General features: G+C 48.9%; 2 protein-coding genes across 3 annotated transcripts; both read left to right on the top strand.

Annotated features, from left to right (window-relative positions):
* The first annotated feature begins 26,860 nt into the window (after positions 1-26,860).
* Positions 26,861-28,226, top strand: LOC117000322 (spidroin-2-like). Its single transcript, XM_033067873.1, has 2 exons — positions 26,861-27,900; positions 27,997-28,226. The coding sequence occupies exons 1-2, from the start codon at positions 26,889-26,891 to the stop codon at positions 28,023-28,025; spliced, it is 1,041 nt and encodes a 346-aa protein (XP_032923764.1). The 5' UTR covers positions 26,861-26,888; the 3' UTR covers positions 28,026-28,226.
* An 801-nt stretch (positions 28,227-29,027) lies between these two features.
* On the top strand, positions 29,028-46,573 carry CFB (complement factor B). Of its 2 annotated transcripts, none has more exons than XM_033068123.1 (18): positions 29,028-29,111; positions 29,257-29,475; positions 30,287-30,472; positions 30,910-31,089; positions 31,689-31,784; positions 32,172-32,308; positions 33,626-33,764; positions 35,092-35,244; positions 36,454-36,555; positions 38,375-38,512; positions 39,213-39,310; positions 40,480-40,597; positions 41,443-41,593; positions 42,360-42,436; positions 42,861-42,964; positions 43,612-43,744; positions 44,534-44,583; positions 45,326-46,573. In XM_033068123.1, exons 1-18 carry the CDS (start codon positions 29,060-29,062, stop codon positions 45,470-45,472), a joined length of 2,280 nt encoding a protein of 759 aa, XP_032924014.1. In that variant the 5' UTR covers positions 29,028-29,059; the 3' UTR covers positions 45,473-46,573. The 2 variants fall into 2 exon arrangements, with proteins under 2 accessions (XP_032924014.1, XP_032924015.1); XM_033068124.1 differs by lacking the exon at positions 45,326-46,573 and adding an exon at positions 45,209-45,307.
* Positions 46,574-70,728: the final 24,155 nt, after the last annotated feature.

Below are 70,728 nucleotides of genomic sequence, written 5' to 3'. Positions count from 1 at the left end.
TTTGTCCAGTTCACCCCCAGAATTGCTAGCAGATCCCCCCAACAGAACAAACCCTTTCTGTGGCCACTACACCCTTCTAGTGCTTGCAAGCAAAACTGCACAGGCTTGCACTGAGCACAGAACGTCTTCTGCGTGTTGTCAGCTTCCTTTTTGCCACGCATACTCCTTACAGGCATACACATATTTTAAACATACCGTTTTGTCTGCAGTCCAGCAACAGCTCTTGTCTGTCCCTGCAATGAGCAGCCAGGGAGCAGAGGTCTCTCCAGGAAGGTCCCAGAGACATCCAGAGCCTGGGCTGCTCTTGCAGCCAAGCAGAGGTTTTCATGGCTGACTCGCCAAGACTCTCCAACTAGTTGAAGTTAGAAAGTGGTATATTTATTACAACACTGGGCATACCCAGGAGAAATCTCCCACAGGGATGTGCAGAATACACAGGGCTCTTGCTTTTTTATCCACAGAAGTCTTACATATTTAATACACTTATATATATGCATTACCTAACCCTGCCTAGCCTCGCTTTCTATTAAAATTAACTCAAAATCCTTTTACACTTGAGCAGTTACTTCCTTCAAATGTGTCGGTGGGTGTTTGAAATGGGTCAGTGGTCTCCTAATCATAAAGTCAGGGAGTCTTCCTCACCTTCAACTTTTCAACTTTGTACTGTTGCTAGGTTCCTGGGCCCCTTAGTCATAGTTCAAGTTCCCCAGCCTGGTTCTGGCTGGTTTCGGGGCCCAGGTGCAGTTACAGTTCCTTCACTCTGACAATATTGCAACCGCCCATCTTGACACAGCAAAGCCAAGTAATGGATTTATTGTCTAAGCTCTACAGGCTCAGACATTTTCTATATTGCTTCTACTATAATCATTATAGGTGTAGCTTCTATCCCTCAGCTACGCTCTTAACCCTTTAATTTTTCCTTCACAGCCTGGAGTAGAGGAACCTCAGATTTGCACAAGGTTGCTCTGAGTGCCAGGGATTGGATGAAGGAATTGGTGGGGTGGGGGTAGGGACAGAGTGTGATTGATTATCAGCCATAAAGGGTCTTGATTTTCATATTTGTTCAGACTGCATTAGCAAGTGTTTGGGATCAATATTGACTGGAGTTTGCTGATATGAATCTATAAACAGGAAAAGAATAAATGGGAAAAAATACCTTCTCATTCATTGTTTTTAAATGAAATATATTACAAATAGAGTGAAAGCTTAGACAAGTCCTGCCTTATGCTCAGATTTCTGGCAGTAGCTCTGTTTCAGGCAACTTGAACCCCAAATTTCTCTTGCTCACAAGTTCCTTGGAATGGCTGATTAGGTCTATTATAAACTGAATTATTTACTGAATGGACTCAAGATTAATAGACAAGAGACTTTAAATGGACTACTTACTGCACAGGATAAACAAAAGCAGTACAGGTAGATACAAACACAGTGCACAATAAAGCTACCTATATTACAGCTAGGGAAGAAGTAGCAGAGATCAGGAGTCAATGGAACTTACCACCAAATTGATGAGGGAGTACACATGGAGACCTTTCACTCAGCTTCCAGAAAAAGAACCACCGAGATGCATCCAGACCTGGGAGAGAAGCCCTATCCATTTGCAGGGACTATGCAGAAGACTTCTGCTTGGTGAAAGTTTTGTGTAGCGTTTATAGTTTGTAAAGTGAAGTGTGCGTCACTCAGAAATTCAAGGCTTATCTCCGTTCAGTCTGCTCTCAAGGCAAGATGGTCATGGTCAGCTGGGAATTTCACCTGCCTGGCACCAGAGAGATTTCAGGACAGGATAGATGTCCGTCCTGGGTTATCTCAGCCATTCCTGAGAGGGGGAAGATGCCCTGAGTGATGGCCCCAGCTGATGGACAGAACAGATGAGCTCTGCTGTGCCATAGGGGAAGTCCTGCTGCAGGAACCTCATGGAACCAAGGGTCTGTTGTGACACTTTGGAAATCCAGATAGCATTGTTGAGTATAGACCCTCATGAAACCAAAAGTCCATTTTGACAAATCAAAGCCTCCTGGAACCAAAATGAGCATTGTGGTACAGGGAGTCTCCATGGTCTCAAATCTCCATTGTGACAGTACAGAACCTCATGGAACCAAGGGGCCTTTGTGACACTGCAAGGCCTCAGGGAACCAAGGAGTACAAAGGTCTCAAACATTGCCTTGCAGGGTTCTGCCTTGAGGATGAGGAACCTCCTTGGTGGCACCTTGGGCTTGGCACACACCTGAGGAGTGTGTCTGTTTTCAGTGGGGAAACTCAGGAGTTTTAGATTGCTTAAAAAAACCCAGGAGAACCCCTGTTTGTCTGAGTGCAGCCAGTTCTCCAAGCAAAGCAGGTCCCAGGTGAGTGAGGACAGACAGGATGGGGTTGGGGGATGTGGAGCAAGGTTGTCCACACTGGGTCAGACCTCAAGGCACAGCTTCTCTGAGCAGGTCAGACCTGCTGAGGAGAGACCCTGGATCAATATCAATCACTGAATGCTGCAAACACCTCTGCTCTAAATAGAACAGTTATAAAATGCACCCTTTAAAGTAGGAATGGATATTTCCTAAGAAGCTCTGTAAATTATTTCTCCATAACTGTAGTAGGAAAGCCATCGTAATGAACTGCACTGGACCAGAGGGAAATCAAGGCAGAGCCATGGTTTGTCAGGACTTGCTTGATCCCAATGAGCCCTCAGTGTGCATTTGGTGCTGCCAAGGAGCTCCAAATAATATTTTGGAAATATTGACTCTCTCTCTGCAGTGCTGCCTTTGACAGGAGCCTGGCCCAGCTCAGCAGCACAGACACAGCACAAGGACTTTAATGACCCTCTCAGGGTTTTGGCTGAGTCCCTGAACATCAGTCCCTGAGATGAAGAAACCTCTCAAGAATTCAAAGTCAGACTTCAAACTCCAAAATTTCTCCTACTTTTAGTGAGTCCACTGATAAACATGAAGGGGAAGGTTTCCCAAGGGTTGAATTAGAACAGAAAATTGATGACAATGATGTCAGGTTGGAAAAAATAGGGTAAAAGAGGAAAAGACAGCTCTCTAGAATTCAAATACAGATTCAAAGCCCAAAGTTTCATGAAGTTCTAATGGGTCCCACTGAGGGACATGAGGGGGAAGTGTCACCAGGTGTGGATCTATTGTTTTTCTGCTATATTCTAATAGTGTGGGTTTAATGTTTTTATACTACACTTTTTGGTGGGAATTTTTTCTTTTTCCAAATGAAGCAGTGGGACTTCTGAGTTGCTTTAAAAAGTGTGGTTTTTTTAAAATTTTCTATCCAGGCAGAAAGGGTAAGTTTGTCCAACAAATGGTCACAGCATGGCTTAGAAGTCTCAAGACTTATGCTTAAAAGGTCTTTTAAGGATTTATTAACCAATAAACACTGTCATCAGATATATTTATTTTTCTAATTCAATACTAAGATATTTTGTCTTATTGAGTACTACTAGAGTATGAATTTCTTAGCCAATTATATGACGAACGCATAACTTACATTGCTGCATTCTAAAACTTCTTGTTACTTTTGTAACTACCTTTATTTTTTCTGTATCTTAAATTCTAAAGCTAAACCTATCTCTACTTAACTCTGTTTAATTCTAAGCATTGGCTTACAGACCCAATGTTCTGAGAATTCCTTGCATTTTGAATTCCAACACCAGGTTCCAGTTAGAGCAGAACACTGGAGGCAGTGATGACAGGTGGGGACAAACAAGGGAAAGGTGTCTCTGATGCTGAGCAAACCTGGATGTGTTTCAGCAATGCAAAGGGCCAAGGCCTGAGCCCCAGCCCCTGGCAAGGCACATCCTGTCCCTCCCTCATTGCTCAGGGCTCTTCCCAGGGCCACTGGGCTCTGGGGATGTGCAATGCCAAGGGCAGCACCATGGGGCGGCCCCTGCCAGGCTGCTGAGCAGGGACAAGGAGGCAATGAGGCCCCAGCACAGCAAGGCTCACTTGTCCTTTCCTGCTGGCCTCAGGCCCAGGGCCAGCAGCCATGGCCAAAGTGCTGCAGGAGTTGGCTCTGGCAGGGCCTTTCAGCTGCTGCCCATCCCTGTGCCCTGTGCAGCCCAGGCTGTCCTACGGTGTCCCTGCCCTGCGCCTCTGTCCCTGCAGGCTGTCGTCATCCCCTAGCTGCCCCACCTGGCTGGCCCCTTCCTTTGCTGACAGCTCTGTGTCCTGCCTGCCTCTGCCTGGCCACACAAAGCCTTGGCCTTGATGCTAAAACAGTTCATTCATATTTTATTCTGCCTGTAAGCTTTTAGAAGGGGAACAATGGTTTGAAAGACTTCTTTCCCTTCAGGGGTCATTTGTAGACCAGAAGACCTCTGACTCAAGGGTGCAGTGATAGAAAAAGAGATGATAGAAACTGGGAACTTGCAGTGGGTTTTATGGAAATGGATAAGTTGTAATTCACTGGTAGCAGCTGCATATGGGAAACACCTTTTAGAATGACATGTCCATGTTAGATTAGGTGTTATTCCCTGTTGGATCTCAGGCCTGAATAAATTATGCCCTCTTTAACACCAAATTAATGTTAAGGGGTCTTTTTCTGATATTTTGGTGCTTTGGTAACCTTATGGCCTCATGGACCCAGGGAGTCAACAGTGACACTGGTACCTCAGAGAACAAAGGGTCCATTGTGAGACAGCTGAGCTGCTGTCCAGCCACTCTGTCCCATCTCTCTAGTGCTGCAGGGGTTGTTTTGGCCAAAGTGCAGGACCTGGCACATGGACTTCTTAAACGTCACAGTGATAGCCTTAGTCCCTGGATCTAGCAGAGGTCTCCTACTGTACAGCGGATCAACACGCCTAGCCCACGCCCAGTCACAACGGTTCCATGAGGCCCTAGCATGTCACAATGGTCTCCATGATTGCCTAAGTCCCCCCAGTGTCACAAAGTGCCTTGTATTCCATGGGACTCCTTGGTGTCACAAAGTCCCTTGGATCCTTGGGCTTTGCAGTTAAACAATATACCATTGGGTCCATGAGGTCTCGCAGTGCAGCAATGCTGTCCTTGGTTCCACAGTGTCACAGTGGCATCTGGGTCCCAAGGGGTTCCACTGTGTCAAACATGTGTCCTTCATTCCATGAGTCACTGAGCAGTAACACTGGTCCCTTGGTTCCATGGGGCCCTGCAGTGTCACAATGGCCCCATCATTACACAAGGTCCTGCTCTGTCACAATGCTCTGCATGGTCCCACAAGGCCCTGCAGTGTGACAGTGGCCTCTTGGTTCCACGAGGCCTCTGAGTGTCGCTATGAATTCCTTGGTGCTGCAATGTCACAATGGAGCCCTGGTTACACAAGATCCTGCAGTGTCACCAGGGGCCCTTGGTTCCATGGGGCACCACAGTGTCACAATTGTTCCCTTAATTCCAAGAGTCCTTGCAATGGAACAATGGTCCATTGATTCCATTTAGCCTCAGGCTCTCACAAGGCTCTCCTTGGTCCCGCAGTGTCACAATGGCCCCTTGCTTCCCCAGGGCCCTGCAGTGTCACAATCATCACAGAATCACCCAAGATGGAAAAGATGTTTGAGAGCATCAAGTCCAACTGTGACCCAACACCACCGTTGTCACCCAGACCCATGGCACTCAGTGCCATATCCAGTCTTTCCTGAAACACTTTTCCATGGACAGTCGACTCAGCTCACATCCCTGGGCAGCCTATTCCCAGGCTCCAATCACCTCTGTTTTGGGAAGATTATTTCGCCTAATGTGCCACCTAACAGCTCCCATGGTGCAGCTTAAGAACTGCTCCTCTTGTCCTTCAATGTTGGCTGGGAAAAGAGCTTGCCCCTGACCCTGGTTTTTCCTCCTGTCAGGGAGTTGTAGATAGCTCTACCCTGAGCCTGCTCTTCTCCAGTATAACATCCCCAACTCCCTACTGGCAGTCCTCACTGGACTTGTGTTCCAGACTGTTCACCACTTTTTTGCCCCTTCTCTGGCATGCTCCAGCCTCTCCATGTTCCTTCCTATATTTTGGGGCCCACAAATGGACACAGCACTCAAGGTGCTGCCCAACCAATGCCACGTAGATGGGAAGAATCACTGCCCTGGTCCTGCTGGCCCCACCATTCCTGATCCACAGGAGTCCCAGGGGTTGGATGAGGGAAATGGTGGGGAGGGGGTGGGGACAAAGTGTTACTGATTGTGAGCCATGAAGGATCTTGATTTTCATAGTTTATTCAGACTTAGAAGTCATTAGAAGGTGCTGGGGGCCAATTGCAATTAGACATTGCTGATATCTATCTAGAAAAAAGCAAAGAAAGAGGACAAAACTATTTCTCAGTATTGTTTCCAATACAAGAACATTTCTTTAATACACCTCTGAAATTTGTCTAATTAACCACAGAAGAACGGCAAGTTTAAATTATTCCCAGGGGCTTTTTCTGTTTGGGTGTTTTGACAAAATATTTATGAGCCTTTGTCTCTAAATTCATGAACTGAAGAGCTCAAGAAAGAAGAGGCCTCTGGAGTAGTAAAATTCATCAGCAACCTCCAAGTGGCTGAGGATCCATCCTCATCAGAGCAGGAATGAACAGAAATGGGCACAGCTTTGCAGGCTGCCCCAGCTCTGGGATGGGCCCTGGGCCTGGAGCAGGAGCAGCTCTGGAGGGCCCCAAGGCCGGGGCTGTTGTGCTGGCCTGGGCAGATGGGATGGCAGCAGGGGCTGCAGAGCTCTCAGGAGCTCAGGGACAGGGCAGCAGGGCACCCAGGGAGCCTCCTTTTGCCTTGGCCAAGCACCTTGCCCATGGCTGGGGCTGAGTCCTCTCTGAGCTGCAGCTGCTGCTGTGCCCTTGCCAGGGGCTGAGGCCGTGGGGCCACTGCCCAGAGCCCCCTGGGCTGAGCAGAGCTGTGGGGCCAGAGCCGGCTGGGCTGTGCTGGGGAGAGGCCCTTGGTGCTGCACAGAGCTCAGGGCAGCTGGCAGAGCTTGCAGGGAGCTGGGCTGGCCTGAGAGAGCCTGCCAGAGAAAGCAGCAGTGTCCATCTCAGCCTGGCTGAGCGTGCAGGGGCAGGACTCAGCCCAGGCCTTGTGGGGCAGGGCCAGCGCCTGTGGAAGGCATTGGAAACAGGCAAGTGTCAAAGAGAGAGGAGGCTGCTCTGTGCCCTTGGTGGCATGCACAGAGCAGGGAGGGGGCCCAGGACATTTGTCACCTCCAGCCTCTGTCCCCAGCCCTTGCCAGCCCTGGCTGCTCAGCCCAGGTTTGCCCTGGGCTGAGTTTGGCTGTGGCCCAGCTCCATCCTCCTGTGGGGCTCAGGGCCTGTTCCCGGCCATGGCCAGCCCTGCCCGGCCTCTCTGCTGGCCCAGAGCCCGGCAGAGCCCAGGGCAGGGCTGTCAGTGCAGGCCCACAGGTGCCAGGGGCTGTGCAGGAGCTGTCAGAGGCTGCCCAGCAGGGAGGCCATGGGGCACAGAGCCCCAGGGCTGCTGTGGGCACCACGGCTGCACCTCCAGCTCCAGAGGAGATATGACAAGTGGGAGCAGAGACAAATAATTCCTACTGGATTCTGTAGCATGTTTGTTCATAGATGTGGCTTGCATCCACAGATGGAGGAGGTGTTTTGTGTCAGATAACACATCTACAATGATGGGAGCAGTATTATTTATTTGAAATTAATATTTCATGCATAATACACCATGAGAAGAAAAAAGACACATATGATTGGAAGAGCATCTGAGTTTTTTAGAGGAGGAGAGACTCAATGATATTCCAGTAGTCAAATCAATTCAAATACTTTCCTCAAGGCTCCCTTGAGATGAGAGGTGGCCACCAGAGGACAAGGCCAACCAGAGTTGCAGTGTCACACTGGCCTCTTGTTTCCATGGGGCTCCACAGTTGCACAATGGTCTGTTTGCATTCCTGAAACACATCCAGCATCAGACATACCTTTCCCTTGTTTACCCCCTCCTGTCATTGGTGCCTCCAGTGTTCTGCTCTAACTGGAAGCTGGATGTTGGAATCAAAAATGCAAGGAATTCTTAGAACATTGGGCCTGCAAGCCAAAGCTTAGAATTAAACACAGTTTAGTAGTAATAGGTTTAGCTTTAGAATTTAGGATCGAGATAAAAATAAAGTAGAGAGAAAGGTAACATGGTGTTTTAGAGTGCAACACTGTCAGTTTGTGCGTTGTCATATAATTGTCTAAGAAAGTTCACCCTCTAGTATGAGTCAATAAGACAAAATATCTTAGTATTGAATTAGAAACATAAATATCTCTGTTGACACTGTTTTATTAGTTAATAAATCCTTAGAAGACCTTGTAAGCATAAGTCTTATGACTTTGAAGACATCTGTGAGACAAACTTACATTTTCTGCCTGGATAGAAAATAAATTTAAAAAAAACCCCCACACTTTCTAAAGCTACTCAAAAGTCTTTTCTCTCTCCTTGATTCAGAAAAAGAAAAAATCTCTCCCCAAAAATGTAGCATGAAAACAATAAGCCAATGGTTTAAAAATGTATCATAAATACAAAAAAACCAAGACTTTAAAAATATAATGTAAAAAGAATAAACCAGCACTTGGGGACAATTTCTCAGTCATGTCCCTCAGTGGGACCCATTAGAACTTCAGGAAACTTTGGGCTTTGATTCTGACTATGAGTTTTTGAGAGGTTTATTTTCCTCCTTTACCCTATTATTTTCTAGCTGACATCATTGACATCAATTTTCTGCTCTAATTCAAACCTTGGGAAACCTTCTCCTTCATGTTTATCAGTGGGAGTCACTAAAAGTAGGAGAAACTTTGGAGTTTTGAATCTGACTTAAAATTCTTGAGAAGTTTCTTCAGCTCCATCTCAGGGACTGATGTTCAGGAACTCAGCCCCAACCCCTGAGGGGGTCATTAACATCCTCGTGCTCTGTCTGTGCTGTGCTGCTGAGCTGGATCAGGCTCCTGGCAAGGGCAGCACTGCAGAGAGACAGCTAATATTTCCAAAATATTATTGGAGCACCTTGGCAGCACGAAATGCACCACAGGACTCATTGGGATCAAGCAAGTCCTGACAAACCACGGCTCTGCTTTGATTTCCATCTGTTCCGGTGCAGTTCATTATGACTGGAGTTTTCAACTCCAGTTATGGAGAAACAATACGAAGAGTTTCTTAGAAATGTCCATTCATGTTTTAAAGGGTTCATTTTATTACTATTCTCTTTAGAGCAGAGGTGATTGCAGCATTCTGTGATTGATGTTGGTCCAGGGTCTCTCCTCAGGAGATCTGGCCTACTCAGAGAAACCTTGTGGTCTGACCCAGTGTGTACAACCTTGCTCCACAATCCCCAACTCCATCCTCTCTGTCCTCACGCACGTGAGACCTGCTTTGCTTGGAGAACTGGCTACGCTCTGGCAAACACTCTGGCTTTTTTGGAAGCAATCTAAAACTCCTAACTTTCTCCAAACAGACGCTGTTTCTGAAAACAGACACTTCTCAGTTGAATGCCAGCGACTAGAGCCACCATGGAGGCTTCTCATCCCCAAGGCTGAACCCTGCAGGGAATGTTTGAGAACTTTGGACTCCTTGGTTCCCTGATGCCTTGTAGTGTCACAAAGGCCCCTTGGTTCCATGAGGTTCTGTGCTGTTACAATGGAGATTTGGATCCATAGAGCCCCACAGTGTCACAATGCTCTTTTTCGTTCCATGAGGCCTTGATCTGTCACAATGGACTTTTGGTTTCATGAGGGTCTATATTCAACAATGCTATCTGGAGTTCCAAAGTGTCACAACAGACCCTTGGTTCCATGAGGTTCCTGCAGCAGGACTTCCCCTATGGCACAGCAGAGCTCATCTGTTCTGTCCATCAGCTGGGGCCATCACTCAGGGCATCTTCCCCCTCTCAGGAATGGCTGAGATAACCCAGGACGGACATCTATCCTGTCCTGAAATCTCTCTGGTGCCAGGCAGGTGAAATTCCCAGCTGACCATGACCATCTTGCCTTGAGAGCAGACTGAACAGAGATAAGCCTTGAATTTCTGAGTGACGCACACTTCACTTTACAAACTATAAACGCTACACAAAACTTTCACCAAGCAGAAGTCTTCTGCATAGTCCCTGCAAATGGGTAGGGCTTCTCTCCCAGGTCTGGATGCATCTCGGTGGTTCTTTTTCTGGAAGCTGAGTGAAAGGTCTCCATGTGTACTCCCTCATCAATTTCGTGGTAAGTTATATTGACTCCTGATCTCTGCTATTTCTTCCCTAACTGATACATAGATAACTATATTGTGCACTATTGTAGGATCATATTTACACAAAAATGGTCCTGTACTAAATGAACCAGCCGAATCTTCTGAATGAGTTCATCTCTGTGGATAAAAAAGCTGATGTTGCAAGAAGAAAGAAGAAGCAGAAATTTGCTCATAAAGGGGTGTCAACCTGAGTAAAATTGTGCTTATGCTATCAACCAATTAGATGAATAAAAAAGGTGTCTTGGACAATACAGAGCTACTAATTAAGAGATGCATGGACAAAGTGGAACTGCCAATAAAATAATGCTTGGCTGTGTAACCAAAGGTAAGAAGTAAATATAAACAATTTCTAGAGACACAATAAAACGCTTTTGTTTGATTCACATTGAATTGTGCACAGTCCTTGTTGGCTTAGAAGTCACAAGACTTATGGTTGCAAGGTCTTTTAAGGGTTTATTAACAAAAAAACTCTATCAGAGATATTTATGTTTCTAATTCAAAACTAAGATATTTCATCTTACTGACTCATAACACAGAACTTTCTTAACCAATTGTATCCCAATAAACAAAACTGACATTGCTGCACTCTAAAACTTCCTGTTTCCTTTGTAACTACCATCATTTTTTCATTCATCTTAAATTCTAAAGCTGAACTTAACTCTTCTTAACTCTGTTTAAATCTAATCTTTTGCTTACAGACTCAAGATTATGAGAATTCCTTGCATTTTTTTATTCCAACACCCAGGTTCCAGTTAGAGCAGAACACTGGAGGCACTGATGACAGGTGGGGACAAACAAAGGAAAGGTCTCTGATGCTCAGCAAACCTGCATGTGTTTCAGGAATGCAAAGGGCCAAGGCCTGAGCCCCAGCCCCTGTGCACCGGTTTAAAGGGACAGTATTACCAGGAAAAGGGAATTCAGGAACTCGCAGGCACAAAAAAGGTATAGGTTGGGAATAACAGTTCTTTACTGAAATATTTATAAGACAAACAAAAACAGCATCAGCTATACGAAAGAAAAAAAACAGTGACAGAACAGAACGGAATTCAGTCCCAGTCCCTTTTTCAGTCACCGATGGCTCTCCGATGGACCAGGGCGGGCGGCTTCTCAGTCGCGGCTGCTGCAGGGGCAGGGGAGGGGGCCAGGTGGCCTCACCGCCCCAGGTGGAAGAAAAGGGTGAGGAAGGAAACTCTGCTCACCGTGGGCGTCCCAGTTCCCAGTTGTTCAGAGGAAGCAGGAAGCTTTAGCAGTCCAAATCCAAGAAGCCTGATCCCAACAGGAGAAAAAGAACCTCTCTCCTCGAGTTCGGCCGGCGAGCTGTAGAGTTCTCCTACCCCCAGTGTCCTCTTACTTGCCGAAAACAAAAGCAGGACTCCACCTTTCCCTAATGGGCCATCAGCTTGCTTCAGCTAGTCCTTTGTCTCCAGCTCTTAACGGCTAATAGGAGAGCCATCCCGGCTAGCTTAACATAATAATGGGAAAAATTTCTAAACCTCGCCAACCCACAACATTATCCACCCCAAATTTTTTCCATGCTAACATACTACATTAAATTAGAACCTTTAAATTACATACATACATGCAGTTACAGACACAGTATCATAGGTAGTTCACCCCAGAACAAGGTCTCCTTGGGGTATGCATCGGGTTTCTCCATCCTTTTGCATCACCCACCAGGTACAACCTGGTCCTTGAGCAAAAACCACCCCACGGACAGGATTGTCTTTGCTGGAGGCAGAGTTCACCCAAACAGTTTTCCCTAGCATACCTCTCATGTGTACCACTGGAACCTTATCCCCATCTGGTGTTCCCAAGAGCTCAGATTGGGCAGGGCCTGCTCGGTTAGTGGAACCTCGGGTATTCACTAACCATGTGGCCTTTGGTAGATTACTTTCCCAGTTCTTGAAAGTCCCCCCACCAAGTGCCTTCAAGGTGGTTTTAAGCAGGCCATTGCACCGTTCGACCTTCCCAGCTGCTGGTGCATGGTAGGGGATGTGGTACACCCACTCAATGCCGTGTTCCCTAGCCCAGCTGTTTATGAGGCTGTTCTTGAAATGAGTCCCGTTGTCTGACTCAATTCTCTCAGGGGTGCCATGCCTCCAAAGGACCTGTTTCTCAAGGCCCAGGATGGTGTTCCGAGCAGTGGCATGAGGCACAGGGTAGGTCTCCAACCATCCGGTGGTGGCTTCCACCATGGTCAGCACGTAGCGCTTGCCTTGGCGGGTCTGAGGCAGTGTGATGTAGTCAATCTGCCAGGCCTCCCCGTACTTATATTTGGACCAACGCCCACCATACCAGAGGGGCTTCACTCGCTTGGCCTGTTTGATGGCAGCGCACGTATCACAGTCATGGATGACTTGAGAGATACTGTCCATGGTTAGATCCACCCCTCGGTCTCGTGCCCACTTATACGTGGCATCTCTGCCCTGATGACCTGAGGCGTCATGGGCCCATCGAGCCAGGAACAATTCTCCCTTGTGTTGCCAATCCAGGTCTATTTGTGACACCTCTATCTTTGAGGCCTGATCAACCTGCTCGTTGTGTTGGTGTTCCTCATTAGCCCGACTCTTGGGGACATGGGCATCCACATGACGAACTTTCACAGGTAGCTTCTCTACCCGGGTGGCAATGTCTTTCCACTCGTCGGCAGCCCAGATTGGTTTTCCCCTACGTTGCCAGTTTGCCTTTTTCCACCTTTCCAGCCAACCCCACAGAGCATTGGCTACCATCCACGAGTCAGTATAAAGGTAGAGCTTTGGCCACTTCTCTCTTTCAGCAATGTCCAGGGCCAGCTGAACAGCTTTGAGTTCAGCAAATTGACTTGATCCACCTTCTCCTTCAGTAGCTTGTGCAACCTGTCGTGTGGGGCTCCATACGGCTGCTTTCCACTTCCGGTTCATCCCCACGACGCGGCAGGAGCCGTCGGTGAAAAGAGCGTAGCATGTTTCATCTGCTGGCAGTTGGTTATACGGTGGGGCTTCCTCAGCGCGGCTCACTTGTTCTTGCTCCTCATCATCGGCGAGACCAAAATTTTCACCTTCTGGCCAGTTCGTAATTATCTCCAAAATCCCAGGGCGATTTGGGTTTCCGATGCGGGCGCGTTGCGTGATGAGGGCAATCCACTTGCTCCATGTGGCGTCGGTGGCGTGGTGGGTAGAGGGAACCTTTCCTTTGAACATCCACCCCAGCACTGGTAGTCGGGGTGCCAGGAGGAGTTGTGCTTCCGTCCCAATCACCTCTGAGGCAGCTTGGACTCCTTCATAGGCAGCCAAGATCTCCTTCTCTGTAGGAGTGTAGTTGGCTTCAGACCCTCTGTAGCTCCGGCTCCAGAATCCCAGAGGTCGGCCTCGAGTCTCCCCAGGCACCTTCTGCCAAAGGCTCCAGGACAAGCCATGGTTCCCGGCTGCAGAATAAAGCACATTCTTTACCTCTGGTCCCATCCTGACTGGGCCAAGGGCCACTGCATGAGCGATCTCCTGCTTGATCTGGGCAAAGGCTTGCTGCTGCTCAGCACCCCAGTGGAAATCGTTCTTCTTACGGGTGACCAGGTAGAGAGGGCTCACAATCTGGCTGTACTCAGGAATGTGCATTCTCCAAAAGCCTATGGCACCTAGGAAAGCTTGTGTTTCCTTCTTGCTGGTTGGTGGAGACATTGCGGTGATCTTATTGATGACCTCAGTGGGGATCTGGCGCCGTCCATCTTGCCACTTTACTCCCAGGAACTGGATCTCTCGGGCAGGTCCTTTGACTTTGCTCTTTTTAATGGCAAAGCCGGCTCTCAGCAGAATCTGTATGATCTTTTCTCCTTTCTCAAATACCTCCACTGCCGTGTTCCCCCACACAATGATGTCATCTATGTATTGCAGGTGTTCTGGAGCCTCACCCTTTTCCAGTGCAGCCTGGATCAGTCCATGACAGATGGTGGGGCTGTGTTTCCACCCCTGGGGCAGACGATTCCAGGTGTACTGCACGCCCCTCCATGTAAAGGCAAACTGAGGCCTGCACTCTGCTGCCAGGGGAATGGAGAAAAATGCGTTGGCAATGTCAATGGTGGCATACCACCTTGCTGCCTTGGACTCCAGCTCGTACTGGAGTTCCAGCATGTCCGGCACAGCAGCGCTCAGTGGTGGAGTCACTTCGTTCAACGCACGATAGTCCACAGTCAATCTCCATTCTCCATCAGACTTGCGCACGGGCCAGATGGGGCTGTTGAAGGGTGAGTGGGTTTTGCTGACCACCCCTTGGCTCTCCAGCTCACGGATCATCTTGTGGATGGGGATCACAGCATCTCGATTCGTCCGGTACTGCCGGCGGTGCACTGTTGAGGTGGCAATTGGCACTCGTTGCTCTTCCACCTTCAGGAGTCCCACTGCAGATGGGTTTTCTGACAGTCCAGGCAAGGTGTTCAACTGCTTAATGCCCTCTGCCACTACAGCAGCTATTCCAAAAGCCCATCTGTATCCCTTTGGGTCTTTGTAGTAGCCACTCCTGAGAAAATCTATGCCTAGAATGGGCGGTGCCTCTGGGCCAGTTACAATCGGATGTTTCTGCCACCCCTCTCCTGTCAGGCTCACCTCAGCTTCCAGCAAAGACAATTCCTGTGATCCCCCCGTCACCCCAACAATGGAAACACGCTCTTCCCCCACATGTTCTGATGGTATTAGAGTGCATTGTGAACCAGTATCAACTAATACCCTGTATTCTTGTGGTTCTGATGTGCCAGGCCATCGGACCCACACCATCCAATAGACTCTGTTATCCCGTGCCTCTCCCTGGCTAGAGGCAGGGCCCCTCTAGCCCTGGCTATTATTCCTTTCCTGAACATACATAGTGGAGGTTCCTTCAAGTGGGTCTGACAGATCATCCTCCCTTCTGTAATGCCCAGCACCTTGGTCATGGGAGGTTGAGGCTACCTTCACTTTAGTGTAGCTCCCTCGGTTAGCATTTCCCTCCCTGAGTTGACGCACCCGTGCTGCCAAGACAGAAGTGGGTTTCCCATCCCATTTTCCCATGTCTTCCCCATGGTCACGCAGGAAAAACCATAGGTCAGCTCGTGGGGTGTACCCTCTTCCACTAGCTGAGGGGCGTTGGGCTGTAACCTTGGGGTATGAGGCTCGCACTGGTGCTGCCTTGATCTTCCTGATCTCCTCCCTCATCTCACTTATGTCACCTCTCATCCCCCTCACCTCCCTGATCTCCTCCCTCATCCCCCTCATCTCTTGGACCACGGAAGAAACCTGGGCCTGCACTACGCCATTCATCATACTGTGAAAATCCCTAAGCTTGTTAGCAACAGAGCTCACTGTTTCTCGGTGCTCATCAGCATTAATCATTGCAATGAAGGTGGTGTATTGAGATGGCCCTCGGTTTGCCAGGTTCCACAGCATGTGACCTGTGCACCTGACCTTGTCAGGGTCATTGTCATGCTGTCCATCCCTCCCAAAGAGTACCTCCAGTACCGCCACCTCTCTCAGCTGTTGAATCCCTTCCTCAACGGTTTTCCAATGCATTCTATTATGGTACTCCTGCATTCTTTCTTTGTTGACAAACCTCTCTCTTACACTCATTAAAAGCCGCTCCCAGAGGGGAAGTGGGCCTGGCTCCCTTACGAATATTTGGTCCACACCTGAGTCCTGGGACAAGGATCCCAAATTCCTTGCCTCTGTACCATCCAAGTGCACACCTGTACCCATAAGGTCCCAGACCCGAAGTAACCAAGTTGTCAAAGCCTCCCGGCCCCGTCGTGCAATATCTTTCCGCAGATTGCGGAGATTTTCATAAGACAGGGACTCAGTGATGATTTCAACCTCTGGCTCCCCTGCTGGTTGTGAGGGCCCTCCTCTCTGGTCCTCTTTGTCTAGGTGCCTTGCTTTCATTTTAGACTTCCTAGTTTCTACAGGGGCGACTGCTGCTGGCTGTGAGTGCCCTTGCAATTCAGCTGGACCCTGGGCAGATGTAACACCTATGGGTTCCACTACAGCATCACTGGATTCTCCCCCTTTATGGCAGGGCTTGTCACCAGCTGGGGAGAGGTACTCCTTCATCATCTGGCCCATCTCACTCATCTGCTTCACTAGAAGCCCCACCCACTCCGGGTGGTTTCTTTCTGAGATGGGCTGTGGGGCAGGGTCAGGCTCTGGGGCAGCATCCCTAGTCTCTGGGGCAGGGTCAGTCTCTGTGGCAGCATCCCTAGTCTCTGGGGCAGGGTCAGGCTCTGTGGCAGCATCCCTAGTCTCTGGGGTAGGGTCAGACTCTGTGGCAGCACCCCTATTTCCTGGAGTAGGTATCAGAGTTGTTATCCAGCTCAATCCCCCGTTATCTCTTAATGTTAAATAGGACAAGCCTATCAGTAACACCAGCCACTGTACGATATCATTAGCATTCAGAGGAAATCTGAACCCTTCAAAAACTGGTGGGGTAGACCCAAAAATTTGGGTGAGGGGTTGGGAGAAAATTTCCCCTGGTGTTATTCCCTCACAGTAGGTGCCATTATTAAAGTAATCCCAAAAACATGCATTTAGTGTGTGGTATCCCTGAATCCATGTACCCGCCGTCCAAAGGAAGTTAAAAATCCATGAATTCCTCACCTTATCAACCCATAAAGCAAGTTCGATAACAGTCACAGTAGCCTTAGTTACAGGGCCCATGCTTATGTAAGGGTTTGCAAATGGGAGATATACATGTATGAACACGTGCAGCCCAAACCAGATTAAACTGGACCACATGTTGCTAGCACACACAAAAAAAAAACAGTCTCAGGCAACCGAAGAACTGTTATTCCTTAACCTCGTGCCCCACGTTCGGGCGCCAAGATCTGTCCCGGTTTAAAGGGACAGTATTACCAGGAAAAGGGAATTCAGGAACTCGCAGGCACAAAAAAGGTATAGGTTGGGAATAACAGTTCTTTACTGAAACATTTATAAGACAAACAAAAACAGCATCAGCTATACGAAAGAAAAAAAAACAGTGACAGAACAGAATGGAATTCAGTCCCAGTCCCTTTTTCAGTCACCGATGGCTCTCCGATGGACCAGGGCGGGCGGCTTCTCAGTCGCGGCTGCTGCAGGGGCAGGGGAGGGGGCCAGGTGGCCTCACCACCCCAGGTGGAAGAAAAGGGTGAGGAAGGAAACTCTGCTCACCGTGGGCGTCCCAGTTCCCAGTTGTTCAGAGGAAGCAGGAAGCTTTAGCAGTCCAAATCCAAGAAGCCTGATCCCAACAGGAGAAAAAGAACCTCTCTCCTCGAGTTCGGCCGGCGAGCTGTAGAGTTCTCCTACCCCCAGTGTCCTCTTACTTGCCGAAAACAAAAGCAGGACTCCACCTTTCCCTAATGGGCCATCAGCTTGCTTCAGCTAGTCCTTTGTCTCCAGCTCTTAACGGCTAATAGGAGAGCCATCCCGGCTAGCTTAACATAATAATGGGAAAAATTTCTAAACCTCGCCAACCCACAACACCCTGGCAAGGCACATCCTGTCCCTCCCTCATTGCTCAGGGCTCTTCCCAGGGCACTGGGCTCTGGGGATGTGCAATGCCAAGGGCAGCACCATGGGGCGGCCCCTGCCAGGCTGCTGAGCAGGGACAAGGAGGCAATGAGGCCCCAGCACAGCAAGGCTCACTTGTCCTTTCCTGCTGGCCTCAGGCCCAGGGCCAGCAGCCATGGCCAAAGTGCTGCAGGAGTTGGCTCTGGCAGGGCCTTTCAGCTGCTGCCCATCCCTGTGCCCTGTGCAGCCCAGGCTGTCCTACGGTGTCCATGCCCTGCGCCTCTGTCCCTGCAGGCTGTCGTTATCCCCGAGTTGCCCCACCTGGCTGGCCCCTTCCTTTGCTGACAGCTCTGTGTCCTGCCTGCCTCTGCCTGGGCACACAAAGCCTTGGGCTGCTCCAGATTCCGTCTGGGGGATGTGTTGCACATCAGATCTGCTCTGGAAGGGAAATTCCTTCCTTCTTGTTTCCAATCTGGACCTCCCAATCTGCACTTGGCATTAATTCTTTCTTTCTCTAGCTGTTTTCTTCTAAGTCAAAGGGATCTACCATCTCTGAAACAAGCCTTCAATCCCTCACAGGGCTCTCCTCTGCTGTCCTCAGTCTCTGTGGACCCTCCTCTGAGCACAGAACTCCTTTGTCCTTCTATAGAGGTCACCTTCTTGTAGCCCCCAAACCCCATCTGGGAGACCTCTGGGCCCTCTCCAAGGTGTTTGGAATTGAAAACCTTCTGCTCATAGTTTAAGAAAATCACCTGAAGAACAAGACCAGCCAGACCCCTCTGTTCTGACTACTTTTGTCTGGAAGAAATTAATGCATATATGGAATTTTGAAAGCAAATTCCTAATTTTGGCAATGACCCCTGGATGAGAATGGCAGTTTTTTTCCATTGGAAGGAATCATCAGAGCACCAGTGTTTCAGAGGCGGATGAGAGGTGACTACTAGAGGCCAAGGCCAGCCAGACCTGTCTGTCCTTTTAGCTTTAGTCTTGGAGAATCCCTTGTATATACACAATTTTTGGGACAGCCATGGGCTCCAGGAAAGACAGATGGTTCTTTTCCATAGGAAGGAGAGCAGAGAGTCCCAGTGCTCCAGGGATAGGGGAGAGGCAGCCCTAGACATACCAAGGACAGCTGGACATGTGAAGTGATCCACAGGTAGCCAAGCCAGCCAGATTGGTTCCATGTGCCCTTCATTCCATGAGACCCCTCAGTGTCACAATGTTCTCCTTGCTTCTGCAGTTTCTCAATGGCCCCTTGCTTCTATTAGTCCCTGCAGGGTCACAATGGCCCTTTGGTTCCATGGGCCCCACAGTGTCACAATGGTCTCCATGATTCCATGGGGCCTTGCAATGCCACAATGGTCTCCATGGATCCACGGTGCCCTGCAGGATCACCACGGCCCTTTGGCTGCATGAGGCACTGTAATGCAGCAATGGCCTCTTGGTTCCACCAATCCCTGCTGCTTCTCACTGGGCCCTTGGGACCATGGGGCCCAGCAGTGCCACAATGATGTCCTTGGTGCCACAGGGTCCCCACAGTGTCACCATGGTCTCCACAGGAAGGAAACCACAGAGCCCCAGTGTGTCAGGGGCAGTGAGTGGCAGCCACCAGAGGCCAAGGCCGGACAGAACTGCTTGTCCTGGCAGGTTTGTCTAATGGGGGATATGGCGGGGGCTTTGGTAAATTCTATGAAGGGACAGGCCACAAAATACTATACCGGACCTGGCTGCCTAATGTTGTTGTGGGAACAGACTATGAAGACATGGACATGGGATACGAAGACATGGACTTAGGCTACGTGACCAGAGACACAGTCACTGACGAATGTAGCTGTAATTGTAGCTGTGATTAAGGAAACCAGCTGGGTGGTAGTGTCCTTGGACCATTGATCAGAAGACAGATCAAAAGAAGGGAGTATAGGCAGCTTGGACACCAGCGTCTGGGGGTCCAGGGAGTGGCTTTGACTATAGGCCAGGGTCCCACACCAGCTTGCCAAGCTTATGCTATCATGTATTCGGGTGATCAGTATACACAAAACAATTGCTGCTAGCATATAGACACATGGACAATAGCCACAAGCCAGTCATATGTAAGCACAAAGCGCGTGAACCCTTGCTTTGCACTGTAAGTGTAACCCTCAGATGCCCAATAAACTGAGCATTGACTATACCTCCAAGAGACTTCGTCTTTGACTCCGAAACGCCCTCTTGCTACAATTTGATGAAATTTTTGTGGGAATTCCGAGTAGATTCTGAGGGGATTTTGTGGGAATTTTTGTGGGAACTGTAGGGGATTTTGGGGCAGTTCTGTGGGTAATTTTGTGGAGATTTTGTGGAAATTCTGAGGAGAATCTGGGGAAATTTTGTGGGAATTTTTTGGGGTGATTTTGGGGGAAGTTTTGTGGGAATTATTTGCTTCATTTCTGTGGAAAGTCTGAAGGGATTTTGGGGCCATTTTGTAGGAAATTTTGGGTGATATTTTTGCAAATTTTTTTAAGAATTTTTGTGTATTTCATCGGGAATTTGTTGGGAATTTGTGGAGGGTTTTATGGAAATTTTGTGAAAATTCGGAGGGGATTTAGTGGGAATTTTGAGGGAATATTTTGGGGCGATGTGTGGAATTTTTTTCGGAATTTTGGGGTGATTTTGTGGAAGTTCTGAGGGGATTTTGTGGAGATTTTGTGGAAATTGTGAGAGAATTTTTGGGTCATTTTGTGGGAATTTTCAGGAGATTTTTGGGGAAATTTTGTGGGAAATTTTGAGGGAATATTTTGGGGTGATGTACGGGAAGTTTTTGGGGAATTTTCGGGTGATTTTGTGGGAATTTCTGTGGGAATATTTTGGGGTGATTTTGGGGGAAGTTTTGTGGGAATTATTTGCTTCATTTTTGTAGAAAGTCTGAAGGGATTTTGGGGCCATTTAGCGGGAATTTTTGGGTGATTTTTTTGTAAAATTTTAAGAATTTTTGGGTATTTCATCAGGAATTTGTGTGGAATTTGTGGAGTTTTTTTGGTGATTTTGTGAAAATTCGGAGGGGATTTTGTGGGAATTTTGAGGGAAAATTTTGGGGTGATGTATGGGAAGTTTTTGGGCAATTTTCGGGTGATTTTGTGAGAATTTCTGTGGGAATATTTTGGGGTGATTGTGTGGAAATTGTGAGAGAATTTTGGGGTGATATTGGAGGAATTGTTTCGGGGAATTTCAGGGTGATTTTGTGGGAATTTTAGGGGAAAGGTGAAGATTTTCGGGCAGTTCTTGGGGAATTTTGCAGGGATTTTGTGTAAATTCTTAGGGAAGTTTGGGCTGATCTTGTGGGAAATTTTGTGGGAATTTTTGTGAATTTTGTGGGGAATTTGATGGAATTTTTGTGGGAATTGTGAGTAGATTCTGAGGGGATTTTGTGGGAATTTTTGTGGGAACTGTAGGGGATTTTGGGGCAGTTCTGTGGGTAATTTTGTGGAGATTTGTGGAAATTCTGAGGGGAATCTGGGGGAAATTTGTGGGAATTTTGAGGTGATTTTTGGGGAAATTTTGTGGGAATTATTTGGCCGATTTTATAGAAAGTCTGAGGGGACTTTGGGGCCATTTTGTGGGAATTTTTGGGTGAATTTTTTGAGATTTTTTTTACAAATATTTGTGGGTTTTGTGGTGAATTTTGTGAGATTTTTGTGGAGATTTTGTGAAAATTCAGAGGGGATTTTATGGGAATTTTGAGGGAATATTTTGGGGTGATGTATGGGAATTTTTTGGGGATTTTTCAGGTGATTTTGTGGGAATTTTGAGGGAATATTTTGGGGTGATTTTGTGGAAATTGTGAGAGAATTTTGGGGTGATTTTGTGGGAATTTTCAGGAAATTTTGGTGTGATTTTGGGGAATTTTATGGGAATTTTGGGGCGATATTGTGGGCATTTCTGTGGGAAATTTTTGAAATTTGTGGAAATTCTGAGAGGATTTTGGGGCCATTTTGTGGGAATTTTGAGTGAATTTTGGGGTGATTTACTGGGAATTTTTGTGTGAATTTTGGGGTGATATTGGCAGAATTTTTTGGGGCATTTCAGGGTGATTTTGTGGGAATTTCTGTGGGAATATTTTGGGGTGGTTGTGTGGAAATTTTTATAGAATTTTGGGTCCATTTTGTTGGAATTTGAAGTGAATTTTTGGCTGATTTTGTGGATATTCTGGGGGATGTTGGAGCCATGTTGTGTGAATTTGGAGAAAATTTTTGTGTAACTTTGTGGGAATTTTGGGGAGATTTCTGGAGAATTTGTTGGGATTTCTTTGCAGTTCTGCAGGGAATTTTGCAGGGATTTTGTGGTGATTTTGTGGTAATTGTGAGAGAATTTTAGGGTGATTTTGGGGAAATTTTCAGGAAATTTTGGTGTGATTTTGGGGAAAATTTTGTGGGCATTTTAAGCAAATGTTGTTGTGATTTTTGGGGAATTTTGTGGGAATTTTGGAGCGATTTGGTGGGAATTTCTGTGGAAATTTTTTTAGAATTTTTGGAAATTCTGAGGGGATATTGTGGCCATTTTGTGGGACCTTTGAGGGAATTTTAGGGTGGTTTAGTGGAATTTTTGTGTGAATTTTGGAGTGATATTGGTGGAATTTTTTGTGGGAATTTCAGGGTGATTTTGTAGGAATTTTAGGGGAATGGTGGGGATTTTGCTGCAGTTCTGGGGGAATTTTGCAGGGATTTTGTGTAAATTCTTAGGGAAGTTTGGGCTGATGTGGGAAATTTTTGGTGGATTTTGTGGGGAATTTGATGGAATTTTTTGTGGGAATTGTGAGTAGATTCTGGGGGAATTTTGAGGGAAATTTTTGGGGTGATTTTGTGGGGAACTTTTGTGGGAATTATTTGGTCGATTTTGTGGAAAGTCTGAGGGGATTTTGAGACCATTTTGTGGGAATTTTGGGGTGATTTTTTTGCAAATTTTTTAAAGAATTTTTGGGGATTTTGTGAGGAATATGTGGAGATTTTTGTGGAGATTTTGTGAAAATACAGAGGGGAATTTGTGGGAATTTTGAGGGAATTTTGGGTCAATGTGTGGAATTTTTGGGGGAATTTTGGTGTGATTTTGTGGAAATTCTGAGGGGATTTTGTGGAGATTTTGTGGAAATTGTGAGAGAATTTTGGGATGATTTTGTGGAAATTTTGAGGAAATTTTGTGGTGATTTTAGGGGAAATTTTAAGCTAATATTGTTGTGATTTTGGGGAATTTAGTGGGAATTTTGGGACCATATTTTGGGCAATTCTGTCTGAATTTTTTTGGAATTTGTGGAAATGCTGAGGGGATTTTGGGGTCATTTTTTGGGAATTTTGAGGGAATTTTGGGGGGATTTAGTGGGAATTTGGGGGTGATATTTGAGGAATTTTTTGGGGAATTTTGGGGTGACTTTGTGAGAATTTTAAGGGAATGGGGAAGATTTCTTTGTAGTTCTTGTGAAATGTTGCAGGGATTTTGTGTAAATTCTTAGGGAAGTTTGGGCTGATCATGTGGGAAATTTTGTGGGAATTTTTGGTGGATTTTGTGGGGAATTTGATGGAATTTTTGTGGGAATTGTGAGTAGATTCTGAGGGGATTTTGTGGGAAATTTGTGCGGAAAATGTAGGGGATTTTGGGGCAGTTCTGTGGGTAATTTTGTGGAGATTTTGTGGAAATTCTGAGGGGAATCTGAGGAAAATTTGTGGGAATTTTATGTGACTATTGTTATGATTTTGGGGAATTTTGTGGGAATTTTGTGGCGATTTTGTGGGCATTTCTGAGAGAATTTTTGTGGGAATTTTCCGTCGATTTTGGGGCCATTTTGTGGGTAATTTGTGGGAATTTTGGAGTGATGTTGAGCGAAGTTTTGAATTTTTGGGAATTTTGTGGTAACTTGTGGCAAATTTGTAAAGATTTTTGTGAAGTTTTTGTGGAAATTCTGTTGGGATTTTGGGGCGATTCTTGTGGGAATTTTGGAGAATTTGGGGCACTTCATAGGATAATTTGGAAAAGTATTGAATGGATTATGGGGCAGTTCTGAGGAGATATTTGGGTGATTCTGTGGGAATTTTGAGAGAATTTTTGGGTAATTTTGTGGGAATTTTGAGGAAAATTTGACATGATTTTGTGGTCATTTTTATGAGAATATTTGGGGATTTTGAGGGGAATTTGATGGGGTTTTTGTGGAAATTCTTAGGAAAGTTGAAGCTGATTTTGTGGGAATTTTTGTGGGAATTTTAGGTGAATTTTGTGGGAATTTTTTGGGTTATTTTGGGGGAATTTTTGCGGAAATTTTCAGTCAATTTTGTGGAAAGTCTGAGGGGATTTTGGGACCATTTTGTGGGAATTTTTGGGTGATTTTTTGGTGACTTTTTTTAAGAATTTTTTGGGATTTTGTGGGGAATTTGTGGAGATTTTTGTGGAGATTTTGTGACAATTCGGTGGTGATTTTGAGGGAATTTTGGGGTGATTTTGTGGGAATTTTTGCGGGAATTTTGGGGTGATATTGGAGGATTTTTTTGGAGCATTTCAGGGTGATTTTATGGGAATTTCTGTGAGAATATTTCGGGGATGTTGTGGAAATTTTTGGAGAATTTTGGGTCCATTTTGTGGAAATTTCGAGAGAATTTTGGGTTGGTTTTGTGACAATTCTGGGGGGATGTTGGAGTGATTTTGTGTGAATTTGAAGAACATTTTTGGGTAACTTTGTGGGAATTTTTGGAAAATTTCTGGAGAATTTGTTGGGATTTCTTTGCATTTCTGCGAGGAATTTTGAGGGGATTTTGTGGAGATTTTGTGGAAATTGTGAGAGAATTTAGGGGTGATTTTGTGGGAATTTTCAGGAAATTTTGGTGTGATTTTGGGGGAAATTTTGTGGGAATTTTAAGCAGATATTGTTGTGGTTTTGGGGAATTTTGTGGGGATTTTGGTGCGATTTTCTTGGGGGGAACTGGGGGAGTCTTGAGTTACTTCAGAGTCTCCCCCTTCCAGGGCCTCTGAGGGTTAAAAAATTTCCAAAAAATTAAAAAAAAAAAATCCCAAAAAATAAAAAAAACTTCCCAAAAATTCCCAAAAAAATTCCCCAAAAATTTCCCCAAAATTCCAAAAAAATTCCCAAAAAATTCTCAAAAATTTAATAAAGATAATGGGAAAATTCAAATGTGTTCTGTGAGATTCTGGGAGATCCCAAAACCCCCAAAATCCCCCCCAAAAATCAAAAAAAATCCAAAATTTAATAAAGATAATGGGAAAATTCAAATGTGTCCTGTGAGTGTCTGAGGGACACCAAAATCCCCAAAATTCCCTAAAATTCCCCCAAATTCCCCCAAAATTGCTGGAAATTCCCCAGAATGTACAGAATTCTCCCAAAATGCCCCCAAATCCCCCAAAAATCAATGAAAATTTCCCCAAATTCCCCCAAAATCGCCAAAAATTCCCCAAATTTTCCCCAAATTAAAAAAATCCCTTAAAATTTTCCAGACTCGCCAAAAATTCTCCCAAAATTACTCCAAATTCCCCCAAATTCTCCTAAAATTCCCCCAAAATTGCTGAAAATTCCCCCAAATTTTCCCCAAATTAAAAAAAAAAATTCCCCAAAATTTCCCCCAAATTAAAAAAAAATCCTTGAAAATTTCCCAGAGTCACCTAAAATGCTCCCAAAATTACCCCAAATTCTGCAAAATTCTCCTAAAAGTCCCCCTAATTTCCCCAAAATCTCTTAAAATTACCCCAATTTTTCCCCAAAATCCACAAAAATTCCCCAAAATCGCAGAAAATTCTCCCAAAATCCCCCAAATTCCCCCCAAAAAATCCCCCAAATCCCCAAAATCATCCAAAATTCCCCCAAATTGTCCCAAAATCCAAAAACAAATCCCCCAAAAATCCCCCAAAAATTGAGGGCACTAGGGACATTTGGGGACATTGGGGACATTGGGGACATTTGGGGACATTGAGGGGACATTTGGTGACATTTGAGGATATTTGGGGACATTGAGGACATTGGGGACATTTGGGGACATTTGGGGAGGTTGGTGACTCTGCCCAGAGTTGTCCCCGCTCGGGGCTGGTGGCTCCGGACAATGGAGCCGTTGTCACCAAGGTGTCCCCAAGGTGCCACCACAGACGGGGGTGGGGACACCTGAGGGGGGTGGGGGACACCTGAGGGGGATTGGGGACATTGGGGGGATTTGGGGACATTGGGGGACATTGAGGGGACATTGGGGACATTGAGGGGATTTGGGGACATTTGGGGATTTGGGGACGTTGAGGGGACATTGGGGGAATTTGAGGACGTTGGTGATCCTCCTGTCCCTTTGTCACCCCCTCTCCCCCAGGTGACAGCGCTGTCCCCACCACCTGTCCCCACCCAGGGGACGTCCCTGTCCCCGAGTCCTTAAATTGGGGACATTGGCAGGGGGGGTGGTGGTAGTGCCATGGAGGTGACACCGGGGACATTTATGGTGGCACTGGGGACACTGCTGCTGCTGGGGGGTGAGGGGACAGTAGGGACATTTGGGGACACTGGGGACATTGGGGACATTTGGGGACAGTAGGGGGATTGGGGACATTGGGGACATTTGGGGACATTAGTGACTCTGCCCAGACTTGTCCCCGCTTGGGGCTCGGGGCCAGTGGCTCCGGACAATGGAGTCGTTGTCACCAAGGTGTCCCCAAGGTGCCACCACAGACGGGGGTGGGGACACCTGAGGGGGGTTGGGGACACCTGAGGGGGATTGGGGACATCAGGAGGGGATTTGGGGACATTGAGGACATTGGGGACATTGGGGACATTGGGGGCATTTGGGGACATTGAGAACATTGGGGACATTGGGGGGATTGGGGATTTGGGGACATTGGTGACCTTCCTGTCCCGTTGTCACTCCCTCTCCCCCCTAGGTGACAGCGCTGTCCCCACCCCCTGTCCCCACCCAGGGGACGTCCCTGTCCCCGAGTCCTTAAATTGGGGACATTGGCGGGGGGGTGGTGGCAGCGCCATGGAGGTGACACCAGGGACGTTGATGGTGGCACTGGGGACGCTGCTGCTGCTGGGGGGTGAGGGGACAGTGGGGACAGTGGGGACATTTGGGGACAGTGGGGGGATTGGGGACATTGGGGACAGTGGGGGGATTTGGGGACATTGGGGACAGTGGGGGGATTTGGGGACATTGGGGACATTGGGGACGTTGGGGACATTTGGGGACATTTGGGAGGGACACGGGAGGAGCCACCGGGGCTATCCCTGTCCCTGTCCCCATCTATGTCCCCTCCCCCAGGTCCCACCACCTCCCTCCCTGTCCCCGAGCCTTGGGGACAGGCGGTGACGTCACTGCTGCAGTCGCTGCTACCCGCGGGGACAGCGAGGGGACACCAGGGGACAGCCAGGCCACCCCCGGGTCCCCTCGGGTGGCTCCGGGCTTTGGGGACGTGGCTGCAGGGACCGAGGGGACCTTGGGGACACCGGGGAACCCCGGAGGGACCCTGGGGACGTCCCCAAGGAGCCGCGGGGTGGCAGCGAGGGGAGGGGACAGAGGGAACAGGTCCCCAAAGGGAGGGGACAATGGGGACAGGTCCCCAAAGGGAGAGGACAGTGGGGACAGGTCCCGAAATGCCACTCCCGCCTGTCCCGGGACAGGCGACGCGTCCCCAAAATGAGGGGACAGTGGTGACAGGTCCCCAAATGCCACTTCCACCTGTCCCAGCACAGGGGACACGTCCCCAAGGACAAGGGATGTGTCCCCAAGGGCCACTCCAGCCTGTCCCGGGACAGGGGGCAGCGGGGACAGGTCCCCAAGGACACGGGACAGGTCCCCAAATGCCACTCCAGCATCTCTTGGGACAGGGGACAATGGGGACGGGTCCCAAAGGACATGGGACACGTCCCCAAGGGCCACTCCAGCCTGTCCCGGGACAGGGGACAGGGAGGACAGGTCCCTGGGGACAGGGGACATGTCCCCAAGGAACGGGGACAGCGGGGACAGGTCCCCAAGATGAGGGGACAGGTCCCCAAATGCCACTCCCACCTGTCCCAGGACAGGGGACAGGTCCCCAAGGAACGGGGAGAGTGGGGACAGGTCCCCGAGGGGAGGTGACAGAAGGGACGCGTCCCCGGTGGCTGCTGCCACCACCCCCGGCACAGGGGACAGGTGGCCAGGAGCAGGTGACAAGTGGTCAGCAGCAGGGGACACCTCGCCAGGGCCACCTCCCGCCCCCGCTCGGGGACACCGCCAGTCACGACACGTCCGGCGACAGCGACCACAGCGCCAGCCGCGGTGAGGGGACAGCGGCGACAGCGCGGGGGGCGGTTCTGGGGACAGCGCGGGGACCTCGCGGCCACCGCTGTCCCCTCCCCTCTGTCCCCCCCGCAGGTTTGGGACACTCGGAGGAGCCGCTCTAGCGCCGGGCATGTCGCCGTGTCGCTGTCGCGATATCATTGTCGTCGTGTCGCTGTCGCCGGGGATGTGGTCGTGTCGCTGTCGCCGTGCCGCTGTCGCGAAATCGTTGTCGCGGCGCCGCTGTCGCGGTGTCGCTGCGTCCCCCTGTCCCCATGGCGATGTCCCTTCCCTGTCCCCGTGTCCCCAATAAAGGTGAAACAGCAGCGCGTGGGGACAGTGAAGTGACCCGGGGGGACATCGAGGACATTTGGGGACATTTTGGGACATTTTTGGCACATTTGGGGACATTTCGGGCATTTTTTTGGGATCTATTTTGGGTTTTTTTTGTCATTTCGGGCATTTTCAGGTCCCCCGGGTGCATTTTTGGGACATTTCGGGCTTTTGGGGGGACATTTAACACATTTTTGGCTCACTCCGGGCATTTTTTGGGTTCATTTCGGGCATTTTTGGAACATTTTTGGGCTCGTTTAATTAATTTTTGGGACATTTCAGGCATTTTTGGGTCAATTGAACTCAATTTTGGGGTCATTTCGGGCATTTTCGGGACCCCGGGTGCAGTTTTGGGGACATTTCGGGCATTTTTGGGTCATTTTGGGTCATTTTTTGGTAATTTCTGGTCATTTTTGGGGTATTTTTGGTCATTTGGGGTCATTTCGGGCATTTTTTTGTAATTTCGGGCATTTGGGGGGCATTTATGGGTGATTTTTGGGTTCATTTAATTCATTTTTGGGACATTTCAGGCATTTTTTTTCATTTTTGGGTCATTTTTGGTCATTTTCGGGATTTTTTTGGGTCATTTTGGGGTCATTTTGGGTAATTTTCGGGAATTTTGGCCCCTCCCCCTCGGTCCTTGACCCCCTCTCCTCCCCATCCCCCCCCCCGTCACTTCCCGGACACCGCGGGGGGGGAGGGGCGGGTTGGTGACCCCCCCTCTCCGGACATTCGGACACTCGGACACTCGGACATTCGGACATTCGGACACTCGGACACTCGGACATTCGGACATTCGGACACTCGGACATTCGGACATTCGGAAATGGCCGGAGCTGTCCTGGGGCTGCTGCTGCTGCTGCTGACCCCGGCCCTGGGTCAGTGAGTGACCCCCGGGACCCCCCAAAATCCACCCAAACTCCCCCCAAACACCCCCAAATTCCCTCAGGACCCCCCCCCAACCCCCCCAAATCCCCCCACCCAAACCCCTCCCCCCCACTAACTCTCCTCTCCCCCCTCCAGGTGTCCCCACCACCCCTCCCCCCACGCCCCCCCCGGGCTGTGACCCCGCCCTGGCCCCGATTTCGGGGGGCTGGGGGGAGCTGGTGGGGGGAGGGGCTGTGCTGCTCTACCGCTGCCCCCCCGGCAGCGCCCCCTCCCCCACCTCGGTCCGGCGCTGCGGCCCGGACGGGACCTGGGATCCCCTGCCCGGGGGGGGGCAGGAACCCCCCAAGTGCCAAGGTGGGGGCTGGGGAGGGGTTCCTGAAAAATTTGGGGAGGGATTTGGGGGGGTCCTGAGAAATTTGGAAGGGATTTGGGGGAGTCCTGGGAGGGTTTGGGGGATTTTAGGGGGGATTTTGGGGGATCTGGGGGGGGGTCCTGGGGATATTTTGGGGGATTTTGGGAAGTCCTAAGGAATTTGGGGTGGATTTGGGGGGTCCTGGGAGGGATTTTGGGGGTTTGGAGATTATTTGGGGAGGGGTCCTGAGGGGTTTTAGGGGAATTTTGAGGGTCCTGGGGGGGTTTTAGGGGGATTTGGGAGGGGTCTTGAGGAATTTGGGGGGAATTTGGGGGGGTCCCGGAAATCCCGGGGGATTTTAGGGGCTATTTTTGGGGGTCCTGAGGAATTTGGGGGTGATTTTGAGGGTCCTGAGGAAATTGAGGGGGGTTTTGGGGGGTCCTGGGGGGGGTTGGGGTTTTGGGGGAGGTGGGACCCCCTGCCCGGGGGGGGCAGGGACCACCCCAAGTGCCAAGGTGGGGGTTGGGGAGGGGTCCTTTTGGGATTTTGGGGGGTCCTAGGGGGATTTTGGGGGATTTTGGGGGTCCTGAGGAATTTGGGGAGGATTTTGGGGGGATTTTGGGGGGGATTTTGGGAGGTCTTGAGATTTTTTGGGGGGGCCTTGGGGGAGATTTTGGGGGGAATTTTGGGGATATTTTGGGATTTTTCGGGGGTAATTTATTTTAATTTTTTGGGGGTGTTTTTGGGGATTTATTTGGGATTTTTGGGGGGATTTATTTGGGGGTCACTCCAATATCTTTAACCCTTTCCCAGCCGTGTTCTGCCCCGCCCCGCTGGAGTTCGAGCACGGCTGGTTTTACCCCCGCGGGGGGCGGCACCCCCCGGGCTCGCTGCTCCGCTACGGCTGCTCGGGGGGGTTCAGCCTCAGGGGCCCCGCCGAGAGGCGCTGCGGGGACGGGGGGCGCTGGGAGGGGCCGGACCCCGTCTGTGACGATGGATGTGAGAAAATTTGGGAATTTTGGGGGGTCTTGGGGGGGTTTGGGGAGTTGGGAGAGGTTTGAGGTACATTTGGAGGGGATTTGCGGGGGTCCTGGGGGAATATTTGGTGGTTTTGGGCTATTTTTGGTCTGGTTTCTGCGCCGATTTTGGGCTGATTTTTGGGGTATTTCGGTGTGATTTGGGGCTATTTTTGGCTATTTTTGGTCTGATTTTTGCCCTGTTTCTGCGCTGATTTTGGGACTGTTTTTGGGCTATTTTGGGCTATTTTTGGTCTGATTTTTGCGCTGGTTTTTGTACGGTTTGGGGCTGATTCGGGGCTATTTTTGGTCTGATTTTTGAGCTGTTTTTTGTACGGTTTGGGGCTGATTTTGGGGTTTTTGACAGATTTTTGTACTGTTTTCCCTCTCATTTTTGTCTTTCTCTCCCCCCTCCGCCAGCCGGAGACTGCCCCGCCCCCGCCGTGCCCCCCGGCGCCTCCATGGAGGGGTCCCGGGCCCGGTTCTCGGTCGAGGGCCGCGTTCGGTTCCGGTGCCGCCCGGGGCTGCAACTCGTGGGCTCGGCCGAGCGGCGCTGCCTGGAGGGGGGGTCGTGGAGCGGAACCGAGCCCCGGTGCCGGGGTGAGGGGGCGTCCTGGGGGGTCCTGGAGGGGATTTAGTGAGGTTTTGGGGGTCCGGGGGTCCCCCCCAAATTTAGAGAGGTTCTGGGGGTGTTTGGGGAGGCCTGGGGAGGTCCTGGGGATCCTGGGGGGGACGTGGAGCGGGACCGAGCCCCGCTGCAGAGGTGAGGGGGGTTCCTGGGGGGAAATTTTGGGGATTTTTGGGGGGGGTCTCGTGGGTTCTGGGGGGTCCTGCAGGGGTTTTGGGGGTCCTGGAGGCTCCTGTGTGGTCCTGGGGGGGCATTTAGGGAGGTTTTGGGGGGTCCTGGAGGGGAATTCTGGAGGGTTTGGGGGTCCTGGGGGTTCCTGGGGGGATTTAGGGAGGTTTTGGGTGGGGGTTGGGGAGGTTCTGGGGGATTTTGGAGGGTCCTGAGGGGGATTTAAGGAGGTTTTAGGGAGGTATTGGGGGATCCTGGGCGGCTTTTTAGCGGCTTTTTTTTTTGGGGGGGGTGGGGGTCTCTCGATCCTGGCGGAATTTTTGCGGAGGGTCCCGGGAATTTTTGGGAGCCCAGAAGATTTTTGGGGGGGGGGGTCCCGGAGTGACCCCGGGGTCGCCCCCAGACCCGAATTCCTTCGACACCCCCGAGGACGTGGCCGAGGCGTTCCTGGCGTCCCTGAGCCAGAGCGTGGAGGCGGCCGAGGCCAACCGGACCCTGGGTGCGATTTGGGGGGGTCTGGGGGAGCCTGGGGGGGCTTTGGGGGCATCTGGGTGGGATTTGGGGCGTCTGAGGGGGCTTTGGGGGTCCTGAGGCGGGTTTAGGGGGTCCTGGGTGGGGGAGTTTGGGGGGTTTTGAGGGGTCATGGGGGATGTTTGGGGAGGATTTGGGGGAAATGGGTGGGTCCCAGAGGGCATTTGGGGGGTCCTGGAAGGGATTTGGGGGGGATCTTGGGGGGATTTGGTGGAGATTTATGAGGGTTTGGGGGTCTGGAAGGGGTTTAGGGTAAATTTGGGGGGTCCTGAGGGAGTTTTGGGGAGGATTTGGGACATCCCGGGGGTATCACAGGGATTTTTTTTTGTTTTTGGGGATTTTTTGGTGGTCTCAGACCCCACCTCGAAGCGCAGGATCAGCCTGGATGCGGGAGGGGCTCTGAACGTGTTCCTGGTGCTCGACGCCTCTCGCTCTGTGAATCCCCGCGATTATGAACTGGCTCGGGACGCGCTCAGCGAGTTGGTGGAGAAGGTGGAGACCCCCAAAAATGCCAAAATATAGCCCAAAAAATGGCCTAAAATGGCCCCAAAAACTGCCCAGAAATAGCCCAAAAAATGGAAAAAAAATAGCCTGAAAATGCACAAAAAATAGCAAAAGATGGCCCCAAAAATAGCAAAAACTAGCCCCAAAAATAGCAAAAAAGTGCCCTAAAATGGCCCCAAAAACTTCCCGGAAATACCCCCCAAAATGGCAAAAAAACTACCAAAATATAGCCCAAAAATAGCAAAAAATCGCCAAAAAATAGATCCTAAAAATGGCCAAAAATCTGCCCCAAAATAGCGCAAAACCTACCCTAAAATAACCAAAAAACTGCCCGGAAACAGCCCCCAAAAATGACCAAAAATACCCTTTAAAAAGCCCTAAAATAGCCCAAAAACTGCCAAAAAACAGCCCCAAAAATTGCCAAAAACCTGCCCGAAAATATCCCAAAATCTGCCCCAAACCCCAGAGCAGCCGAGACCCCTCTCTGAGACCCCAGAAATGCCCTCTGGTACCCCCCAAAAATCCCATCTGCGACCCCATAAATCCCCTTTATACTCCCCCAAATCCTGTTTAACCCCCCCAAACTCCATTTGTGACCCCCCCAAACCCCCGGTAGAACCCCATAAATCCCCTCTGGTAGCCCCAAACCCCATTTGGGAACCCCCCAAACCCCTTCTGAGACCCCCCAAAAGCCCCTCTGTGACCCCATAAATCCCCTCTGGGACCCCCAAACGCCCTTTAACCCCCCAAATCCCATTTGGGACCCCCCCAAATCCCCTTTAAGACTCCCAACCCCCCTCTAGAACCCCATAAATCCCCTTTTAATCCCCCCAAACCCCCTCTGTGACCCCATAAATCCCCTCTAGAACCCCTCAAACCCCATTTGGGACCCCCCAAACCCCCTTTAACCCCCCAAACCCCTCTGTGCCCCCCCCAAACCCCTTTTTAGCTCCCCAAACCCCCTCTTGAACCCCATAAATCCCCTCTAGAACCCCTCAAATCCCCCTTTAACCCCCCCCAAACCCCCTTTAACCCCCCAAATCCCATCTGGGACCCCCAAACCCCCTCTAGAACCCCATAAACCCTCTCTGTGACCTCCCCAAACCCCCTTTAACCCCCCCCAAATCCCCTTTAACCCCCCCAAAATCCAATTTTAACCCCTCCAAATCCCTCTGTAATCCCCCCCAAATCCCATCTGGGACCTCTCAAATCCCCCTTTCACCCCCCCAAACCCTCTCTGGGACCCCATAAATCCGCCCTGTGACCCCCAAACCCTTTTTAAACCTCCCAAACCCCCTCCCCCAGCTGGCCAGCCTGGGCGCCTCCCCCCGCTATGGGGTCGTCACCTTCGGCTCCGAGGCGCGCGTGGAGCTGAGCCCGAGCGAGCCCCGGGCGAACGACGGAGCCTGGGTCAGGGAGAAGCTCGGGGGGCTTCCCCTGGCAGGTGGGGAGGGGTCTCTGGGGGGGTTTGGGGGGGATTTAGGGGGGGAATTTGAGTCTGTGGGGTCTCTATGGGGTCTAATGGGTCTCTATGGGGGTTTTTTGGGTTTTTTTTTTAATTTTATTTTTGGGGTCTCTCTGTGTTCTGTGGGGTCTTTATGGGATCTCGATGGGATCGATGGGGTCTATGGGATCTCTATGGGGTCTATGGGATTTCTGTGGGATCTATGAGATCTCTATGGGATCTATGGGAATCTGTGGGATCTCTATGGGATATCTATGGGATCTGTGGGATCTCTATGGGTCTATGGGATTTCTATGGGATCGATGGGATCTCTATGGGATCTATGGGATTTCTATGGGATCTATGCTATTTTGATGGGGGGGTGGTTTTTTTTTTTTTTTGTTTGGTTGGGTTTGTTTGTTTGTTGGATTTTTTAGGGTCTCTCTGACCCTTTTATTGCCCCCAGCCCCCGCCCACGCCCCCGGTACCCACCTGGCCGGGGGTCTCTGTGTTTTATGGGATCTATGGGACTTCTGTGGGGTCTATGGTATTTCTATGGGGTTTTTTGGTTTGTTTTGGGTTTTTCGGAGTCTCTCTGACCCCTCTCTCGCCCCCAGCCCACACCAGGGCTCTCTGTGTGCTGTGGGATCTCTCTGGGATCTCTATGGGATTTCTATGGGGTCTATGGGATTTCTGTGGGATCTATGGGATTTCTATGGGGTTTTTTTTATATTTTTGGGATCTCTCTGACGTCCCTCTCACCCCCAGCCCACGCCCCCGTTACCAACCTGGCTGGGGGTCTCTGTGGGATCTATGGGATTTTCTATGGGATCTCTATGGGATCTCCATGGGATCTATAGGATTTCTGTGGGATCTATGGGATTTCTATGGGATCTCTATGGGATTTCTATGGGATCTATGGGATTTCTGTGGGATCTGTGTTATCTCTATGGGGTTTTTTTGGGGGCTTTTGGTATTTTTGGGGTGTCTCTGATCCTTTTATTGCCCCCAGCCCATGCCCACAGCCCCAGTACTAACCTGGCTGGGGGTCTCTATGGGATCTATGCTATCTCAATGGGGTTTTTTGGTTTTTTGGGGTTTTTTGAGGTCTCTCTGACCCCTCTCTTGCCCCCAGCCCATGCCACAGCTCTCTGTGTGCTGTGGGGTCTCTATGGGATTTCCATGGGATGTATGGGATCTCTATGGCATCTATGGGATTTCTGTGGGGTCAATGGGATTTCTATGGGGTCTATGCTATTTCCATGGGGTTTTTTTGCGGTTTTTTTTTTTATTTTTGGGGTCTCTGTGACCCTTTTATCGCTCTCAGCCCACGCCCACGCCCCTGGCACCAACCTGGCTGCCGCCCTCCGCGCCGTTTATGAGCTGTTGGTGCAGCAGGAGCGGGCGGAGGAGCAGCAGGGGCTGCGCCCACCCCCGGTGACCAACAGCACCCGGCACGTGATCGTCATCATGACGGATGGTGGGGACCCCAAAACAGCCTCAAAATTATCCTAAAAATACCCTAAAGCCACCCCCAAAATGTCTCAAAAATATCCCAGAAATATCCCAAAAAATATCCCCAAAAATCACCCAAAATCCCTCCCCCCAGTGACCAACAGCACCCGGCACGTGATCGCCATCATGACGGACGATGGGAACACCAAAACAGCCTCAAAATATCCTAAAAATATCCTAAAAACAGCCCAAAAATATCCAAAAAATATCCCAGAAATATCCCCCCAAATCACCCCAAAAATATCCCCAAAAATCACCCCAAAACCAGCCCCAAAGTACCCCAGAAATATCCCAAAATATCCCAGAAATATCCCAAAAACCACCCCAAAAATATCCTAAAAACACCCCCAAAACATCCCAAAAACCAGCCTCAAAATATCCCAAAATATCCAGAAATATCCCTGAAAAACCACCCCAAAAGCCTCCCCAAAAATATCCCAGAAAAATCCCAGAAATATCCCCAAACCAGCCCCAAAAATACCCGAAAAACAGCCCAAAAATATCCCAAAAATACCCTAAAACCAGCCCAAAATCATCCTGAAAACACCCCAAAAATAGCCCCAAACCAGCCCCAAAAATATCCCAGAAATATCCCGAAAATACCCCCCAAAAATCCCAAAAATATCCCAAAATATCTCAAAAAAAATCCCAAAATTATCCCAAAAAAATCCCTAAAAAACCTCCCCAAAACGTCCTCAAAAATGTCCCAGAAATTTCCCAAAACGCCCCAAAATGCCCCCAAATCACCCCAGAAACAGCAAAACCGGCCCCAAAATCCCTGGGACTCCCCAAGAACCCCAGATTCTCACCTGGTCCCCCCAAATCCCCCCCAGGACAACCAACCCCCCCCCAAACCTCCCCAAATCCCCCCCAGACCCCCCCAATTCTCACCTGAGTGTCCCCAAATCCCCACCAAACTCCCCCAGATCCCCTCAAATCCTCCTGGGACCCCCCAAATCTCCTCCAAATCCCCCCCCCCAAATCCCCCAATTCTCACCTGGGACCCCCCCAAATCCCTCCCAATCCCCCCCAGACCCCCCCCAGTTCTCACCTGGGACCCCAAAAATCCCCCCCAAATCCTCCAGTTCTCACTTGGGACCCCCCCAGTTCTCACCTGTGCCCCCCCAAATCCCCCTGGGACCCCGCAAATTCTCACCTGTGCCCCTCCCCCCAGGCCGAGCCAACATGGGGGGCTCCCCTGTGCCCGTGCTGCACCAGATCCAGGAGCTGCTGAGCATCGGGAGAGACCCCCGGGACCCCCGCGACGAGTTCCTGGGTCTGGGGGGCCAGGGGGGATTTGGGGGAGTTCTGGGGGGCTTCAGGGGGGATCTGGGGGGATTTTTTGGGGGGGTTGGGAGGGATGTGGGGGGTCCTGGGTTTGGGTTTTGGTGGGGTTTGGGGGGGTCCTTGGGAGTCCTGGAGAAATCTGGGAGGATTTGGAAGGGTTTTGGGGGGCTCTGGGGGGTCTGGGGGGAATTTTGGGGGGTCCTGGGGGGATTGGGAGGAAATTTTGGGGGGTTTGCAGGGGGGATTTGCGGGGAAATTGGGGGGGTTGGGGGGTCCTGGGAGGATTTTGGGGGGATTTTGGATGGTTTGGGGGGTTTTGGGGGGGATTTTTTTGTGTTTTCTGTGGCATTTTTGGGGTGATTTTTTGCGATTTTTTTTTATATTTTTGGGGTGGTTTTGGGATGCTTGTTGGGATTTTTTGGGTGATTTTGTGGCATTTTTGGGGTAAATCTTGGGGTAATATTTTGGAATTTTTTGGATATTTTGGGGGGATATTTTTGGGTATTTTTGGAGTGTCCCTGACGCCGTTTTTCCCCTCCCCAGATGTTTATGTGTTCGGGCTGGGGAGATTTTGGGGAATTTTTTTGGTGTTTATTGAGATTTTTGGGTGGTGTTTTTTGTGTAAATTTTTTGGGTTTATTTTTGTATATTTTTGTGATTTTTTTGTGATATTTTTGTGGTATTTTTGTGATGTTTTGGGGATATTTTTGTGGTAATTTTTGAGGGGTTTTTGGGATTTTTTGGGGTATTTTTGGAGTTGTTTTGGGGGCAATTTTTGGGGTTGTTTTGGGATATTTTTGTGACATTTTTGGTGATATTTTTGGGGTATTTTTTGGGTGATTTTGTGATATTTTGGGGGTATTTTTGGGATATTTTTTTGATATTTTTGGGGGATATTTTTGGGTATTTTTGGGGTGTCCCTGACCCCATTTTCCCCCTCCCCAGATGTTTATGTGTTCGGGCTGGGGAGATTTTGGGGAATTTTTTTGGTGTTTATTAGGATTTTTGGGTGGTTTTGGTGGTAATTTTTTGTGGGTTTTTTTTTTATATTTTTGTGATATTTTTGGGGTGATTTCGGGGTATTTTTGGGGTATTTATTGGGTATTTTTTGGCTGGTTTTGGGTTGCTTTGGGGGCAATTTTTTGGGTATTGTTGGGGTATTTTTGCGGTATTTTTGGGGTATTTTTGGGCATAATTTCATGATATTTTTGGGGTATTTTTGGGGTGGTTTTGGGGTATTTTTGTGGTAAATTTTGTGGTTGTTTTTTTGATATTTTTGTGGTATTTTGTGATATTTTTGGGGTATTTTTGGGTTATTTTGGGGGGTAATTTTGGGATATTCTTGTGATATTTTTATGATATTTTTGGGGTGGTTTTGGGGTATTTTTATGGTAATTTTTGAGGGGTTTTTTTTATATTTTCGTGATATTTTTGGGGTATTTTTGGGTTATTTTGGGGGTATTTTGGGGAGTAATTTTGGGATATTTTTGTGATATTTTTGGGGTGGTTTTGGGGTGGTTTTGGGGTTGATTTTTGGGGTGTCCCTGACCCCGTTTTCCCCTCCCCAGACATTTCACCTTCCGGCTGGGGAGATTTTGGAGGGAATTTTTTTGTTTATTGGGATTTTTTGGGTATTTTTTTTGGATATTTTTGGCATAATTTTGGGGGGTATTTTGGGGGTATTTATCAGGTTTTTTTTGATATTTTTGTAATATTTTTATTATATTTTTGGGGTGGTTTTGGGGTATTTTTAGGGTTGTTTTTTGGTATTTTTTGGGGTGTCCCTGACCCCGTTTTTCCTTCCCCAGACGTTTATGTGTTCGGGCTGGGCCAGGACGCTCACGCCGAGACCCTGAACGCGCTGGGCTCGAAAAAACCTGGGGAGCAGCACGTGTTCTTCCTGAGGGAAACCGAGGAGCTGCAGGAGGTGTTCCACAAGATGATTGGTACCCAAAAATCCTAAAAATCACAAAATTCCACCCCAAAAAATCCCGGAAAACAATCCCCCCAAAAAATCGCATTAAAAACCGCCCAGAAACGGCCCCAAAATCCCCCCAAAACACCCCAGAAATCCCCCCGGGTTCTTCCTGAGGGAAACCGAGGAGCTGCAGGAGGTTCCACAAGATGATTGGTACCCAAAAAATCCAAAATTCATCCCAAAAAAATCCCGAAAAAAATCCCTGAAAAAAAAAAACCACAAAATCCCATAAAAATCCCCCAAAAAACTCAAAAAAAATCCCCCCAAAACCCCCCAAAAACTCACAAAAAACAAAAAAATCCCCAAAAAAATCCCCCCCAAACCAAAAAAAACTCACAAAAAACCCCAAAAAATCCCAAAAAAAATCCTGAAAAAATCCCCCAAAAAATCCCGAAATAAACCCCAAAACAAACAACTCAAAAAATCCCCCCAAAAACCCCAAAAATCTCACAAAACCCCAAAAAAATCCCCAAAAAATCCTGCAAAATACCCCCAAAAATTCCGCTCAAAAAACCCCAAAAAATCCCAAAAAAATCCCCAAAAAATAAAAAAAAATCCCCAAAAAATCCCCAAAAAATCCCCCAAAAATCCCAAACCCCCCCCAAAATCATCCACAAAAAATCTCAAAAAAATCCCCCAAATTTCCCCAAATTTCTGGAATTCCTCAGACGAGAGCTCGACGCTGGGGCTGTGCGGGGTCAGCCTGGAGTTCGCGCGGGCAGAGGAGAGAGAGAGAAATCCCTGGGAGGTCACGGTCACGGTCACGGTGAGAGACACACCTGGGGATACCTGGGCACACCTGGGGATACCTGGGCACACCTGAGATATACCTGGGCACACCTGGGGATACCTGGGCACACCTGAGATACACCTGGGCACACCTGGGGATACCTGGGCACACTTGAGATACACCTGGGCACACCTGGGGATACCTGGGCACACCTGAGATACACCTGGGAACTCACCTGGGCACACCTGGGGATACCTGGGGCACACCTGAGACCTGGGGACACCTGGGGAAACCCCTGGGAGGTGACGGTGACGGTCACAGTGAGAGACACACCTGAGATACCTGGGCATACCTGGGGATACCTGGGGTACCTGAGATACACCTGGGGACACCTGGGATACACCTGAGACATACCTGGGAGGTGACGGTGATGGTGAGAATGAGGTACCTGAGACACACCTGGGATACCTGAGGCACACCTGAGACACACCTGGGGATACCTGAGACACACCTGGGGATAACTGAAACACACCTGAGAGACACCTGGGTACACCTGGAACACCTGGGGGTACCTGAGACACACCTGAGACACACCTGGGGGTAACTGAGACACAGCTGGGGGTACCTGAGAGACATTTGGGGGTTTTGGGGACCCCCCTTATCCCCATTTTTTAACCCCCAGAGGCATGGGAAGGGCCAGGAACTCATTTAGGATTTTGGGATTTTATTCGGGATTTTTGGGATTTTATTTGGGATTTTTGTGTTTTTTGGGTTTCCTGTGGGATTTTGGGGTCGGGATTTTTTGGGGAGGTTTTGGGGGATTTTGGGGTCCCTCTCAACCCTATTTTTTAACCCCCAGAGGCCTGGCAAGGGCCAGGAGCTACCAGGGTTCATTTGGGATTCTGGGATTTTATTTGGGACTTTTGGGGTTTCCTGTGGAGTTTGGGGTCAGGATTTTTTTGGGGTGGTTTTGGGGGGGTCCCTGGGGGTTTTAGGGACCCCCCCCGACCCCCATTCCCCTCCCCCCCCCCCAGAGGCCTGGGAAGGGCCCGGAGCTCATTCAGGATTTTTGGAGTTTCCTTTGGGATTTTTGGGGTTTCATTTGGGATTTTTTCAGTTTCTGGTGGAATTTTGGGGTCGGGATATTTTGGGGTGGCTTTGGGGGATTTTGGGGTCCCCCCTGACCCCCATTTTTTAACCCCCAGAGGCCCGGGAAGGGCCAGGAGCGCTGCCAGGGCTCGCTGGTGTCCCCGTACTTTGTGCTGAGCGCTGCCCATTGCTTCACCGCCTCCGACCGACCCGAGTGGCTGGGAGTGGACATCGGTGAGACTCACCTGGGCACACCTGGGCACACCTGGGGGGGATTTTGGGACACCTGGGCACACCTGGGATTCACCTGGGGGCACCTGGGATAAACCTGAGACACACCTGGGCACACCTGGGCACACTCGGGTGCAGCTGGGGGCACTCCCCGAATGTCCTGGGTTGATTTTGGATGATCCCGGATGGATTTTTGAGGTTCCATGGATGGATTTTTGGGGTTTTGGCATTCCCTGACTGGATTTTGGGGTCCCCCAGGATCACTGGGGGGGTCTCAGGGCTGTTCCTGCACCCTGAGTTCAGCGTGGGGGATTTTGGGGTGCCCTGGATGGATTTTTGGGGTTCCTGATTTGATTTTCGGGGTTCCTGAATGGATTTTTGGGGTTCCTGGTGGGATTTTGGGGGTTCCTGGTGGGATTTTGGGGGTTTTGATGGGATTTTTGGGGTTTTTGGGGTTCTCTGAGTGAATTTTTGGGGTTTTTGGGTGCCCTGACTAGATTTTTGGGGTTCTCCAGGCCCCAAAGATCGCTGAGGGGTCTCGGGGTTTGTTCTGCACCCCGAGTTCAGCCTGGGGGATTTTGGGGTGCCCTGATTTGATTTTTGGGGTTCCTGGTGGGATTTTTGGTGTTCCTGGTGGGATTTTTGGGGGTTTTTTGGGGTGCCCTGATTTGATTTTGGGGTCCCCCTGACCCCCTCCAGGCCCCAGAGATTGCCGGGGCGTCTCGGGGCTGTTCCTGCACCCCGAGTTCAGCCCGGGGGATTTTGGGGTGCCCTGGATGGATTTTGGGGTTCCTGGTGGGACTTACGAGGTTTTTGGGGTTCCCTGAGTGGATTTTGGGGTCCTCCAGGCCCCAGGGACCGCCGGGGGGTCTCGGGGCTGTTCCTGCACCCCGAGTTCAGCCCGGGTTCGCGCCGGGACCGGGGGGTCCCCGAATTTTACGACTTCGACGTGGCCCTGGTGCAGCTGGACAAGGCCGTGCACCCTTCCCCCTCCCACCGGTGAGTTGGGAGTCCTGGGAGGGTCTGGGGGGGCTTCAGGGGGTTTGGGGGGAATTTTGGGGGGGATATTGGGGGATTTTAGGGGTGTTTAGTGGGGTCTGGGGGAATTTTGGGGGGTCCTGGGGTGGTCTGGGGGGGTCCTGGGGAGATTTGGGGGGTCTGGAGGGGTCCTGAGGGGATTTTGGGGGGGTCTGGGGGGACTTCTGGGGGGGTTCTGGGGGATTTTGTGGGGGAATATTGGGGGATTTTAGGGGGTTTTAGTGGGGTCTGGGGGGGAGGGTCCTGAGGAGATTTGGGGGGTTTGGAGGGATTTGGGGGATTTTGGGGGGATTTTGGAGGGTCTTGGAGGAGATTTTGGGGCATTTTAAGGGGGTTTACTGGTGTCTGGGGGTCCTGGGAGGATTTTGGGGGGGGTGTCTGGAGGGGCCTGAGACGATCTGGGTGAATTTTGGGGGGATTTTGGAGGGTCTTGGGGGAGATTTTGGGGGGTTTTGGGGGGGTTTAGTGGAAATTTGGGGGGGTTTGGGAGTCTTGGGGAGTTTTGGGGGGGTCCTGGAGGGAATTTGGGGGGTTCACAGGGGTCCTGGGGGAATTTCTTGGGGTTTTGGGGGGGTCCTGGGAGGGTTTAGGGGGTCCCTGGGTTGTTTGGGGGGATTTGGGGGGGTCTTGAGGGGTTTTGGGGAGATTTTTTAGGGTTCCCTGGGTGGGTTTTGGGGGTCCCTGGGTGGTTTTGGGCTGCTGAATCCTCCCCTTTTGTTGCCCCCAGCCCCATTTGCATCCCCTGCACTGAAGGGGCGTCGCGGGCGCTGCGGCTGCCAGAGAAGAGCTCGTGCCAGGACCACCGTGAGACCCCCAAAAAAACCCCCCAAAATACCCCCATAAATCCCTTGAGACCCCCCCAAAAAAATCCCTGAGACCTTTCCCAAACTCCCCCCCCAAAAAAACGACCGTGAGACCCCAAAAAACCCTCCTGAGACCCACCTCCCAACCCTCCCCAAAAAACAACCGTGAGACCCCCCAAAACAATCTAAAACCCCCCGTACCCCCCCAATTCCCTGACACCCCATGACCCCGTGACCCCTGTGTGACCCCTGACCCCTGTGTGACCCCTGACCCCTTGTGTGACCCCTCTGTGACCTCTGACCCCCAGGCTGGCTCCTGCTGCCCCCCAAGAACATGGAAGCGTTCTTCCTGACCCCTATGACCCTGTGACCCCTGTGTGACCCCATGACCCCTCTGTGACCTCTGACCCTCTGACTCCCCCCAGGCCGGCTCCTGCTGCCCCCCAAGAACGTTGAGGCGTTCTTCCTGACCCCGCACGGCTCTGGGGGGCTGCAGCGGCAGAAGGTGCTGCTGAAACTGGGAGATCAGGTCTGTCTGTCTGTCCATCCATCTGTCTGTCCATCTGTGACATCCCTGTGTCTGTCTGTGTGTCTGTCTGTCTGTGCTGCCCCCGTGGAGCTGCGGTGGCAGAAGGTGCTGCTAAAGCTGGGAGATCAGGTGTGTGTCCATCTGTCCATCCGTGTGTCTGTCTGTCCTGTGTGTCTGTCTGTCTGTCTATCTGTGACACCTCTGTGTCCGTGTGTCTGTCCTGTCCCTGCCGGGGTGCAGTGGCAGAAGGTGCTGCTAAAGCTGGGGGATCAGGTGAGGGTGACACACCTGTGTGTCTGTCTGTCCATCTGTCTGTGTGTTTGTCTGTGTGTCTGTGTGCGTGTCAGTCTGTCTGTCCATCCATCACCTCTTGTGTCCATCCATCTGTCTGTCTGCCTGTCCATCTGTCCATCCATCATCTCCTGTGTCTGCCTGTCTCTTGACACCTCCTGTGACACCACTGACCCCTGTGTGACCTCACTGACCCCAGTATGACCCCTGTGTGACCCCTGTACAAGCCCTGTGTGACCTCATTGACCCCAGTATGACCCCTGTGTGACCCCTGTACAAGCCCTGTGTGACCTCATTGACCCCTGTGTGACCCCTGTGTGACCCCAGTGACCCCTGTGTTCCCCCCCTGTCCCCAGCGGGGCCCGTGCGAAGCTGACGCCCTCCGCGCCCCACCCTACGCCAACGTCTCGTTGCTGTCTGACATCGTCACCCCCCGGTTCCTGTGCTCGGGGGGCCACGAGCCCCAGGTGGACCCCAACGCCTGCCCTGGTACGCACCAGTATAAAGCAGTATAAACCAGTATGGGCCTGTATAGACCAGTACAGGCCAGTATAGAACAGAATGGAACAGTACGAGCTGGTATAAACCAGTATGGACCAGTATGGGCTGGTATAAACCAGTATGGACCAGTATAAACCAGTATGGACGAGTATGGGCCAGCATGGAACAGTATAGAACAGTACGGGCCAGTATAAACCAATATGGGCCAGTATGGAACAGTATGGACCAGTATAAACCAGTATGGAACAGTACAGACCAGTATAAATCAGTACGGACCAGTATGGACCAGTGTGGAACAGTATGGAACAGTGTAGAACAGTATAAACCAGTATGGGCCTGTATAAACCAGTATGGACCAGTACGGGCCAGTATAGACCAGTATGGAACAGTATGGACCAGTATGGAACAATATGGGCTGGTATGGACCAGTATAAACCAGTACAGACCAGTATAAACCAGTATAGAACAGTATAAACCAGTATAGACCAGTATGGGTCAATATGGACCAGTATAAACCAGTATAAAGCAGTATGCACCAGTACGTACCAGTACAGACCAGTATGGGCCAGTATAAATCAGTATGGGCTGGTATAAACCAGTATGGGCCAGTATGGACCAGTATGAACTGGTATAAATCAGTATGGACCAATATGAACTGGTATAAATCAGTATGAACCAGTACAAATGGCTATAAACCCATATAAACCAATACAAACCAGTACAGTGACCCCAAAAGCGTCCCAGTGCCTCCTAGTCCATCTCAGTTTCCCCCCACAGGTGACTCTGGTGGCCCTGTCGTTGTCACCTGGGGGAAGCGACACTTCCAGGTGAGGGGAAACTGGGGGGACTGGGAGGGACTGGGAGGGACTGAGATGGACTGGGAGGGATTGAGATGGACTGGGAGGGACTGGGACAGGAACTGGGGGGACTGGGATAGGAACTGGGATGGGACTGGGAGGAACTGGGATGGGAACTGGGAGGGACTGGGATGGGAACTGGGAGGGACTGGGATGGGAACTGGGATGGGACTGGGATGGGAACTGGGATGGGACTGGGAGGGAACTGGGAGGGACTGGGATGGGAACTGGGATGGGACTGGGATGGGAACTGGGATGGGACTGGGAGGGAACTGGGAGGGACTGGGATGGGACTGGGAGGGACTGGGATGGGACTGGGGTGGGAACTGGGATGGGAACTTGGAGGGACTGGGATGGGAACTGGGAATACTGGGGAGGGAGTGGGATAGACTGGGAGGAACTGAGATGGGAACTGGGGGGGACTGGGAGGGACTGGGAACTGGGACGGGACTGGGATGGGAACTGGGAGGGACTGGGAGAGAATTGGGACAAACTGGTGGTCCCAGGTGTGGGGCCAGGTGACCCCTGAGTGACCCCAGAATGACCCTTTGTGGGTGTGGCCCTGACCCCTGAGTGACCCCAGGTGTATCCTCAGGTGGGCGTGGTCAGCTGGGGCGTGCTCCCCGTGTGCTGCCAGCGCCACGCCCCGGGTGACCCCTGGGTGACCCCTGGGTGACCCCTGACCCCTAAGTGACCCCAGGTGTATCCTCAGGTGGGCGTGGTCAGCTGGGGCGTGCTCCCCGTGTGCCGCCAGCGCCGCGCCCCGGCCTTCGCCCGTGATTTCCACGTGAACCTGTTTGAGGTTCTGCCCTGGCTGCGCGAGCGCCTGCGTGACGAGGACCTGGGGTTCCTGCCCTGAGCGCACCTAGGCACACCTGGGTGCACCTGACATACACCTGGGGACACCTGGGTGTACCTGGGTGCGCCTGGGTACACCTGGGGACACCTGGAACACCTGGACCAACCCTGGATACACCTGGAACTACCCTAAACACACCTGGGGACACCTGGGAACACCTGGGTGCGCCTGGGCACACTATGGGACACCTGGAACACCTGGACCAACCCTGGATATACCTGGAACTACCCTGGAACTACCGTAAACTCACCTGGGCACACCTGGGTGCACACCTGGGGACACCTGGGAACACCTGGGTGTACCAGGGTGCGCCTGGGCATACCTGGGGACACCTGGAACACCTGGACCAACCCTGGATACATCTGGAACTACCCTAAACTCACCTGGGCACACCTGGGTGCACCTGGGCACACCTAAATGCACCCAGGAACACCTGGAGTTCCTGGCCTGAACACCTGGGGTACACCTGGGTGCATCTGAGATACACCTGGGTGCACGTGGAACTACCCTGCACACACCTGGATATACATGGAACTACTCTGGACTCACCTGCACACCTGGATGTGCTCTGACCACACCTGGACACACCTGGGTGGACCTGGGCTTCCTGCCCTGAACACCTGGGTGTTCCTGGGGGAACACCTGGGGAAACCTGGGTGCACCTGAGATACACTTGGGGACACCTGGGACACACCTGGGTGCACCTGGGAGCACCTGAAACAACCCTGAATACACCTGGAACTACCCTAAACTCACCTGAGCACACCTGGGTGCACTTGGGATACACCTGGAATTACCCTGAACTCACTTGGGACACCTGGGGTTCCTGCCCTGAGTGCACCTGGGTGCACGTGGGATATACCTGGATACACCTGGGAACACCTGGGACAACCCTGAACTCACCTGGGAATACCTGGGCACACTTAGGATACACCTGGAACAACCCTGCACACACCTGGATATACATGGAACTACTCTGGACATGCCTAGACACAGCTGGACACACCTGGATGTGCTCTGACCACAGCTGGACACACCTGGACACATCTGGATGTGCCCAGAACACACCTGGGCACACCTGGACACGCCCCTTATTGAGATTTTTTTTGTTCCAGTTTTCTTTTTATTTTTCCTTTTTAATTTTTTTTTTTAATTTTAAACTTAATTTTTCTTCACCTTTACAATTTCTAAGCAATTTAAAATTTTCCCGTTCGATTTCCTAATTTAATAATTAAAATAATAACAACAATTTTTAAAAATAAAAATAATAAAATATCTAAAACTAATAATGATAATTGTCACAGTATAAGCTGTGGAAAAGGACACTGGTGGGACAGCCCACCAGGAGAAAAGTCGAGAAAAGTTAGGGGGGTTGGTCCGATGGTCCCTGCCTGGCTGCAAGAAGCCAAAATTGGTCAAAATACGGCTGGACGGCCAGACTTTGGTCCAATCACAGGAGCTAAAAGAGATACATTTAGGAGGTGATTAAAAAAAAGAACTTTTAGAGGAACAAAGAGGCTTTTGGTCGAAAGAATCACAGGTACCTGTTGTCTCTCTCGGGGGGCCTGGGCACAAAGCAACAAATGGTGCCCCGTGTGAGGAACCAAAGCAACAACTGGTGAGCAGCCGACGTGATTGCTACAAAGTCCTGCAAAAAGCAGGGGTGCTAGCCTTTGAGCTAGGGAATCTGCCCAAAATAAGAGGCAGGGAAAAACAGCTGGCCCTCGAGCCAGGGAGGTTGCCCTAAGAGGCAGGAGAAAAAAACTGGCAAAAATCCAGGTCGCCCCGGAGACGAGGGAAGCTGGAATAAAGAACCAGGGAAGTCCAGAGACTTTAGAAAAAGGTCCAGAGGCTTGAAGGAAATTTTGGCCGGAGCCAGGGAAAACAGCAAGTCCAGAGACTCTAGAAAAGATGTCCAGAGGCTTGAAGGAAATTTTGGAAGGAAGCCAAGGAAAACAGCTAAAGGATGGGAGGAGCATTTTCTATACGTCCCAGCCCGATTATTCAGGTATGCAAGATATTTCTAGAAGAATGGGAAATAAATTAATCGGAGCAACAGCTTTTTGATCTAATGTTACGGATAAATAACAAAGGAATAAAACTAACTAACGAAACAGCGTTTAATATAAATAATTGGATTAGTATTGGAGAACAAATGTTAAATGCTGCTTTAAAAGGTGATGAAAAACGCAATTAATGCTTTAAAACCATGGAAAGTTATCTCGAAGTTGCTAAAAGAGATAAAAGCCGATTTGTCTAGTAGCAGCGTGGAAGAAAATGTACCTACTTTATGCGGAGAGGCTATACTGATCGGCAAAACTTTCGTAGCCGGCTCAGAAACTCTTAATTTATCCAAAACGGCTGTAGAGGAGGGAGAGAAAAAACCCCAACGTGGCAGCGACCGCATGGCAGCAGGAGGGAAAAAGGAAACAAAAACTGCCTGGTGGAGCGTGCCTCTGCCCCCGGGCCAGCTCTGGTGGGAGTTAGCCCTTGCTCCGACCCACCCCAGCTGGGTGGTGCTCCCGGTCACGGCCCAGCCTCAGAGGGGAGGGGTCCCGGCCCCGGCACAGCCTCTGCACGTCGTGTCGGCGGCCAACAAGGAAAGCGCGGCTCCGCCCGGATCACCATGGAACACCCGGCGGCTGCCAGGGGAGGGCGCTCAGTGATGACGTCACACTGGGAGTGACAGGAGGAGAACCCGGAAGGGAAAGCATCGGGGCTCCGAGTTCGCGTCCTACCTCAAAGATCAGCTCCGATACTGCTGTAACCACAGCACAAGAAAACACTCAGGACATCCAGGAAAATAATAAAAAACACCTTAATGTTACCAAAGAGCCGGAAACAGCTCCAGCTCCATCTGATCCTGCTGTGATCTCCGAAGCCAAGGTGGTGACCACACTTTCAAATTCGCCTACATCTTCAACTGAAAACTGTAAGTTGTTAAGGGAAGAGGGAGAAAAACTACCTGGTTTAATCAATACCCAGCGTCCATGGGGACAGGGAAATTTCTCCCCGGGAAATAAACATTTACACACTAACCTTTCATTAAGCTATAAAGGGGAGAAACACAAAGATATAAAAAGGGAATGTTTGCAACCAAGTATCATTTCCAAACAGCCCCAATCACACGAAAAGCCACCATCTCAAGGAGGGGGTGGGACTCAAACACTTACACAAATTAGAATGTAGGAAAAACCCCTAAAAGATACCCACCAAGCGAAAAGCAGCAGGAAAAGAATTATCAAAATAAAGCTTCATAAAAACAATAGCAAGCAAGTCAACCTAAGAAGGTACCACCAGACACAGAAAAGCTAGAACACAGCAACAGAGAATAAACTATCTTCTCAATGTATATAGCAGGAGGTTACTTGCCTCATGTCTTGAGACAGTGAAAATAAAAACTGGAAAACTTAAAGACATTAATCCAAGTGATGTTTATCCTCAGGAGGGTTCAACAGCTGCTTTGCCCATCTCTAATCTAAATTTGTCAAAGCCTGTATATTTTGCAAATTTTACTAAGTTAATATTTGCCTTGTTCACCTGTTCTTTTACAGTTGCTAAAAAAGTATGTTATTAATGCTGCAAATATGGTGTATTATTTTTAAGTGTATGTTGAAGTTGGCACCACAGTGTTTGTTAATGTTGTTTGTATACATTACACTAGCATTATATATTATTAGCCATCCAGAAAAACTTTAGGATGTTACTTCCTTTAACATTATAAGTTTCATTAATCAAAATTACGGGAATTAGTTTGGTGGGGGGTATTTAATTGTCAAATTAAAATTGCGTGGTTTTCTAAAACACTTACCTCTTACCACTTTTCAAAATTTAGTAAAAGATTGGTTTAAAAATATAATAGAAAAAATATTTTGCCTAGTCTAATATTTCAGCCCTGGCCAAGTTGGAATATTGGCCAAGCAAAAGAAATGTTTACCATCAAAACCTTCTCAGTCTATTTCAATTGTGGCCAGATTGGAATTTGACTGACAAAGGGAGAAAATTATAAAATTCAGATATTTCTGAGTTAAAATTGAAAACAAGTAATTTGATCTAGTTGATTTAGCCTTGCAAAAGCTAAAACCTTTTCCTTTGAGATAAACATGAAGAATCTTATCTGGAGAATCTTCTCCAAAGTTGTCATTTAAAAGTAAAATTCTTGAACAATATTAAATACTAAAATTGGATTGTAAAATATTAACAATTATAATTTTCACCAAACTAAGGTAATTCAAAATGCATGTTTTCTCTGTTCTAATTTCAAAAAACAAAGAAAAAGGGAGAAAAGAGAATTGGAAACATTTGTGTTCTTAATTGAAATAGTCTTAAGTTAAAAGGTTTATTGGTTAAATAAAACAAAGAAGAGTAAGGAACAAAAGAAAGATGTATGTTCTTATTAGAAATGGTTTTAAGTTAAAGAATATTTTGCTTATAAAATGTTAATGGTTTTGAATTGAATGGTTCATGTTTAATGTTGAATTGTAACGTTATAATTACTAAGTAATTGAACCTGTAATATGAGTAACAGAGATAGTACATAACTCAGAAATTGCTGATAACTGACACTTTAGATTTCAGCACATGTCAGTGATCAAAAGGAGGATATATTTTCCGCACTTGTTTTTGAAGATAACAACAAGAAGAGACACCGGAACCTAGACAAGACCCTCAGATTTCACAGAGCAAGAAAAGCTGGGATGTATAAAATCTACAAAGAGCACAAGAGCAGAGCCCAGTTCACCTGTCACAAAACTGAGTTTATCTCCACTGCAGGGTTGAAGGACATTGAAATAACAGAGTTGTTTGTTTTCAAAATATTTTACTGTTTACAAATTGTTTTGCTAAGTTGAAATTTTGTACAGTTCTAAAGTTAAATGTTTTAAGTTATAATTCTATGGTTAAAAGACCAAATTGATCCTAAACATAAGTATTGCAGCCTCAGGTATGGGAAATCCATCAACAACCAAGAAAACTAAATTTGGCAAAATTTGAAATGTGCTGTCAATGTTATCTTGCATGCAAAAGGGCCCTTGCAGGTAAGATAACAAAGAACAAGCGGCATATTTGCATTTTCAAAATGTTTTTCAAATTAATAAAAAAGAAACTGGGAATTGTCACAGTGTAAGCTGGCTTATGCTGTACCAAATAGGGAAAAGCACACTGGTGGGACACAGCCCACCAGGGGAAAAGTTGAGAAAAGTTAGGGGGTTGGTCCAATGGTCCCTGCCTGGCTGCAGGAAGCCAAAATTGGTCAAAAGGAGGCTGGACAGCCAGACTTTGGGCCAATCACAGGAGCTTAGAGAGATACATTTAGGAGGTGATAAAAGGAACTGCAGGTAAGAATAAAGTGGCTTTTTGGTTGAAAAAATCACGCGTGCCTGTCGTTTCTCTCTTGGGGGGCACGGGCACAAAGCAACAAATGGTGTGAGGAACCAAAGCAACAGGTCCACTGTGATACAACATGGCCTCATGGCACCAAGGACCCAATATGACACAACCATTGTGACACTGCAGGGCCCCATGGATACAAGGGAACAGGTCTGGCTGGCTAGGCCTGACTGTTTGAACACTCTTGGCTTGTCAAGGGTCTGTTCTCATGTACTCTTGAAACACTGGTGCTCTGGGCTTTCCTTCAAATGCAAAAGAAGTGTCCTTCTCCACTAGGTGCCCATGGCCGAAGTGAGATTCTGCCTCCAAAACGCCCAACATTCAAAGATTAATCCTAGACAAAGGCTGCCATTACAAACAGGTCTGGCTGCCCTTGGATTCCTGACAGCCAACTCTCACCTGTCTTCAAACACTGGGGCCCTGGGCTGTCCTTGCTATGGAAAAGAATTGTCCTTCCTGCTTAGGCATCCATGGCCAAAACCGGTACTTCTCCCCCAAAATTCCCCATATGCAAGAGTTTCTCCCAGATGAAAAAAACTGCTAGGACACACAGGTCTGGCTGGTCTTGACCTCTGGTGGTCACCTCTAATTTGCCCTGAAATACTGGGGCTCTGTGCTTTCCTTCCTATGGGAGAGAACCAGCTTCTTATCCAGGTGCTCATGGCTTAAATTGGGCTTCTGACCCCAAAATTCTGTATATCCAAGGGTTTCTCCCAGATGAAAGCTTGCCAGGACAGATGGGTCTGGTTGGCCTTGGCCTCCGGTGGCTACTGCTCATCTGCCCCTGAGGCACTGGGGCTCCGTGCCTGCCTTCCTATGGAAAAGAACCATCCTTCTCTCCACATGCCCAGGGCCAAAATTAGGATTCCACATTCCAAATTCTGTATATCCAAGGACTGCTCCCAGACAAACATGTTTTGCTATTTAAATTTGGCTCAATTCGGTTATTATCTATAACACATCCGTCTTACAGGATACCCCACATAATTTTAAATGTACTGTTTTGTCTGCAGTCCAGCAACAAGTCTTGTCTGTCCCCATGATTAACAGCCAGGAAGTGGAGGTCCCTTCAGGAAAGTCCTGGCAGCACCAGACATGTCCACTGCCTGGCTGTTTACGCAGCAGAACAGAGGAGTCCTGCTGCGGTCGCCAAAATGATGCAGAGACAAAAACGGTCTAACTAGGTAAAGTTAGAAAGTGGTATGTTTATTACGCTGCCAAGCCCACTTAGGAGAAATCTCCTACAGGGATATGCAAACTGCACAAGGCTCTTGCCTTATTTTATCCACAAAATCTTACATATTCATATAATTACCAAATACACCTATACATATGCGTTACCTAACCCTGTCTAGCCTTGCTTTGTATTAAAATTAACTCAAAGTCCTTTTACACTTGCGCAGTTCCTTCCTTCAAATAGTTCAGTGGGAGTTTGAAATGGGTCAGTGGTTTCCTAATGATGAAGTCAGGAAATCTTCCTTGCCTTCAACTTTTCACCTTTCTCTTGTTGGTAGGTTCTTGGGCTCCTTAGTCATAGTTCAAGTCCCCCAGCCTGATTCTGGCTGGTTTTGGGGTCCGGGTGCAGTTACAGTTCCTTCACTTTGACAATATTGCAACAGCCCATCCTGACACGACAAAGTCAAGCAGGTGATTTATTGTCTTAGCTCTACTGGCTCAGCTACTTTCTATATTGCTTCTACTATAATCATTATATGCATAGCTTCTATCCCTCAGCTACGCTCTTAACTCTTTGATTTTTGCTTAACAGCCTGGAGTGGAGGAACCTCAGATTTGCACAAGGCTGCTCTGATTCCCAAGGCTTGGATGAGGGAAATTGTGGGGATGGAGTAGGGACAAAGTGTGATTGATTGTCAGCCATAAAGGATCTGCATGAAATGGTGATGGGGGTCAACATCAACTTGAGATTGCTGATATCAATCTATAAATAGGAATAAATGGGTAAAAATATTCTCTCTTTCTGTTTTAAATGAAATGTGTTTTGAATGCAGGGAAAGCTGAGGTAAGTCCTGCCTTTTGCTCATGTTTCTGGCAGTAGCTCTGTTTCAGGTGACCTGAACCTTAAATTGCTCTTGCTCACAAGTTCCTTAGCATGGCTGATTTGTTCTATTATAAAATGAATTATTTACTGAATGGCTCAAGAGTAAGAGACAAGAGACTTTAAACGGTCTACTTACTGCACAGGATAAACAAAAGAAGTACAGGTAGATGCAAACACAGTCACCTAGATTACAGCTGGTGAAGAAATAGCAGAGATCAGGAGTCAATGTAAATTACCACCAAATTGATGAGGGAGTACATATGGAGACCTTTCACTCAGCTTCCAGAAAAGTAACCACCAAGATGCATCCAGACTTGGGATAGAAGCCCTACCCATTTGCAGGGACTATTCAGAAGATTTCTGTTTGGTGAAAGTTTTGTGTAGCGTTTATAGTTTGTAAAGTGAAGTGTGCGTCACTCAGAAATTCAAGACTTATCTCCCTTCAGTCTGCTCTCAAGGCAAGATGTTCACAGTCAGGTGGGAATTCCACCTGCCAGGCACCAGAGAGAAGTCAGGACTGGACAGAAGTCTGGCCTGGGTTATCTCAGCAATTCCTGAGAGAGTGATGGCCCCAGCAGATGGACAGAACAGATGAGCTCTGCTGTGCCATAGGGGAAGTCCAGCTGCAGGAACCTCATGGAACCAAGGGTGCTTTGTGACATTGTGATGCCTCATGGAACCAAGGAGACCTTGGTGACACCAATGAACCTCATGGAACCAAGGGTCTATTGTGACGCTTTGGAAGTCCAGAGAGCATTGTTGAGTACAGAACCTCATGGAACCAAGAGTCCATTGTGACAGATCAAGGCCTCATGGAACCAAAAAGAGCATAGTGACACTGTGGGGCCCCATGGACCCAAATCTCCATTGTGACAGCACAGAACCTCATGGAATCAAGGGCCCTTTGTGACACTACAAGGCATCAGGGAACCAAAGAGTGCAAAGGTCTCAAACATTCCTTGCAGGGTTCTGCCTTGGGGAAGAGGAACCTCCTTGGTGGCACCTTGGGGTGGCACACACCTGAGGAATGTGTCTGTTTTCAGTGGGGCAAATTAGGAGTTTTTGATTGCTTAAAAAAATAAATAAAGGAAAACCCCTGTTTTCCTGAGTGCAGCCAGTTCTCCAATCAAAGTAGGTCCCAGGTGAGTGAGGACAGACAGGATGGGGTTGGGCAATGTGCAGCAAGGTTGTCCACACTAGGTCAGACCTCAAGGCACAGCTTCTCTGAGCAGGCCAGACCTCTGCAGGACAGACCCTAGATCAATATCAATCACAGAATGCTGCAATCAACTCTGCTCTAAAGAGAACAGCAACAAAATACACCCTTTAAAATAGGAATGGATATTTCTAAGAAGCTCTTTGAATTATTTCTCTGTAACTGCAGTTGAAAACCATCGTAATGAACTGCACCAGACCACATGGAAATCAAGGCAGAGCCATGGTTTGTGAGGACTTGCTTGATCCCAGTGAGCCCCGTGGTGCATTTGGTGCTGCCAAGGAGCTCCAAATAATATTTTGGAAATATTACCTTTGCCAGGAGCCCGGCCCAGCTCAGCAGCACAGACAGAGCACGAGGACGTTAATGACCCCCTCAGGGGTTGGGGCTGAGTCCCTGAACGTCAGTCCCTGAGAGGGAGTTGAAGAAACCTCTCAAGAATTAAAAGTCCAATTCAAACTCCAAAGTTTCTCCTACTTTTAGTGAGTCCTACTTATAAACATGAAGGTGAAGTTTCCCCAGAAGTTGAATTAGAGCAGAAAATTGATTATAATAATGTCAGCTAGAAAAAAATAGGGTAAAGGAGAAAAAGAAACCTCTCAAAAACTCATAGTCAGATTCAAAGTCCAAAGTTTCGTGAAGTTCTAATGGGTCCCACGGAGGGACCTGACTCAGAAAGTGTCCCCATGCGTGGGTTTATTGTTTTTACATTATACTTTTCAAGTGTGGGTGTATTCTATTTATGATATATTTTTAAAGCGTTAGTTTATTGGCTTTTTTTAAAATTGTTTTCCATTTTCTGTGGGGATTTTTTTCTTTTTCTGAATGAAGCAGACAGATGGGACTTCTGAGTCGCTTTAGAAAGCTTATTTTTTTTATTTTCTGTCCAGGCAGAAAGGGTAAGTTTGTCTCACAGATGGTCACAACATGGCTTGTTTCTAATTCAATCCTAAGATATTTTGTCTTATTGACTCATACTACACTGAGAACTTTCTTAGGCAATTATATCATGACACACAAACTTATATTGCTACACTCTCAAATTTCATGTTACCTTTGTAACTACCTTTATTTTTTCTGTATCTTAATATATAAAGCTGAACCTACCTCTACTTAGTTGTGTTTAAATCTAAGCTTTGGCATACAGGCCCAATGTTCTGAGAATTCCTTGCATTTTTGATTCCAACACGCAGGTTCCAATTACAGCAGAATACTGGAGGCACTGGTGACAGGTGGGGACAAACAAGGGAAATGTGTCTCTGATGCTCAGCAAACCTGGATGAGTTTCAGGAATGCAAAGGGCCAAGACCTGAGCCTTTTTTTTTTTTGTTTGGGGTTGTATTTTTATTTTTTCATTTTTTTTCCCCTTTTGAACTTCCTTTCTTCTGATGTATAAATCTCTTCTGCTGTTTCTTCCTTGTGGCTTCGTTGGCACCTGATGGCAAGACAAATTTACCCAACTCAGTCATCTTGCTCAATTACATTTTGCAGTCACCAATAACTAGATGAGTTTGATCACATATTCCCTGCTGCAATTTGGCAGCATCCACAAAGAAATTGAAAGTGCATTTCATGACATTGTAGAGATCATAGAAATGTTCCACAGTGGTGATCAAGGGCTGGTCGCTGAGGGATCTTACCAGGGAGTGGCTGCCAAGAGGACTCTGTGCCATGGATGACATTTGACCCTCACTGTTTAGCCAAGTTCCCACCCACCCCATGTTCCACTCCTGCAGCCCAGCTCTCTCCAGTCTGGCTCTGAGGAGAGCACAGCAGAGCATGTCCCAGGCCTGGCTAAAGTCTGGGCACACAACATCCCCTTCTTTTCCTTTCCACGGAGGTTCTGCAGTCCCTGCCTTGTGCTGCCAGTGTCTGGAATGGCGCAGGAGGATTTGCCACCTGCCCTTCCCTGCTGAGCCTGAGCAGTGTGTGACTGTCCCAGTGCCCCTCCCTGCCCTGTTTGTAGACTGGTTCCATGTCTGCCCTTCCCAGGTTTGAGAGAGGTCTCACAGTGACACTGCCCAGCCTTGTGAACATCCCTGACACCAAAGATGGGAGCTGCTCAGCAAGAGAAATGTGATTTAGAAGCTCTTCTTGGTTGCCAGGTTCGCCCAGCCCAGCTCAGCAGCCCAGACACAGCACAAGGACTTTAATGACCCTCTCCGGGCTTTGGTCCTGTTTGCATCAGACTCAGTCCCTGAGAGAGTATTCAAAAAACTTCACTAGAACTCAAAGGGAGATTGAAAAACTGAAGTTTCTTTAACTTTTAATGGGTTCCACTGAGGGACACAACTGAGAAAGTGTCTCCAGGTTCCAGTTAGAGCAGAACACTGGAGGTGATTTACAAAAATATGAGTATTGGTCTAATACCGATACTCAACTGTGATGGACAAAAGAATCTCTAACAATTTAAAGTTAGAAAGGGTATGTTTATTCAGCACTGGGCAGCTGTGTGGTGTAGCCCCCTAATATGCACTGCAAAATTACAGGTGGTCACAGAGTCTATTTCTTGACAAAGGGTTCAAACAAATACATATTCATAATACCAGCCCTTTTATCCCCTGCTTCCTATGGTAATTAGCTTGAATGGCTATTAAGCAGCGTGGTTGGCTTCTTGAATGAAGTCTGGGGTCGTTTTTGTGGGGAGGGGTCTTAAAAGGAGGAAGTAAGGCGAGTCTTCCTCACCCTGACCTTTTCTATTAATGACAATACAAATGGCTTTTGGGGCAACTCCAGTTTTGCAAAGAATGAGTTTCTGATTGTAATTGTTTGTGTTCTTTGGACCTAACCACTAGTTTCATCCTTTCCCATTGCAAGTACAGTTAAGCAAACATAAATTGACAGGCAATCAATTATTTAAGTTTCAGGTAACTATCTCAAGCCTAGTTTCTTTTAACTTTTAATTTTTAACTAAAATCCTAATTTCTTTAAGATTAGTGTTTCAGAGGCACTGATGACAGGTGGGGACAATCAAGGGAAAGGTGTCTCTGATGCTGAGAAAACCTGGATGTGTTTCAGGAATGCAAAGGGCCAAGGCCTTTTCTGACAGCTCTGCTTCCTGCCTGCCTCTGCCTGGGCACACATAGCCTTGGCCTTGATGCCAAAAGGAGTTCATTCAAGTTTTACTGTGACTGCAAACTTTTAGCAGAGGAACAGTCATTTTAAAGACTTCTTTCCCAGCAGGGATGATTTGGAAACCAAACGAAGACCTCTGTCTCAAGGGTGCAGTGATAGAAAAAGTGAGGTTAGAAACTGGGGACTTGCAGTGTGTTTTATGGAAATGGGTAAGTTGTAATTCACGGGTAGCAACTGCATATGGGAATCACCTTTTAGAATCACATGTCCATGTTAGGTTAGGTGTTAGCCTCTGCTGGATCTCAGGCCTGAATAAATGATGCCCTCTTAAAAACCAAATTAGTGTTATGGAGTCTTTCTCTGATATTTTGGAGATTTAGTAGTAGTATGGCCTCATGGACCGTAGGAGTCAACGGTATCACTGGTACCTCATGGTACAAATGATCCATTGTGAGATAGCAGAGCCACTGTCCAGCCACCCTGTTCCCAGCCTGTAGCACTGCAGGGATTGTTGTGGCCAAAGTGCAGGACCCAAAACTTGGTCTTGTTAAACCTCACCTTGTTGGATTTGGGTCCTGGATCCATGCCGTGCTGGTCCTTATGCAGAGCCCTCCTACCTTCCAGCAGATCCACACTCCCAGCAAACTTAATGTCACCACAGTTCCATAAGGCCCTAGAGTGTCACAGTGGTCTTCGTGATTCCATGAGGCTTCCCAATATCACAATGTTCTTTGGTTCCATCAGGCCTCTTGGTGTCACAGTGGATCCTTGGTTCCATGAGGTCCCACAGCAATGCTCTCCTTGGTTCCACAGTGTCACAATGGCCTCTTGGTCCCAAGGGGCACCACAGTGTCAGACATGCTTCCTTCATTCCATGAGTCCCTGAGGAGCAACATTGGCCTCTTGGTTCCATGGGGCCCTGCAGTGTCACAATGGCCCCATCATTACACAAGGTCCTGCTCTGTCACAATGCTCTGCATGGTCCCACAAGGCCCTGCAGTGTGACAGTGGCCTCTTGGTTCCACGAGGCCTCTGAGTGTCGCTATGAATTCCTTGGTGCTGCAGTGTCACAATGGAGCCCTGGTTACACAAGATCCTGCAGTGTCACCAGGGAGCCTTGGTTCCATGGGGCACCACAGTGTCACAATTGTTCCCTTAATTCCAAGAGTCCTTGCAATGGAACAATGGCCCCTTGATTCCATTGGGCCCCAGGCTCTCACAAGGCTCTCCTTGGTTCTGCAGTGGCACAATGGCCCCTTGGTTCCACAAGGCCCTGCAGTGTCACAGTGGCCTCTGTGGTTCCATGAGGACCCAGACTGTCACAATGGACTCCTTGCTTCCATGTAGCCCCACAGTGTCACAGTGGCCCCTTGGCTCTGTGGTGCCATGTCGTACACAGTGTCACTATGGTCCTCTCAGTTCCACGAGGCCCTGCAGTGTCACAATGGCCCCTTGCTTCCCAAGGTCCTCCAGTGTCACAATCATCACAGAATCACCCAGGCTGGAAAAAAGCTTTGAGAGCATCAAGTCCAACCTGTGACCCAACACCACCTTGTCACCCAGACCATGACACTCAGTGCCACATCCAGTCTTTCCTGAAACACTCCAAGGGACAGTGACTCACTCACCTTCCTGGGCAGCCCATTCCAATGCCCAATCATCCTTTTGTGAAGAATATTTCCTAATGTCCAGCCTAAATGTTCCTTGGTGCCGCTTATGGCTGTGTCTTTTCTCCCTGTCACTATTCCCTGGGAAAAGAGCCCAACCCCCACCCTGGCTGCACCCTCCTGTCAGGGAGTTGTAGAGAGTGATGAGGTCCCTCCTGACCCCCTGAGGTCTCCTCTTCTCCAGGATAAAAAACCCCAGCTCCCTCAGCTGCTCCTCACAAGACTTGTATTCCGGAACCCCTCACCAGCCTTGTTGCCCTTCTCTAGACACACTCCAGCCCTTCCATGTCCTTCCTCCAGGAGGTCCACACTCACACCCAGCATGGTGTCATCTGCAAATATGCTGATAGTGGGTTCAGTCCCCACCTCCAGGTGATCAGTAATGATGTTGAACAGGACTGATCCCTTTGGGGTCACCACTGGTGACTGGACACACAATGGATGTAGCACCATCCCCATTGTTCTCTCGGCATGGCCTCCAGCCAGTTCTTAACCTAGCAGACTAAACCTGTCCAAGCAGTGGGATGCAGCTTTTCCAAGGAAAAGTCTTTGCTGAAGTGCAGGCACAAAACATTCACAGCTGTTCCCAGATCCACCAGGCTGCTCACCTGGTCATACAAGGAGATCAGGCATGACCTGCCCCTCCTAAATCCACACTGGCTGGCTCTGATCCCTCAGCCATCCTGTAGGTGCCCTGTGATGGCACTCAAGGGAATCTGTTCCATCACCTTGCTGGGCACCCAGGTCAGGCTGACAGGCCTGGAGTTCCCCACATCCTCCTTCCAGCCCTTCTTGGGGATTATCTCACAATGTCACCTCCAGTCCTCTGGGACCTCCCTGGTGAGCCAGGCCTGATGGTAAATGATGGAGAGCAGCTTGGGGACCTCATCCAGCAGCTCCCTCATCTCCCTAGGATGGATCCCAACTGGTCCCAGAGACACCTGTGAGCATCTGAGTGGCTCAGGAGGTCCCTAGGTGCTTCTTCCTGGATTACAACAGGGTCTGTTCTGCTCCCTGTCCACATCTACCAGCTCAGGAGAACACTTGTATTAAGGACAACCATTCTTATTGTTGGAAACTTAAGCAACAAAGGGGTTAAGTACCTCAGCCTTTTCCTCATCTGTATTTACAGTAATTTCAGGATTATAAACCGCACCTGATTATAAGCTGCACTTCCAGGTATCAGCAACTTTTCGTTCTTTGGCCATATATAAGCCGCACTGGATTATAAACCACACTTTTGTTCGCAGCAAGGAACCACGTGCAACAAAAATAACGAATTAGTAACAATCGTGTGATCGCGGGTTTTACTGGCAGGTGCTCAATTTGCAAACATTTTTCATGGATCGGGGTAGACTTTAAACGCAGCCTAAAAACTAAAAAAAAGAAAAAAAAACAGAGAAAAATCACTCACTTTTATTAAATCTGCTGGGTCCGATCTTGCCTAGGTGAGGGGAGGGCGCGGCCCAGGGGGGCGAGGGCAGCAGGGCTGGGCGGGCTGGGGACCTGCTGCCCCAGGCTGTCAGACGCAGCAGGGGCTGCAGGCGGGAAAGTTTCCTGGCAAGCAGTGGAGCCCAACTGAGCGCTGCGCCAGCCCACCCCAGTGCCAGGATGGCCCCGGCGCTGGGCAGGCCCTGCTGCTCACTGGCCAGGCTGGTGCCGTGTCCCGGGGGCTGCGCCCTCCCCTCACCTAGGCAAGATGAGAGCCGCTCAGAGGGGCCCTGCTGGTGGAGGTGCTGCCACCCGGCCACTGCCCTGTCACCAGGGCCGGGGAGCACCGCTACTGCACTGCCGCTGCCCCGCCACCCGGGGCTGGGGAGCGCCACCGCTGCATCGCCACCCGGGGCCAGGCGGGCTCCGGCTCAGCTCAGGGCTGTTGCAGGCTCGCACTTCCGGGTTGGGAAATTTCCAAACTTTGTTCATATATTGACCGCTCCTGAATGTAAGCCACACTTCCAGGTTGCGACCAAAATTTTAGTCAAAATGGTCCAACTTATAATCGTGAAATTACTGTACTATATTCCCCCTCCCACATTCAATAAGGAATGGAGGTTGTCCTTGTCCCTCCATTTACATTAATGTATTTAGAAAATAATTTTTGTTACCTTCCACAGAAGTAACAAGGTTAAGATCTCATTGAACTTTCTCTTCTCTACTTTTCTTTCTGCAAGACCTAACAACATTCTTAAATAATTAAAAAAATTCCTGAGTTGCCTGCCCCTCTGTCCAAAGGTGACGCAGCTTCTTTTTTCCGTGAGTTCCTGCAAAAAACTTCATGCCCAACCCAGCCAGTCATTTTCCTCGCCAGATCACTATTTGGCACAGAGGGACAGGCTGTTCCCGCACCTTCAAAATTTTTTTCTGGAAGTGGTTCCACCTTTCCTGGATGCCTTTATTTCAAAAGGCTCGTTCCTTAAAAAACTCAGTACATGATTCAGTTATCCCCAAGGACACGTCTTGAATAGGCCAAAGTCTGTTTTCTCTAAGTTCAGTGAAGAGGTGTGGTTAATGTCCCTCCTTCTAACACAGAATATTTTAAAACGGAATAATTTCATGGTCATGGTACCCCAAACAGTCTCTGCCCACCAGACCTTCCCTGTTTGTGAACAGCAGGAGACAGAGCTTTTCTTGGGAGTGGGAAAAGAAGGAAACCTTCCCAAAGTGCAACCTGGAAGGTTCAGCCTGGAGGTGAGGAAACAGAAAAGTCACTCCCAGGGCAGAATTTTGGTGGCCAAGGTGTTCAGCATGAGGCTGGGCCATGCCATGGCTCCATGTACCAGGAACCAGCAGCACTGGGTGCAGGGAGCCCAGGGAGGGCACAGAAATGCTGGGCTGAGAAATGCTGGGAGGGACAGCGACATGGGCGTGTGCAGCCAGCCAAGGCAGAGGAGCAGCAGGCACAGGGGACACAGCCTGCAGGAGAGATGGCCAAGGGCTGGGCAGGGCTGGCAGGGCCAGAGGTACCCAGACCTTTGTGCCCTGGGCTCAGACAGGGCCTCTGCAGGCCCCACAGAAGGAACTTTCCTTGCAGGGGCTGCACATTGCTTCTGCCTCCGCCCCCCCTGAGGAGGCTGGCAGGACTTGCAGGTTGATGACATTTGTCCTTGCTGCCCCTCACATCCCACTGCCCCACAAACAGCCCCGAGCCAGCCGGGAGGGACAGACCCTGCTGTGCCAGGCCTGGGCTCAGGCCTTGGCCTCTCTGCTTCCTCCAACCAGCCCAGGCCTTGCTCTGCATTGCAGTTCCCTGCTCACAGCCTTTGGCTCCTGCAATCCTGGCCTCCAGGATGTGCTCTCACCAGTCCCTGGGGAGCCTTTGGCAATCCTTGCCCTCAGTGAGGCCAGTGATGCTCCAAGGGACTTGGAGTTTTGCTTCTGACTCCTGGAGCAGCTTCTTCAACCTTCTCTCAGTGCCTGAGGGTCCTGGACTCAGCCCCAAATCCATTGTGGGGCTCATTAAAACACAGAAAACCCTACACTTTAATGTGTCCACGGAGCATCACGGGAGTTCTCACACAGCTGCAATGCCTCTTGGTGGATCACGGGGCATCATGAGAGATGAAGTCACAGCTCAGATTGCACTCTATCTAACGCGGAGCATTATGGGAGTTGTAAGCCTGGAACTGGCTCTGACGAGACGTTTGGATGTCCGGGAGGGTACTTTGGGGACACTTTTGCCTCTGCACGTCCTCAGGGGCGAAAATGTATTAGGTTCGGGAGCACTCGGGGGGAGCTTCAGGAGCTCCAAGCAGGCTCTTTAGGACCTGTGGCACAGCAGGAGTTTTAAGTACGGCACTGTGTTATGAGGTACTCTGAGTTTGCGGGTGATGACAAGAGATGAATTCCCAGAAGTATTGGTATCTGTGGGCTTGGGATTATTGAGGGTATCCAGGGACATTGTTGGGAGGTCCCAAATGGGCACTGAGAGGGCACTTAGGGATCCTGGAGGGTGTGGGGGAGTTAATGGGACATATGGTAGGGGATACCGGCGTTCTGTGGAGCGCGGGACACGACGGGAGTTGTAGTCCCAGCTCCTATGGGTCCCTATCGGGCCATGGGGCATGACGGGAGTAGAGGCAGAAAGGAAAGATGGCGCCAACTTGAGTCACCACCCATGAAGCACTGATCTTTGGCGCTGAACCTCCTTGGTGGCACCTTGGAGTGGCACATACTTGAGGAGTGGGTATATTTGCAGTGGGGAAAATTAGGACTTTTGGATTGCTTAAAAAAAAAAAAAAAATAAAAACCCTTGTTTGCTTGAATGCAGCCAGTTCTCCAATCAAAGCAGGTCCCAGGTGCGTGAGAACGGACAGGATAGGGGTGGGGAACGTGGAGAAAGATTTTCCACACTGGATCAGACCTCAAGGCACAGCTTCTCTGAGCAGGCCAGACCTCTTGAGGAGAGATCAGTATCAATCACAGAATGCTGCAATCACCTCTGCTCTAAAGAGAACAGTAAAAAGTGCACCTTTTAAAATAATAATAAATATTTCTAAGACTCTCTTTGAATTATTTCTCCATAACTATCATAGGAAACCTTCCTAATGATCTGCACCAGACCAGAGGGAAATCAAGGCAAAGCCATAGTTTGTTAGGAAACTTCTCAAGAATTCAGTCATAATCAAACTCCAAAGTTTCTGATATGGTTCATGGATCCCACTGAGGGACACAACTGAGAAAGTGTCCCCAGGTTCTAGTTAGAGCAGGTAATTGGAGGCAGAGATGACAGGTGGAGACAAAGAGGAGCCAAGTCTTGGCGCCCTGGGGCACAGCAGGGTCTATACCAGCAAGGGCTCTGAGGAGACACCTTGTCCTGAGCCACTGGGGCCTCCTGGCACAGCCCCAGTAAGGCTGGGCACTGTCACCCCTTGTCCTGCCCTCAGCATCCCCCCCACATCTCAGGGGCCTCAGGGATCTGCTGGGACAAGTCCATGGGGAGCTTTGGTCCAGGAATTGCCCTGAGGGGGCTCCTTCATGCTCCCAGGGACTGCAGGTTTTTCCAAGGACTTAGGGGTTTGCTCTTGCCTTGGGGTCTCTGAGAGCTTTGTGATATCATGGCCTCCAATTATCTACTTTAATTAGTCTTTTGAGAGCCTTTGTCGGTAACAACACTCTGTGGGGCTCAATGCTTATATATGCTTCAGGTTTTAAAGTTTTTTTCAGTTTTTTCCTTTCCTTTCTGAGTCTCTTAGAGGTTTTTGGGCAATAATGGCCTCCAGTTTTGTCCTCCAAGGGGTCCATGAAGAGCCTGTGTTTGGGATGGACCTCAGTTGGACCTGTTAATGCTTTGAGATACTTCGGGTTTTTCTTCTGCTTTGGACTCCCGGAAAGGTTTGTGCAATCTCCTCTCAGGCCCTGAGGTTTAAGGGCTCAGCACCAAATGCACCATGGGGCTTACTGGGATCAAGCAAGTCCTGACAAACCATGGCTCTGCCTTGATTTCCCTCTGGTTGAGAACATATCCAGTTATTAAGTAGTTTGAGTATTTTTGCTACTTTGATCTTTACATTTTCATCACAGTTTTCATGACTAATCCTTGGTAAAACTCTAGAGGTGTTTCTGGCAAAGATTGTGGCTGCCTATAAAGATACAACTTACAGTCATAAGCAGTTCTTAAAGACACGGTTCTTCATTCTTTTTCCTCAATCCCTTTTGGGTTAGGAACAATAATTCTGTTGTCCATGGAGCTGATGCCTTTTTCATTCCAGAATAATGCCCCCAAGGCCCTTTGCTCTTCAGCTTTACCACACTTTCTGTGGGTGACAAGGCTTGATGGGGTCCTTTCCCCTCCGACTGGAGAGGTGCCGGGTCCCAGTCCCTGAGGGCACCCAGGCTCCTGGATGGATGTCATGTAGAAGTCCCTCAGTGTCACATCAGCCTTCACATAGGGCCCCGTGGATCAGAGCATTTTTCAAAGGGGCAATTTGGGCAAACAGGGAGATTTGGTCTGGCAGGATCTGTAAAACAATATCCCATAACGTCTATTTGTTCTTGCACAGAACACTTGGCTGCAGGGACATATTCCCATCCTCCTCACCCAGGTTTCTGAAGTCAGTATTGTCTTTCCCCAGAGCTGTTCCTTCAGTTGGCCTGGGAGGGCCATTTGGTGTCTCTACCCACACTCTGGCTCCATTATTAGGACTGGTGCATCCAAACCCTTTATCTCCATGAACAGCAGTGATTTGAGACAGATGTCCTTTTTTCACAGTTGTTTTAAAAACTGCAATATCAATAATTGTGCTACCCTTCCACAATTGAATATGAGATTGATTAATCAAATTGTTCACTACTGTTTAATAGAATTACTTTAATTTCTCCTTGATAATCTGCACCAATTACTCCTCCCAAGACATGAACACTTCAAGACCAAGCTCGAGTGAGCATTTATTAAACCAAAGTGTCCTGGAGGAATCTGAATTCTTATTCTGGTATTGATAACTCTGATTTATCCTAATTCTAATGCATCAAGGTCCAGCCCTGCAGCCTCTGGGCTGGACCTGTCAGGGACCATCACACCCAGAATAATTTCCCAGGCAGTCACAGTGTCACTGTCCATGGCTGTATTTGCAAATTGGGTGCAACCATGCACCCAATCCAGGGGGTTTCCATTCCCCCAAGCAGTTGTTAAGGATATGGAGCACATCTGTGAGATGGGATTTTCATTGTGACACATTCCCATCTCCTATTTTGTTTCAACTGCTCTTTTAACAACCCCTTCATCTGTTCAATCAATGCTGCAGCTTATGGGTGGTTGGATTTATGAAAAACCCAGTAGTCTTACTCACTTTATTTTTCACAGGAACAGAGAAAGCATTCCACATCCTAGTGCCAGAAAACCCTATAAAAACTGCCAATTTCATCCCTTCCTCCTTCATTCATTGTATAAAATCTCACAGAGCTCGCCAGTGATGTTCGGGTCCTGGCCAATCATTTTCTTTAGAGTATTAAGTGTGACATCTCTGAGCAGCCAAAGCTAAAAAATTAGTATTTGGAGCATTATTTTACAATGTCATTTTATATATTTGAAAGTATATACATCAAATTTTTCTATATTGTATATATGCATATAATTATTGATTATATTATTACTCTTTCCTTTGCAGAAATTTATCCAAGTTCAAGATTAAAAACTTTTTCTCTCACTCCATGTAGGAGCATTTTGACAGCAATCATTCCCTATGTTGGTGCTGTTTCTGGGGTGCTGTTAACAAAATTCATCCTCATCTTCCCAAACACACAGGTTTTTTTCATTTTTACTTATTTTAATACATCCAGAGGTTCAGCTTCTTTCAACTGACTTCCCATTTCTCTCATGGTGCTCCGAACTGAGCCCAATCCAGTGCTAGTGGACTCTAGGGAAGGTTTTTCCTACATCTAGGAATTTCAGATAGGACTGATTGCTTAAATTTACATTTAAAAAGCAACATTTTGTGGTGATCTAGCCAGACCACACCAACTTTGTTTTATCAGTGGGGAGGGGCAACAGCAGAGACCCAGACATCAAGTTCAGGAATCAGGGTCATTTACTGTAGTTCAGAGCAGCAAAGAATCACGAAAGGAGAAGCTCAGCAATGCACCCAACCATCACTACCAAAGATCACCAGCAGTGATTAAGAAAGACACATCCCCAGTTACCCTCAGGCTTTGCCATCACCTAGATGCACACATCAGCTGAGGGAAGTTGTCACAACCAAGCACTGCAGAGCCACTCCTGGACACTGGGAATTCCTGCAGGCGCCTCCAGCCACAGGTGAGGCTTCCAACCCTGCTGTGAGAGGGCCCAGCTCTGACAGTAATGAATAAACAAACTGACAGCACTTCTAGTGCAGAAACATCTGGTTTCAGCCTCCTCTTGGGTTCCACACAAAGCATGGCCTCAAAGAGGAACCAAGGGAGGCAACTTTTTACAATACACCCCCAAACATGAAACCTATGGGCCATTGTGACACTGCACAGCCTTGTGAAACCAAGGAGACCGTGGTGACATTGAGGAACCTCTTGGAACCATTGTGACACCTTGGAAATAAGGACACCATTGTTAAGAGTACAGAACCTCAAGGAACCAAACCAAAAAGAGCATTATGACACTGTGGGAGCCCCACGGACCCAAACATCCACTGGGACAGTCCAGAACCTCATAGATCTAAGGGGCCTTTGTGACACTGTGAGGTCCCATGGAAGAAAATATCCATTGTGACACTACAGACCCTCACAGAACCAAGAGTCCATGGTGACAAAAAAAAGGCTTTGTGGAACCAAGACTCAAACAGAATGAGGAAATTCAGGAGTTTTACATTACTAAAAATAAAAAAAAAATAAAAAAATAAATAAAAAAAAAAAGCAGGGGGGAAAAGCTCCTTTTTGGACCCAGTTCTCCAAGCCAAGCAGATCCCAGGTGAGTGAGGACAAACAGGATGAGGTTGAGGAAAGTGGAGCAAGGTTGTTCAAACTGGGCCAGATCTCAAGACACACCTTCTCTGAGTAGGCCAGACCTCCTGAGGAAAGACCCTGGATCAACCTCAATCACAGAATGCTGCAATCACTTCCTGCTGTAAGGAGAACAGTTATAAAGAACACTCTTTAAATAGCAATACATATTTCTTAGAAGGTCTTTGAAATATTTTTCCATAACTGCAGCAGGAAACCTCCCTAATGAACCACACTGGACCAGAGGGAAATCAAGGTACGGCTGTTGCCTTCGCTAAGGCGTAGCGACCTGGTTCGGGAACGGCACGGCGACCCACCCCAGGGCCACTCGGTCCATATGCTCACAGACACCAATGTGGTGGACGGCAAATGGTGTTTATTAAAGGGTTACAGGGGTTTATATAACTTGGGATGCCGGCGTCACTTCCGTCTGCTCACGTCACAGACTGGGTGTCGCCGGCTGTCAAACTGGGGTTGGCATCTTCAACTGCAGAGGGGAGGGGTTCTATCTACCCGTACAACACGATGTCTTGCAAATGCTTGTCCCTAATTTCCCACATTTCCTCCCTCCGTCATGATTACAGTAAATTCACGAATACAAGCCGCACTGAGTATAAGCCACATCTCTGGGTGTTGGCAAATATTTCGGTTTTTGTCCATAGATAAGCCGCACACGAATATAAGCCGCTCTGTCGTTCGCAGCAAGGACCCGCGTGCAATTAGTAAGAGAACCGCGGGAGGGCGGGGTTTACTGGCTGAGCTAAGGCTGTGCAGGCTCGGCCCGCTAGGGGCCGCTGACGGGGCCAGGTGGCCCAGCACGGTGCTGCAGCTCGGGGCCGGCCGCCGCTGCCCCTGGGCTCGGTCACCCCGGGTCGGCGCTGCCCCGCGGTGGCAGGCAGGGACGGAGCTTCCCCCGTTCCTACGGCAGCGGCGGCGGGCGGGGACGGAGCTTTCCCGCGCCCGAGGCGCCGGCGGCGGGCGCGGACAAAGCACCCCGCCTCCTCCCCGAGCCGCGGCAATGGCGGCGCGCACTTCCCGCCCCCCCCCGGGCCGCGGCAATGGCGGCGCGGGGCTCCTGCCGGCTCCCCGGGCCGCGGCAATGGCGGCGCCCCCCCCGTCGGCTCCCCGGGCCGCGGCAATGGCGGCGCGGCCCCCCCGAGCCGCGGCAATGGCAGTGCCCCCCCCCCCCGTCGGCTCCCGGGGCCGCGGCAATGGCGGCGCCCCCCCCCCCGTCGGCTCCCGGGACCGCGGCAATGGCGGCGCCCCCCGCCCCCCTCCCCTGGGCTGCGGCAGAGGAGGGAAGAAGAGAGCTCTCCCGCCTCTCTCCCCGCCCCCCGTGCTGCCTGCAGGGAGCCAGGGCAACACGGTAACACTGTAACAATTGCGAAATGCCGGCTTTTACTGGCCGGTGCTTGGCTCGGCACTCTGGCTGGCACGTCTGGGGTTGTAAATGTCAGAAAATTATTAATATATTAGCCGCACCCGACTATTAGCCGCACTTCCGGGTTTCCACCAAAATTTTTGTCAAATTGCTGCGGCTTGTATTCGTGAAATTACTGTAATTAAAAACATGCAAAATGTAAATGTTATAAAATGCAAAGGTTAGTAAAACTGGTATAAAAAACTGTAAACATGTTAGTAAGAGGCACGCCTCAAAGCAACTGTTGGCGTTCAACGAACAGAATGTTAACCTTTTCCAAACGTTTTTTTAATGAACAACACCAACTTGTTCAACATGCAAGGCCCAAAGATCAGGGTTAGGAGGATTATGGTGAGAGGGCCTACTAGGGTGGAAACAAGGGTGATGAGCCATGGGGACCGATTGAACCATGACTCGAACCATCCCTGTTGAGCTTCTTTTTCCTTTTTTCTTTGGGTTTGCTGGCTTCTTGGGCAGTACCGGGCTGCTTGATGGTTTCTCTCTCTCCTCAGGTAGTGGGACGTACGAGTTGCGGGGGCGTCCGATGATCCAGTCCTGCAAATAAAATCTCACAATTCTCATTTGTTCCACTCTGAAGGTCTGGTTTGATGGACTTGAGTGGACACCATTTAACTTTACCATCTTTTTTAATGACCGCATACCCTTGCCCCATGAGCACTGGTCTCTAACGTTGTTCCCGCTCTCCTAGTTCATTCTTAATTATAACCAGTGGACCTTTCTCTAGTGCTCAGGTGGCCCAGTGTCTCTGGGCAAGTTTCCTGCCTTTCTCCCCGTTTCTTTGTTTTTGAAATTACAACAGAGGAAAACATGCATTTTGAATTACCTTAGTTTGGTGAAAATTATAATTGTTGATATTTTACAATTCAATTTTAATGCTTAACATTGTTCAAGAATTTTCCTTTTAAATGATTACTTAGGAGAATCTTCTCTGGATAAGATTCTTCATGTTTATCTCAAAGGAAAAGGTTTTAGCTTTTGCAAGGCTAAATCAACTAGATCAAATTACTTGTTTTCAATTTTAACTCAGAAATATCTGAATTTTATAATTTTCTCCCTTTGTCAGTCAAATTCCAATCTGACCACAATTGAAATAGACTGAGAAGGTTTTGATGGTAAACATTTCTTTTGCTTAGTCAATATTCCAACTTGGCCAGGGCTGAAATATTAGACTAGGCAAAATATTTTTTCTATTATATTTTTAAACCAAACCTTTACTAAATTTTGAAAAGTGGTAAGAGATAAGTATTTTAGAAAACTATGCAATTTTAATTTGGCAATGAAATACTTTCCACCAAACTAATTCACATAATTTTGATCCATTAAACTTATAAGGATGTAACATCCTAAAGTTTTTCTGGATGGCTAATAATATATAATGCTAGTGTAATGTATACAAACAACATTAACAAACATTGTGGTACCAACTTCAACACACACTTAAAAAACATTAACGTGTATTTGCTGAATTGATAAAACACGTTTTTAGCAACTGCAAGAGAACAAGTTAATAAGGCAAATATTAACTTAGTAAAGTTTGCAAAATATACAGGCTTTAACAAATTTAGTTTTGAGATGGGTAAAACAACTGTTGAACTTTCCTGAGGGCAAACATCGCTTGGATTAATGTATTTAAGTTTTCCAATTTTTATTTTTACTTGGTGGATATTTTTAAAGGGTTTTTCCTGCATTCTAATTTGTGTAGGTGTTTAAGTCCCACTTCCTCCTTGAGATGGTGGCTTTTCGTGTGGTCGGGGCTGTTTGGAAATGATACTTGGTTGCAAACATTCCCTTTTTATATCTTTGTGTTTCTCCCCTTTATAGCTTAATGAAAGGTTAGTGTGTAAATGTTTATTTCCCAGGGAGAAATTTCTCTGTTCCTATGGACACTGGGTATTGATTAAACCAGGTAGTTTTTCTCCCTCTTTTCTTAACAACTTGCAGTTTTCAGTTGGAGATGTAAATGAATTTGAAAGTGTGGTGACT

The sequence above is a fragment of the Catharus ustulatus genome, chromosome 9, assembly GCF_009819885.2.
Source record: "Catharus ustulatus isolate bCatUst1 chromosome 9, bCatUst1.pri.v2, whole genome shotgun sequence".
Lineage (NCBI taxonomy): Eukaryota > Metazoa > Chordata > Aves > Passeriformes > Turdidae > Catharus > Catharus ustulatus.
Note: the sequence above shows the minus strand (reverse complement) of the source record. Positions and strands in the feature narration are given on the sequence as shown.

What these genes read in the sequence shown, in the direction of transcription:
- LOC117000322 (XM_033067873.1), top strand. Translation starts at nt 26,889, where the DNA reads ATGTCCCCTCCCCCAGGTCCCACCACCTCCCTCCCTGTCCCCGAGCCT. An exon ending in CGACCACAGCGCCAGCCGCG is followed by an intron (nt 27,901 to 27,996) that starts GTGAGGGGACAG and finishes TCCCCCCCGCAG; the next exon opens with GTTTGGGACACTCGGAGGAG.
- CFB (XM_033068123.1), top strand. Translation starts at nt 29,060, where the DNA reads ATGGCCGGAGCTGTCCTGGGGCTGCTGCTGCTGCTGCTGACCCCGGCC. An exon ending in AACCGAGCCCCGGTGCCGGG is followed by an intron (nt 31,090 to 31,688) that starts GTGAGGGGGCGT and finishes GGTCGCCCCCAG; the next exon opens with ACCCGAATTCCTTCGACACC. An exon ending in CGGGGGGCTTCCCCTGGCAG is followed by an intron (nt 33,765 to 35,091) that starts GTGGGGAGGGGT and finishes TATCGCTCTCAG; the next exon opens with CCCACGCCCACGCCCCTGGC.